Source organism: Chelonoidis abingdonii, chromosome 2 (genome assembly GCF_003597395.2).
Source record: "Chelonoidis abingdonii isolate Lonesome George chromosome 2, CheloAbing_2.0, whole genome shotgun sequence".
Classification (NCBI taxonomy): domain Eukaryota; kingdom Metazoa; phylum Chordata; order Testudines; family Testudinidae; genus Chelonoidis; species Chelonoidis abingdonii.
Genome location: NC_133770.1, coordinates 161,337,763 through 161,397,214, shown reverse-complemented (window position 1 = coordinate 161,397,214; position 59,452 = coordinate 161,337,763). Strand labels below are relative to the sequence as shown.

Sequence of the window (59,452 nt, the reverse complement as noted above, 5' to 3'; positions counted from 1 at the left end):
TGTCAGTAGTATCTCATGTTTACTGCCTATATCTTTAGGTAACTGGCATGCTGTCTTCCTCCACAGCCAGGAGAAAGTCTTTGCCCCACGCCATTCTTGCTGTTTATAGCCCAGACCTAAACCCTAGTTAGTTTACGCCATCTTTTTATGATGCTTCACCAATGAGTGCTTGATATGAGTTCACCCAAACTTTGCCAACTCCATTTCACCAAACCCTTCCTTGACATGTTCGTAAAAAGACTAAAACAGGGGCCTTTGGAAAGCAGCAGAACCATCTCCTTTCCCCTGGAAAAACCATCATTGTGGGATTCCTGGTGCCCAGTTGAGAGGTGAATGGAATAGGATGGCACTCTTGTGAGTCACATGGGAAAATTTTTGGTTAGGCCAGCGTCGGTCATCAACAGCTGACCAGGAGAAGTTCTCATTGTAACAGTGAGGAGGTCAGCTTCTGGGAACAGTACTTGAGAGGGAAACTGCCCATGCACTACTAATGGTAGGAGAGCTGCAGCGTTGTATCTGAATTAAGTAGTGTCTGAGGGTACGTCTACACTACAGGATTATTCCGATTTTACATAAACCGGTTTTGTAAAACAGATTGTATAAAGTTGAGTGCACGCAGCCACACAAAGCACAATAATTCGGCGGCGTGCGTCTGTGTGCCGAGGCTAGTGTCGATTTCTGGAGTATTGGACTGGGTATCTATTCCCGTAGCTTCCCATTTCCCACAGTCTGCCCTGCATTGGAGTTTGGTGAGATCCAATCATGATGGTGCAAAAGTGTCGTGGGTGATTTCTGGTAATGTTCACTCTCTTCTCCCTGTGAAGAACGCAACAAGTATTCGGCGTCTTTTCCCTGGATTGCCTCGATCCATAGCATGGCACCAATGCCCATTTTGCTTTCTCACTGTCACCGTATGTATGGATGCTGTACAGAGGCGTGACTGCCGGCGTCACACAGTCTTCATTGCCTTTGCAAGTAGCGAGACGGTCATCAGTCTTCGTCCATCTCTGCATGCCCTGCTGCCTCGCTGACGTTCTTTACGGTCGCAAGACAAAAATGGAAGGACTCCCCAGCGTCTCTCCTGTTTTTCTCTAAAATAGTCAGTCCTGCTAGAAATGGAGGCAATTACTAGAGACCTGGGCCAGGAACCAGAGAGTACAGCCACTCAGTGTCAGATCCCGCAATAATAGTGCGCTGTATCCATTCTAGGGTGCCTGCAACAACCCTCTGTGCTTCCCTTCCCCAACCCTCCTGGCTACCCGTGCAGTGTCCCCCATTTGTGATTAAGTAATAAAAATCAGAATAAAACACTGTTTTAGTGTAAAATGAGGGGACAGCCTTCTGCTGCTGATAGTCCAGCGGATTAAAATGGGGGAAAGCCAGCAGCCCGCGTTATGTCAGCAGTATAATATCTTTTCTTTAACATAAAGGGACTATGAGCTCAGCCCGTTCTATATGACATTACAATCCATTCTGTACCATCTGCCAGGAATGACGGGATCATCCTATTTTTCCCAGCGCCCTGCCGACCCACTAGAGCCAAGCACTCACAAGATGACAAGGATGGCTATCACCTTTTACTGTACGTCTGCACCAGGAGGAGGAAAGGATGCGCTGTTCAGGCCGCAGCACCACGCTCTCCACAGCATGCAGTAGACATAATTGACATTGAAAAAATCAAGAAACGATTTTTTCCCTTTTTATGAGGGGTAATACAGGAATTCTACCACCCGACAAAGTGTTTCCCTACAGGCGTTGGAGCTCAGCCAATATGCAAACTTTCAAGACGTTGGATAACTGGATCCTCGGTCCCCTCCCTCCCTCCATGACGCTCCATTGATTCTTTGGCTTTTCATACGCTTGTCACGCTAGCACTGTGGCCTGGAGATTTTTTTCAGTACTTTGCATTCGTCTCGTAATGGAGCTACATAGAACAGATTGTCTCCCCATACAGCAATTAGATCCAGTATCTCCCGTCAGTCCATGCAGCTCTTTTGGATTTGTGACTGCATCCCACCTGTGCTGATCAAACTCTGTGTCAAACAGAATGCAATTGCAAAAGTTGCGGGCTTTTCCTGTCTACCTGGCCGTGCATCCGATCAGACTTTCCAGAGCGTCACAATGGTGCACTGTGTAACCCTCGGAGCCAAAACCGCGATTGCACCACACTAACCCATACACATGGCATACCGATTTCAGCGCTACTCCCTCTCAGCGAGATACAGAAACGTTAAGAGCCTTTAATATATTAATGGCCTCGTGGAGAGTCGCACGGTTAAATTGGTTAAATTTGCTGAATATGTTAGTGTAGACCAGCCGGAGAGAGAGTTAAACCTGTCTTGGGAGAGGTTGCTGCTGTTCTCCACAAAGAATATTTAGAAAGCGCATGCTATCTAATGCAGTGCTTTCAAACCAGTCCGCCGCGTTGTCAGGAAAGACCCTGGCTGTCCAGTGTTTGTTTACCTGCTGTCTGCCAGTCGCGATCACGCTCCCACGGCCCGTTACATCCAGCAATAGGGCCTGAAGGCAGCCACACCCTTCGAGCTCCCCCATTGGCTGAGCGGTGAACCAGTGTGATCTGCGATCCCCGCAGCTGTGGCAGTGCGAGTAAACTAACTGCCTGGACCGCCGAGCTTCCCGAACAACGTGGCCCGACTTGAGAAGCTGATCTAGTGCATATCAAAAGGAGAAGATGCTAGCTTTTCATATGCCAGAGCTCTCTGCAAGTGAGTTCAATGTGCAGAGGAGCACTCACTGCCACCATCTGGAATCTCCCCTGTCCTGAACAATGTGCTCCCCCCCCCCACCCTCCCCAAATCATAATTAGTAACAAACAAAAACTAGAAACTAAGCTGTGCTCCAGGTGGTAGGAAAGTCTAGAAGAACTCATGTGCAATTTCCTCTGGGCTGTTCCAAGACTTTGAAGATAACAGAGAAAATCCTGAGTCCTTTTCTCTAGTTTCCTGTCAAGGTGTGCGTGGGAGCTGACTTCAAGAAATTTTCAGGCTGGAAATTTGGGTGAATTGCAGGGGGAGCAAAGACCTTCATACGAATGGAGCTCCTTTTAGAGAGTTACCTATGAAACCCTCTAAAAACATTCTCTACATGTGTAGCTGGGGGAGGTAGGCAACCAAAGTTTAATTAAAAGGGGTGCCTGGGAGAGGCTCCTGTCTCTTGTTTGTGCAGGATGATACAAACCGGAGGGAGGGAGGGTTGAGAAAGGAAATTGACATAAAGCTGAGCTTGTGACTGTTTTTATTTATATTTCCCTTTACACCTCTGATTAGCAACTCAAGTTCCATCTCAGTATTTTAATATCTCAGGTGTTCTAAGAAAATGCTTGTTGAAACAACATAACTTATGTCTTGTGAACTGTAAAGTTTATTTGCAAAATTCCATAAATTAAAATTTATTCTGTAATGAAAGAGAATTGGAAGTGTGCTCTGTGCAGTATTGAATTCTGATTAAAGGCAGTATATAGCCTGACTATTTATTTCCCTGCGCCCGAGATCTGTTTAGGCTGCAGAATAGTCTCCCTAGGGAAGAGACTGAAGCTTCATTACTTCAGATGTTTAAAACTAGAGTGGGGGGTGAGGGGAACTTGGGGGTGGGCTGGAGGGAGCAATCCTACATTAGAAGGCTGGGCTGCATTGGATGAAGTAATATGACTTTTCCATCTACAACTTCTGATTCCCCTGCTTGTGTGGATGCTGGGTTTAAGTACAGTGCTGCGTTTTAAACAGAAGATGGCGCTGATGCCCATTCATTTGCATCATTTGATCTGTTGGATACTTTGCTTTGTGGTGCCCTTTTCTCACATTTTCACTGTGTTCACCTTCTTAAATATGTCCATTCAAAATACTGTCTTTGTGCAGCAAGCTAATGGCCTATTAGGACTTTAGAGTCCCCTATGGTGCTTTGGGATGCCTGGTGGATTTCAGTCTAGCTCACATGAAGCAAGTCTGGACCAGTGGTGCCTGTGTCATTCTTGCGGCTATATTTATTTTCTAAAATGAACAGTCAGTTTCGACTCAATGTCTCATTCCAGGCTCTTGTACCTTAGCCCAAGCTGCAGTAGTCTGGTGGTAACCTCTTTGTTAGAAAGCAATAAAATATTTATTTAAAAACAACTGTTTCCCACTAAGTTTAAACAAACAAAGCTTGAACCATCCTCGCTGCCCTTACAATAAATAACCCTGAACAATAATTTTGGGACAACTGTGACTTACTGCTGTCCTCCTAATGCAGTGTTTGAGTTGAGGAATCAAGTATGCTCATCTGGACATTGATCAGTAAGGTTTCTTCAGTATTAACTTGGCTCTGTTGGGCACAGACTAGAGCGTCTTGCCTGTTTTCAAATCACAGTTACATGCGCGCCTATTTTTTCTGTCCGCAACTCTGTACCTTAGACTATTGGCTCAGTTTAAATCCCAAAACTTTTGCAATTTTTGCTACAGTTAACCCCTCTTCTTTGCTAATTTAAAATTACTTTTTTTTCCAACTGTTTCAATGAGCCATTTTTAAAGTTTTCACTAAAGATGGATACCCATTTACCAATAATTCTCAAGCTTCTGGGTACAGTCGCTGCTACCTATCCTTTATCTCTAAATTTGTCAGTCTCATACTCTCCCTGTACACAAGTACTTGCAATTTCCTTTTTCTTGTTTAAAGGTGAGCTTATTATTCTTGTTTTATTAAATGCACACCATTCAAATACACTGTGTCAGGTTAATGGAGCCCTGTGTTCTGAGTGCGTGATGTCTCTTTTTGCCTTTTGACAGGCTAGCTAGAACCCTGTGGATAGGGAGGATGGCTCTGAGTGTACTGCAACCTCTTAGTTCTAGTGTGGAGAGGAAGCAATGTGTATTAGCATGTAACATTGCTGGTTGGGTGGAAGTGGAGGCAGTGTCCTCTGTACATTGCAATCCCTATACAAGCTATTAAAGGAAAACTACTATACAAAGCTGGGGCCTTGAGGTCTAGGGGTGTCCTCTTCCTGCCATGTTTCACACTGCAGGATGTAAAATCCTGTGGTCTGTGCCATACTTTGAGCCTCTGCCCCGGTTGGGTATGAGGGCTTTCCCTTTAGGGTGTCTCTTATTTGAAAAGATGAGGCTGGGTTAAGGGGTCCCCTGCAGCTCTGTCCTCAAAGGGGGCAGCACCACCCCCTGTCCCTAGGAGCGCAGGGAATGAGACCCTGGGCCTCCACGATGGGGCACGAGCTCTGCTCTATTGGGGGGGGGGAGGGGTGAATCAGGCTCTGAGCCTCCCCCATAGCCCTGGTGCCTGGGCTCAGGCTGCTTCCCTGCCGCCCTAGGCCGCAGGCCCCAAACAAGGCCGGACCCCTATCACCTAGCAACGCTGCTCATTCAAGATGGTGGGGAGGGGGAGAAGGAAAGGGTTCCCCCGCAGTTTGGTCACGTGAACTCGGAGGAGAGCTGTTCCTAAAGGCGGCTCAAGGAGACCATTAGCGCAGGTGGCGGCAGTGCGCGTGCGCCAGGAAAGGGCCGGGCGGGGGTGAGGCGAGGAACACCAGTTGGTGCATGCGCGTACAGAAGCACAGAGACGGTAGGTGGCGCCTGCGCACGAGAGGAAATGAGGGGGTTGGCGCTTGCGCCTGCGCCTTCTCTCCTCGGGAGGCGGAGGCAGGTTGGCGCCTGCGCGCTGACGGTGTAGGCTCGGGGAGGGGGTGGGGAGAAGAAGGGCTCGGGAGGAGCCGCTGCCGCCGCCCGGACACCGAGCGGATCCGGATCCCTGCGCCGCTGCCACCGTCGTCAGCGGGGCCTACTCAGCCGCGGTCGGAGTCCCGGCTCCCCGGGGGAGGCCGCGGGGGGAGGGGCGGTCCGGGAGCCGACGCGGGGAGGCGGCACCATGACCGGGCGCGGCCACAACAAGCTGCCCACGACCGAGCGCATCGTGAAGGGTGAGGGGCCGGGACGCTGCCGGGGGGCAGGGTTGGGGCTGGGGGCCCCTCCCGTTCTCTGGCGACGGGGGTCCGGGCTCGGGGGGCTGCCGCGCTGTGAGTACAGAGGGGAGGAGCCTGGGGGTTCCCGTAGGGGGAGGGAGACTCGGGCGGTTGGGCTGGGCATCGTTGGGTGTGTGGGGGGGGGGTTCTCGGGTGAGGGTTACTGCGCTTGGGAGGGGGCCCCGAGTGTGCGTGCGGGGGCTGGGGGACCCTGCGGGTCACTGTCTGGAGGGAGCAGGTGGATGAGTGATGTGGGCTAGGGAGCTGTTTTTCCTTCACAGGTGAAGGAGGGGAAAGAGATCAGAGAGTTGAGGTTTGTGCCCCCTTCCCTTTGGCGGGGGAGGCAGTGTGGGCACGTGGGCGACTCCACTTGCCCGTTTCCAGTCTGGGCATTCAGACTTACTGAGCCGAGCAGTGGCCAGTGCTGATATTCTTTCTGCTCTAAGAAGGGTGGAGATTTCCCCTTGTCCTTCTGAGCCCCTGATGTGCAGTGCACCTCATTTTTTGCCTGCACGTGAGTGTCTTCCTGAAGTCCTCCTGTTTTGACATGCTGTGCTTGGTGCACCCTGTGCTGGGCACCTCCCATAGTAGACGATATTTTAAAATTACTGATGATGTTGGAAGCGGTTAATAGAGAAGAGGGCAAAATATTAATTGAGAAGTTCCTGGATTAGTTGGAAGCTTGTACAATGTAGATCTAGATGCCCTAATTAATCTAATGCCATCTCTCATGACCATGTATTGGAGAACATCTATTTTATATGTTTACATTTTTGCTCAGTAGCCATCACTACTATACAATTGCACAGTTACAAAGGCTGCTGACTTGGGCATCTTAAATTGTTATAGGTTTCAGAGTAGCAGCTGTGTTAGCCTGTATTCATAAAAGGAACAGGAGTACTTGTGGCACCTTAGAGACTAACAAATGGATTTTCCTGCTGATAACAGGTCATCTTAATTAGCGTCTTAGATCTGGTATGGCATCTTCTCTGTATGTGTATATATAAACTCTTCTTATATGTTCCATTCTGTGCATCCGATGAAGTGGGCTGTAGCCCACGAAAGCTTATGCTCAAATAAATGTGTTAGTCTCTAAGGTGCCACAAGTACTCCTGTTCTTTTTAAATTGTTATATTCCGTCACACTACTCTTAACCCATCTTGTTATAGGACTGAGATATGAACAGGAATATCTCAAATTTCACATGTATGGAGTCTCTACTGACCATTTCAGTGCTTACACTGTCACCTCTACCTGCTACTCTAACCTGGCCCCAAATGAATTTTTATTTGTTGTGTTCAAGTGTTAATAGCTCTACTTGATACATAGACAAAGTGGAATGGGGTGGCAGCCTGGACCCTGAGGTTCCCGTGAGTTGCTTAGATGTTTAACATTCGGTCTTTTTTTGTGATTTTAGTTTAATATTGCTGCTAGAAATGAGAGGGTCCTGTCAATTCAGCTGTCTTCTATATTAACACTATCTTAGCTTACATTATAGCTGAGCCTTTGGACTCCTTTCTGTGAAATCCCATTAACAATTACATGTGCATTGTGGATGCACTGGACTGAATACATTTAATAGAGTAGCTTTGGGGATTAGCCAGCAGTGTAATAATATCTAGAAAGCCAGAGTTTGGGAATGGCCTTTGATAATTAGTCCTCAGCCAGGTGGAGCTCACACACATGTAGCGAGTTATTCACTGGAGCTTAAAGGGAGACAGTATGATCATTCACTACACAAATGCGTGCTGACAGTATGTAGTGAAGCCTGGGGGATAGTCTCATAAGGAGGCTGCCCTATAGATAGAGTGCTGTGATTATGGATGTCATTCCCGAGGTAGACTATGAACCTTATTTGGACTGGCTTTGGATGTCTGGGGAGGAATTTCACCATCTAAAAGAAAAAAAAAAAAAGGAGAGGGGAATTTTTATTAAAAGGTGGTTGCATTGTTTGTGGTATTTACATTTTAAACCTAAAGAGAGATAAGAGCTAATTTTGTTCAGTCACTGCATTGAAAAAGTCTCTACTGTTCTGTTGCATATTTTAATAATGCTTATCTTATAAACTTACATTTCCAAAGGGCTGTGAAAACATTAGCCTTAATTATGTTCAGTCATAAGCAAGTGGAAACGTAGTTCCTCAAGTTTGTCTACTTACAGCTATTATTTTAAAGCTGCTCAGTTTTTTAATCCTATGTTAGGCCCCCTTGTATTTCTGGTTGATCAGATATCACTATTAAGCAGCTTGGCATATAACCAAGTGATGTCTGTTTTAACCAAACATCTTAATTTTCAAACACAGTTAATAGTTTAGACATGGCCAAAAGTAGGTCTCCGTGGAAGCTGTCAGGATGTTACTTGAAGCAGAATCACTCAGCTGTTAAGATAGGTGTAGTTTTGCCTTTTTAAAATAAAAACTAAAAAGGCTTGGCATAGATCAAAAGCTTATGACATGCAATAAAACTTCAGAATGGTGGAATATGATACCTTTCGTAAGACGTAAGCCCTCTAAAATGGGACTGCAAATAAAATTTCTCTACAGTCTCCTTATTAGCAGTCTCAGCAATGAGATTAAGAATTGGGTGGACCATGGGGACTGATTTCCCTTCTCACGCCTATTGGTGGATCATCTGGGACAGAGGTGTGAAGCATGTTGTTAGGGAATAATGCTGTATATCGCTTCTCTGGGTAAACAGGGCATTGATCTACAAAGAAGTAACTTGTAAAAATAGGCCTTCAGACATGTCTGTTATACAGTAATGGTTCCATTTCATTCTACATGAAGTATAAACTGTCACCCTTGGCTGTAAAATAAATCCTCTGGAAAGTAGTGGTGACAATGAGAGTAGCTATCTGCAATGGGGATCCTGATTTTTTTTTTTCTTAACCAAAAGTTAAGTCCTGATGACTCCAGTGGACTGGAGAGAGCAACCTGCCTACTGAGCTATGTTTATTTGTCTTTATGAAGAATTCTTTAAAAAACCCTGCTATTGTTGTTTAAACACTTGGCCAGATCAAGGCAAAGAAACAAGAGCCTCATCTTAACTTGGTGACTTTTTTCAGGAAGAAGTAATGTCAGTGTGTTGGGATCCTGACTAATCACTATGAGGAACTGAATTGCTAAAATCTAGCATTTTCTCTTTTGGCTGCAACTACCGTTTCATGTTTCTCAGTAATCAGCGTAATAGCTTTATAATGTAATACTTAACACTTGTATAGTGCTTCTGGGTAGCCACTAATTTGCAACCCTTCTGTGAAATATGAAAGCATATTCACTGTTTTACAGCTGGGGAAACTGAAGCACAGAGAAATAAAGTGACTTTCTTAAGGCCATGCAGTGAATGATAGCTAATGCTGGGATTAGCATTTAGCAGTTCCTGCTTTGGTCGAGACCACATTGATAGACGTCTCCCACAAACAAGAATTGTTTTTTCGGGTTAAGATTGAGTTTCACCTTTCAGAACTCCCTGTGTGCTCCTCTCTCTCAAACACTTAAACTTTGTCAGTCTCATAGCTGCATACCCATCTTATTTGTATTAAGGGAACAGCATAAGAGGGGGTGAGTTTAAAAGCCCTCAGCTTTTCTTTGTTAGTGTTTGACCTGCAGCTCTGACAATTCACCCAACAAGTTTATCATAAGAACATTTAGCTCTCAAGATAAAACTGTTTTTCTTTCTTTTTTCAGGAGTCTAGTTCTTGGTTTGGATTTTCCAAATGTGAGTTAGATCTCAAGACCTATGGCAGCATGCCATGAGGAGTTAGCCAAGAGAGTAAACAGCAAGTCTAGGAAAGAAGGACTCCTAATAAGAGGTAGCCAAAACTTGGAGATTTCAGTGTTTATGGAAATGGAAGACACTGCATGCTGGTCAAGGTGATGCCTTAACAGAATGCTTGTTCAGCTCAGATGAGGCATAGTTTTTGAGCGGAATATAAATGCGCAAAAGGTGGCTCATCTCGCTCTTTTTGTGCACGCCGTGTTCTATATATCATTTGTGGCATGGGCAACTCTTAGTATAGGGGTCTGATTATGCAGTCCATATTCAGGCAACAAAGAATCCTGTGGCACCTTATAGACTAACAGATGTTTTGGGGCATGAGCTTTCGTGGGTGAATACCCACTTCATTGGATCAGGCAAAATTCCCAATGACTTCAGTGAGAACTTTGTCACTGAGTGAGAGCTGTAGGATTGATGCTAATTTGATATATTCTGCTTTTCTATAGCTTTGAAGGGGTTCCTTCAGATTGTGACAAGGCGAATCAAGATGAAGCTAGAAAATTTGCTGCTTTACCTTGCTAAGTCAAAACTGTTCTTGAGACCTTGCGCTTCATAAAAAGTTGTGGTTTTAAAATATGTACCTTGTTAACATACAGTATTCTTATTTTGAAGTTGAATATATTTCTCCCCCATCTGAGGTACTCACAGATGCTGTACAGTTATTTCATAACACAACACATAGATAAAAATATTAAACAAATACTAGCCTAAAACTGCGTACACTGGGAATGGGAATCTTATAAGGAGGCATAGAGATGGACCTTAATATGAGGGAAATGTTTATTAAAAGAAATAAATATATGTTTGAGGGTCTTCATAATAGCTGCCATAATATTTAATGTTCTCTTTTGTGAGATTGGTTTATCTTGTCTAATGTTGTAATATTATAACTGAGAATTAATTTATGAAACACTTGGGGGGGGAAAGAGCTATGGGTAGTGGTTAAAAGTAGGAACAAAGGGTGCATACTTGTTTGGGGGACAATGGGAGCTTTCTCAAACCTTGGGAGTACCACGCTAAAAGTGCCAATGCTATCTGACTTAAGAAATCTTAGTGGGATCCCTAAAAGCCAGGTGGTGTCACAGCACAAGTACTCATCTGGACAAGGCTCCAAGTCCTGAGCATAGACATGGCTATACCATTAAGGGCTGTAGAAATCTGGAGAGCTCACTGAATATTCCTTAATGATTAACTGATCTTTTATGCCCCACAGACACGTCTTAGCTCAGGTGGTCTTAATTTGATGTGGTTTGAGAAGGGACAGCTTGCAGCCTGGGCTTGGATTGTCTGCTGCAGAATTCATGCTAATGCTGTCAGATCATACATCCAAAAATGTAACAGAAATCAAATGCATTGCAGACCGTGGCGCTCTGACTAATACCTTATGGGAGAGTGGAAGATTAAACTATAAGGTGCATCTGGTATTAAATGTCTCCTGCCCAGTCCTGTATATTAGCCGTGGCACCGCCAGTTCATGTGTCTAGCAACCTTTGTAATATGGACCTGGCTAGAGCAAGTGTCCTAAACCAGGTCTTGGTAGCTAAAAATATGACTGCTCTCTCTTGTCATTATGCTATTCTCTGATTTTATATGCATTTTAGCAGAGGTGTCTGTGCTGCTACCAAAGACTAAAATGTGGTAGCAAAGATAGAAAATCATGGATGAGGCTTTGTGAAAATATAAAAGGCTGGGGTGCATTTGTATTTCTTTGGAGAACCACATATGAAGTATCAGAATGGTGCAACAACATGGAAAGGAGGGGGGGAATCTCATGTGTAAATGACAAGAGTTGCTGTTAAATTGTGAATCCTCTGTATATAATGTGATTTTTCTCTATTCCTATTATCTGGATATTCTTCTATGAAAGGTTAACTCCGTTCTTCATATTAAGGTCTGTACCTGCTGCTCAGAAGCCGAATTCTCTAGCAGTCAGAACAAATGAGTTCAAATCAGCCAGGTATCTTGATGAAATAAAAATGCTTAGTATTTTTCATTTAATAAAAAAAGAGACATGACTTGAATCTACCACTTCCAGCTGTAATATCATTTTCAGTGTTTAGCTGGTTTTATGGTTAGAAAATGAAGGAAGGCTGCTTGCTTAGGAATTGAGTCTGCAGGAAGTAGGGCAGGGTGCCGACTTAAAATAGTAATGAAGGCTGGCCTGTTTGTGATGAACAGAGCTATTTAGGTAAATCCTGGAGTCCCAGTGGAGGCAGAGCCACACATTAATCTCAAGATATTAGCTTGTAGACCAGTAATTGTCTGAGTTTATCTCTGACAACTCTTTATTGGTTTTCAGGCATCTCTTGTTCAGTCCCTTACGCTTCTGTACAGATTGCCTTGCGATGCCGGGTATGTTTACTAGCTGTACAGTGTGTTAATGGGTTTAGACATTATTAAGCAGTTTGAAGCAAGGGAGCGGGCTATGTGAAAGCAGCAGTGTTAATATATAAAACTCAGCTGTAAAGCTCTTCTTCAAGACTGGTCTCTTGGCCTGCAGTACTGAGCTGGGTTGGAGTCCTGTGTCAGGAGTACAGTGAAAGCTTATGGAGAACAGAATGATTTCTGTTTGATGGTATTGGTGGGCTCCACAGGGATGTCAGTCTCTGACTAGAAGGCTGATGGGCTGACAGGATGAAAAACAGTTGGGAAGAAAATGGGATGCATGAAGAAAGCCCTCATTGATGTGGCAGACCCCAGCAGGGATAGGAGAATGAAATCCTGTTCTGCTCTTTTTTTTTATCTTAAAGACTTAATTTGCAGAGAGTGGTAGTGTTGTGCTATCTGGACTGCACTCCTGACTTCAAACCTCCAATCTCTGAAGAGGAAGTCTTACTGGCTTCTCTAGCAGCAGCATCTCCAGCTATGAAGCTATAGTAGGTTCTTGCTATGTTTCCATTAGTAGCAGAGGTAGATGTGAGTGTATTGAGTAATATGACCTCTTGCAGCTGGGAGTCTGGGTATGTTACTTATGTGAGACGCCTAGGTTTTATTTATGAGATCCAGAAATCTAAATCCAGCTCTTCACTGTTGATTTTTTTTGGGGGGTGGCGGTGGAGGTAAATACCTTCTGGCTTCTGCAAGAGCTATGGTGATGGTTTCTGAGACTTAAATTTCGAAACACTTTCTCTGACCCCACCCCAAGCTGAGCAGGACCAGGTGAGGTAGATATGCAGTGTTCATTCCCATAGCCAGCTACAGATGGCTTTCCATTTCGTAAGCAGGCGACGGATGGTGATCATGCATAAAATGGCTTTAAAACGAGTAATAAGATAATTCGTCTTATAAAATTGCAGTGTTCAGATTTGTAACCTGAAGATTTCCTAGAGCATGGCCTATAATAAAGATATAAAGAAGAATTTTCTTTCTGTTGATAGTTTTAGTTTTCTTTGGATGATTACTGTAATGTGACTTGACTTTTTTTACCTATGTTCACACCTGTAGGATTAATTTTATGGCGCTTACCAGGTTTTATAATTTATTTATGAATAAGACTGTAAGAAAGTCATGATTTTTTTGGTTCAAAAGCTGTTGCCACGGTTTGTGAAAGCTGTGGCTTTGGTGCAGGGCCAAATGTGAGTGTGTCAGGTTGCAGTGCCATTCACTCAGTTGGCCTAATTCTCCTCCTTCCTACTCCACCCCCACACCCACCCTGTCATGACAGAGGAGCAGCTGGGCCAACTCTGAGTAAGTGGCTCTGCACCCCTGTAAGTGGATGGCATGACGGAGAGATAGCCAGACCAGATTTGAGTGAGTGGCATTGTGACCGATGCATGTGATCGTGGTGCTACTCAAATTTGTGGGAACTACAGGGAGATGTGATATATGTTCAGAGTTTCTGTTTTTGCAACAAAATCACAGCCTGTGATTTTCTTACAGACTTACCTAAGAATCTTTTGATATTCTAGCCCATTGTAACATAACTCCTCTTAAAGTAGTGATTGAATTTAGGTGATCTTATAAAGGGGTTTGCTCCTCCTTAGCTTGATACGCTGCTTGCAGGTGAACTGCTCCTGTTGAGCTCTAATATAGGCTAACTGGAGGGTTAGGTTTTATAATACTGTATATTGCAACATCTTTCCTACAAACTCTCACAGTGATTACAAGACATTGCCTGAATGCAGATGACCAGGAGCAGTGGAGTAAAGATGCCGTACAGTGATTTAGAATCTGTTTGTAACCAGAACTTATCTAAGGCCAGGTCTACACTACGAGATTAAATCGATTTTAGATATTCGATTTCAGCTACGCTATTCTCATAGCTGAAATTGCGTATCTAAAATCGATTTACTCACCCGTCTTCACTGCGCGGGATCGATCCGTGCGGCTCGCGTGTCGAATCCAGAAGTCCGGTCGGCTAGCTGGAGTTCCGGAATCGATCTAAGCACGCTCTGGGATCGAGATATTGCGTCCAGACCAGACGCGATATTTCGATCCCCGAGCAATCAATTTTAACGCTCCGATAGGGCGCGTAGTCTAGACGTGCCCTAAGTGTAAACAGAGCTTACATTGAAGTATTCAGCCATATGGTGAGCATTGGAAGGAAGAAAAATTGAGGAATCCACGATTATGACTGTGTGACTTGGTAACCTTTCTGCAGTCGATAATGCAAGTAAATGAAATCTTTTCTATTGGTAGTGATCATCTCTTGCTCAGTATAATGCAACATTTTGGTCAAAGGCCTCCTGGCTGGGCTCTGCATGTCTGTGTCACAGTTAGCAGTGGAATCGGATGAAAGTGTTTGTGGACGTTACTTTGTTTAGGTTTCCCATATGGAACAGGTCAGCTTATGCCTACAAAGCTGGCTTGAGTCTGATATTAAAAGTACACTATGTACAAAATCATGTTCACTTAAAGTAGGTTTAAAACTAGAGCCAACCCCTCAACCTTCCCCCACACACTGCTGATAGCATCAAATTTACATTTACCAGCAGGTGGGGAATATGTCTTTGACACAAAGGCCCTACTGTTTTTGTATTAATGATCTATTAGTGGACGAGCTGTCAGCTTGCTAACCTTGTGAAAACAGGTGGTGAATTTCCTTGTCTGCTGACATCTAGGAATCCCCTCTCCTCTCCTTTGGTTAGTTCACTTTTTTTAAGTAGCTGCAGCTGTTTGCTGTGGACCTCATGCTTTTTTTTTTTCTTTTTTTTTTTTTTTTCAAGCTTAGTGATGACCCTCAAGTCAGCTGAGGAAATCATCCAATCTGATGAAAGGAAGATGACAAATCTGATGCTGGGTGGCATACTGTTGAGTGATTGTTTCATAGTAATATGTATATTTTTAACTGCTGAAAAGTCGGTAGAGCTTCAGTGTCTCAAAGATTTTTCAGGCCAGTTTTCAGGGCTTATCTGCTCTCTTTCTCTATGGCAGTTAGCAGTATGAGATTGCAGTTCAGACTCCTTATGTTACTGAGCCATCAGAGTACTGAGTCAGAACAGAGTAAGTCATGGTCCCTGCCCCAACAAGCTTAAAATCCAAGACAAACCAAAGACAGCAGATCACTCACTCAGCGTTGGCTCATTAGGAGCTGGAACCATTGCATAGCAATGCAGACACTTTAAAACTAAATTCAGATTTCCCACGCAAGTAGAATATTGGTGTCTTAATCATCAATGGGAAAGGTGGGCAAATAGATTTAGTATACCAGTGGATAAAGTTTTGTAACTGTCTTGCAGAAACTGAAATAAAATAGGGCTTCTGCAGTAGAAGGCTAGCACTACTGAGCTTCCCAGAAAACACGTGTCGTGAATTTGGGTCTCAGCTGCAGCCGAGGTGTTCAGCTTGGTTTGCTGGGAAATCCCATTGGCAGGAAATGAATCCATGCATGAAGAGTTAATTTACATAATGAAAGTTTTGTAACTGCTCTTCTTGCTATGAGTTGGATGGCTGATGCATAGTGGCAGTCTTAAGTTGCCTCTAATTAGTACTCCTATTTTGAATCTCATGACACTCTTGTGAAACCATAGAAAAGGGGAGCAACATGCCCCTCTGTGTGTGTGGAGAGTTTTATAACAAATTCCATTAAACTTGAGAGGTGAGAAATGGCAGAGTTCTACACTGTCTTAGACTTAGTGTGCATTGGAAAAGTTCTCCCAGCATAGCTATACCAACAAACGTCCCCAGTATAGATGTAGTTTATCTTGGCTAAAGCACTTAATTGCATCTACTTGAGGTTATTTGCCAAAATAAAAATGTAGTATGTGTGTCAGGGGGAAATCTCACCCCTCACCAACAGTCGTGCCAGCAGAAGTTTCTAGTTGCAGACCTGGCTTCAGAGCAGTAGCTGGAAGGTTAGGCTGTGTTGTATATTGCTTCCAAACTGTTCCTGTGGACTCAGATTTAGTTGGCTTTTATTTTTTAACCACCTTGTATTTACCAGTAGGTCCCGCCACAGGGTGGGAAGGGCTGTGAGGTCCACTTTCAAAAGGAGCTTTAAAAGTGATTACACTCTTGGCATGTTTGTTTGCATTTTGAAACATGAAAGTGTAACTTGATTATTGGAATTAGATGCATGTGGCTTATAAATTGCCATTTAGGACCAAATTCTGTTGGAACAGAAACACGAACTTAGCCCCAGAGGTTGAGCATTGCTCCCTTACTGGAATGCAGTTGATAAGGAATGTAGTGGTGAGACTTCAGGTTCTCATTTCTAAAGGGAACATTTCAGTTCAATGGTATATCTGTGTGACTTTAATTTAGTATTGTGATAACTTACTGTGTTTCCATCTTTCCCCATGGACAAAATTGTTCAACTTTAATATGAATGATTTTTTAAAGTATTATGTAGATTGTTTAGGATTTATTATAGGCAGCTGTTCTTATCTTAATTTCAGCAGAAATGATCTGGTTCAGTATGAAGGGTAGGGTAAGTTTTCTGAATCTGTTCCATAGAAAGGATTAATTTTCATTCAGAAAATATAGCTGTCTTAGACCAGTTTCATATTAGATCAAAATTTCTGGTGAGCCCTAAAATTACTCCTAGGAAATCGGGTGCTTAAACACTCCTAATCTATTTGGGGTAGTCACTAGTCATTAAAAAAAATGAAGTATGCTGTAAAAACAGGGAAGGAGGGTAAGATATCCAGAGTCTGAAATTCAGCATATCATCGTTAAGAGACATGGAAAGTGAATCAAGGGACTGTCCTAGGCACTTTGGCTGTCTGAAACAGTAAATACCCACATGACAACCATTGGCCTGACTTTCAAGGTGCTGAGAACTTGTAGCTCTTCTGCTGGATTTGTGGATGTTCTGAAATTCAGGCACCACATTCATACCAGAAAAGGAAAATTACAGTCTACAGGGGAGATGGAAGAATCTGCAAAAGTTTAGGGGTTTAGGAACAAAGAGCAATAAAATGGTGTAATAATAAGCATTTACATAGCGATTGTGTCAACTCTGCAAGGTAGATGCTCGTTTTATTAAGTGGCCTGCCCAAGCAAGGCATAAATTGAGTTTGGATTAATAGGATCAAACATTAATGGAGGAAGTTACATTCTGGGGTGGGTAACAGGTTAGAGGAGCTGTACTTTGCTTCATGTTGTGATTATTTAGTTTCCATGGTGCTTATTTAGCTGAAGTGGTAATTCTGCTGAGGCACATCAATATCCCTACTTGTGCCAGAGTTGCTTTAAACTGAATAATGACAAAGATTATTTGTCTGGGTTGGTCCATGCTCCAGAAAGTTAGGATGAAACACAGATCTGTTCCTGCAGATGCTTCACTTCACCTTAGTCTGAGGGAACATCACATAGCTCAAAATGGGGCTGGGGTTGTGTGACCAGAGATTTGTGCAGATGATCATTTCAAGAAGAAAACTCTAGCTATAAATATACTGGGGAACTAACAGCAGGTGTGAATTTGCTGAATTCACTTAAATGTTAAGTCAGACTGGGTTCAACCCATTTGTGGTTTTGGTCTGGGGAAAACTTAAGAAATCTAACTTGGTTTCCTGTTTACATTGTACACCTGTAGCAGTTATCCATATTACAGGAATAGGGTTTTTTTAATATTATGGCAAGCCTCTGCCTGCTATTTAATGTTTACAGCTCTGGTTGTAAAGAAAACTTCATGCTAGGTCTCTTCCACTTTACAGCCTCTAGTTTTAAATGTGATTCTTCCCCCCCGCCCCCGCAAATTTCCACCTTTAAACTTTGCATAGTGGTTCTGTCAGATCTTGCAGGTAAAGCAGGGTTGTGTTAGTCCTAGGTGCTGCGGGAAGCTTGTGTTGAAGATTCAATATGTGGTATTCTTCCTTCTGAGTCAGTATAGGCCCAATGCCCCAGCATATTGCTAAGGACAATATATTATTTATTTGTATTCTAGCACCTGGGAACTACTGGAGCTGCTGTTAGCTGGAGTATAAAAACTGAGGTACTGATGACTTGTTAAAAATTCCATAGCACTCTTTTCATGCATCTAAGAGGTGTCAACCCAAGAGTTCTGCCCAAATTCCATCTGGAGGGATTACATGCTGCCTACCTATCATTCCCCTTGCAGTTTAACTTGGATTCACTATATCTTTTCATTTCCTATCTCTCAGTTATGTACTTGGTTTGAACTGTTTCTAAAATGTTCTAAGGTCTTGAGATGAAAGGTGATATAGAAGGGTAAATTAGTAAGTTCTGCATGTGTGTGGTGATGGAAGTTTGCGATGTAACACAGGCTGTAGGAAGATCTCTTTATTCCATGGCATCATTACAAGAAATAGTGAAACAGATTGACTAGACTATTGCTGTGGCTGTATAAAGATGCCATCCATTGCTTGTGATCCAAGTATTTGTTCCCTGTTAATTACTGTTACAGTTTTGCACATTGCTGAAGCTTTAACCTTCTGTGAACACAGAATGGCACACTTGTTACCTTTCATTGCTGAACCAGGTGGATTTGTTCAGACTGAGTCAATTGACTGTGAAGCAATAGTCTGTTTGAACCCTAAAAATATGCAATCAGCTCTGTGGAGTGGAAGAATATTAGGTAACAAACGGACAAGAAGAGAAGATCTCAGGAAATATAGGATTGCAATATTTTGTAATAGAAAATGCCAGAGACCTGACATTCATGCTATTCATAATTTAACACTGGAGAGAGTTTCTTGTAACCCTTTAAAAGGTTTTACAGAACTGAATCCAGTGCAGTATTTTTATTGTCAATGTTCCTACCTTGGGCATCTGGATCTGATCTTGGCAATAATTAGACCTCTGTGACAGGTGGACATCTGTTATGAATTGTCAGACTGTTAGATGATTGTCAAACTTTTTAGATGTCTAGTTGCAAAGTGGTGGAAAGTGTGAAATATTTGGAAGCTGTTAGTACCTAAATCTATTTAGATTGATCTAAAGGAGGCTCTTTCAAGCTAACATTTTTCTTGAGTGTAGAAATGACAGTCTAGCCAAAATCTACTGTAACTTGTACTAAGGTGAAACCCTATCTGAAAGGTACGGTTCTTGTCAGAACTGTGTTAACTGTTCCTTCAGAATGCTTGAAATGCTCCCCCCCCCCCCCCCAGAGGCTTTTGGCCATCTGTTGAACTAACCAACTGTAATTCCTCCACCCATCTGACTAGAAGCAGTGAATGACTTTTCAGGTATGCTTCCATATTGAGTTCAAGACTTGCAGCGTAATCTCTGATGTTCACTGCTGAGCAATACTGTCATTTTAATCCTGAGCTGCTGCTTTTGGCTGGAAGACTTGGAGGGTTTGAAATGTAAAATCTGTCTTCTCTGTCTGGTTTTGTCCATCAGAATCATTGTTTGGTACAGACTGATTTGTTCTCAAGCCCTCCATCATTTTAGACAAATGCTTATTATTCCTTTTTCAGTAATGAGTATTGGTGGTTGTTTTGTACAATTGTCCGAGAAATGGTAATATGAGAGATTGTTTCCATTTTCATGGCATGGATCTGTTCTTTTTGAAGGTGTGGAATACTTTACTCTGATCTTGTTTAACGTTTGTTCTTAGCATGATTTCTTTGACCAGTGATAAGCATTTTTTTTATGAACACATTAATCACAATGTTATAAAACTATGGTATAGATTGCATTGCCTAACCCAGTCTATGCTCGAGAAGACTATTACCGTGTTTAATAGATGTGTAGCATTAGTGCAGCTGTAACAGTATTATGAACGTTTTAAACCGTAATGTAGAAAAAGTGCAGGCCTTCTACATAAAGGAGCATGGAGATTTGGCAGTGGCAGAGTGACTTTTTTGTAGGTTGGTTGGCTTCACACTTGAGCTGCCTGATACCTGGTTTTGCAGTGTTTCAGCGAAGTGGCTTTTTGTCAGGTTGTCATTTTGTAAATAGCCTTTTGCCACATTCAGCCTCTTAGTTTGCAGGCTAAGAATAGCTACAGTTGGTGTGTACACCTGGACTTGTAAATATACAGCATGTTAATTTAACCAAACATCCATTCTTGCACTGCAGTATGGCAAGGATATTGCCATCCTCTTTCTTTTACTGAATTCCGTGAAACACGACTGACCCCTTAATCCATTTTAGATCATGAATGTTTATATCTCAAAGTTCACGTGTGCTTGTGTCCCTTTGTCATTGCATGGCACTTGGTATAAAATGTGTGTTGTTTTGCTAACCATGAATTCTAATATATTATTCGTTATATTGGGTGTGTATGGTGTTTGCAAAATCATAAGCTCCTGCCACAAGGATGTTGTAGTCTAAATTAGATTTGACACAGGACATGACGGTAAACAAAAGGAGTGGGCATGAGGATCTTAGTGAATGATCATGAGAAGTTCAATGTTATGTGCACCTTTCACCCTCTTTGAACTTTCTTAAACTTAGTATTTATGGGTGGTGTCTTGGGAGTCTCGTGTCAGATCAATTTAGTACTCTTCATCTTCAGAGTACTTTGACAGTCTGTAACAATCCTTCTCATTCCCTGGATGCAGTAGGTAAGTATTTACACCTTTTACAGACGAGGGAGGATGAAGCCAAAGAGAAATGTAGAGCCCCATGGTGTGAGATGATGGCAGAGCCAGGGCTTGTGCCCAGCTCTTATAGCTCCCAGTCTCTTGATCTAACCACTAGATGAAGCAGTCTGTACCCTTTGCAAACTAAAGGTAGGATTGAAAAGAGACTTCCTGCACAGCACCTTCTTACAGTATTGACCATTTCAATGGGGTTGAGTGCAAATGAGGGCAAAAATCTATAAAGGTGAAAATTAGTACATGGGATAATTACTTGCACTGAGTTGTTTAAAGTCTTTATACAAGTTATGCTGGCTAACAGGATTATTTGCTTTTGCAACACTGATTACTTAAGTGCTCATCCTTATCATTTACTGTGTGCAGGAGACATAATCATTGCTTAATAATGCTGGGTGGGTTTTGGTTTTGTTAGAGCCTCCGATCTTGACCCCTCTGTCTAGCTGGGAGGATTTTTCATCTCCTTGTGGACTCTGGTGTATTTGGTGCTCTCCAGGTATCACAACATGCTTAACTACTATTCCAGCACCTTACTACAGTACTGGCTTAAAGAACAGAGAACACTGTTTTTGACTTGGTCTGTAGGAAGTGAAGTGAGGAGTATATTCCCATATACAGTAAGAGATGCAGTAGTAATTGGCGCAAATTGTCCTTGATGTATGTGTGCAGCACCCATTCCTCTAGGGTCACTGCAGAGTGGTGGACAAATTGGCAGAGCAGAAAAGAAGTTGATCACGGATATCTGATTTCATCTGGGAGTTCACAGTCACATAAAGATAGCAGTGAAACTTACATAAAAGTTATTGACTGCTCACATCAGTGTATTGGCACAAATAATCCTCATTTTATCTTGCATAAGACTCTACTTACTAAGACTCCTGGGAAATGGCAAGGCAGAATTTGCCAGAAGTTTTTCCTGGATTGTTTCTGAATTGTGGATGGGCACTGCCTCTTCTGTGGTCACATACCTTTTTCATTTAAACATGCTATCCTAAATTCTGTGGTCTGACTTTTTTCTTAAGAGCTTTAAATGGTTAGGGTGATGTTAGAGTTACTGGCCATCTTGAATACTTGAGAAAGCAGTCACGTGGTGTATTGGCTACATTAAAATAATTCCTGATTTACCTTGAATTTTCTTCTTTCCCTTATGAGTCATTTGACTTTTTTAAATTATATGAGCCTGCCATAAGGCGGAGCTAGCAGGTGGTAGGACAAATGTGGACTTCCATACAAGAATTAACTTTTAATATGATTGGATCTTTCAGACACTACTGTAACTAATCAATCAGGATGGGGCCCTAGTGTGCTGGGTGCTGTACACAGATCTGTACTCCACTCATTGGTGTCCCTCTCCTTCCTTCCTTCCTTCCTTTCTTCCCCTGCATCCAAGGCTACCCGGCTGCCAAATCCTGCAGTTTCTTTCTGACAGTGAGTAAAGTCATGTCACGTTATTCCAATCACGGAGTGCTGGGCTGGGTCTCCTTTCATTACATCCAATCTTGTTCTCCTTCTGTCCTACATTCCACATTATTTGGAAAATGTTTGGCTTTTAAGACACTCTGGATATGCTGACACTGCAATTATACACCCTTGGCTGGCCCATGCCAGTTGACTCGGGCTTGCAGGGCTCAGGCTAAGAGTCCCAGAGCCTTGGCTCTGGCCCCAGCCTGAACGTCTACACTGCAATTAGACAGCCACTTAGCCGGAGTCAGCTAGCAGAGACCAGCCGCAGGATTTTAAATGCATTGTAGACGTACCCTCTGGTACAAACGTGCTGTCTTTCTCTCTGCCCATGGGTTTCCAAACTATGGGCAGGTCTACACTACTGTGGGGAAGTCAATCTAAGCTACACAATTTGAGTTATGTTAGTAGCGTAACTCAAGTTCGCAGGGTCCCCACTATGCTATGTTAAGAGGAGATGCTGTCCTGTCGACTCCCCTTACTCTTACCATTCTGGTGGAGTACTGAAGTCAATGGGAGAGTGATTTGCAGTTGATTTAGTGGGTTTTCACTCAAGGCTCATCTCCACTTCCATCATAAGTTTGGACCAGTCCTAAGGAGCTACTGTGTTTGCACTTAAGAGAAATCAGTTAGTCACTGTCTTGTTTGATAAGCAACCTTACCATGCCTATAAATTCAACAGTTTGGCATATTGAATGTCTGTCTTTGGTGATTGCTAGGGACGTCAACTTCATTTGCATTTCAGTAATATTTTTGTGTTGCATCTGGCTTAGAGTTAAGAGCAAATCCATTTTCCCAGCACATGGTCATAATATTGAAGTTGGAGATGGGAAAGATCTGATACCTTAACTAGTCAGAGTTGGGATTGTATGCTGTGATGCTTGGAGATGCAAGCCATGCAGGCACACCCAGGGGTGGGAGTGACTAAGGTGTCTTTAAGCCACTTTTGTGCCATCAGGATTCCAGGGGCAGTCTCCAACTGCTTGTAGAGAACAGTGCTACAACAGTCTCCACAGACATGTGCACTATGGCCCTGTCCCCTGTGTCACAGCTGATGAGGGATCTGCCTAAACAGTGCGTGCACCTCAGGAATTTTCCCTGACTAGTTAAGAGTTTTTTACTGTGTGTGTAAATTGACAGGGGTGTGCGGTGTCCCGGAGGAGTCTCTAGAAGTAAAATTCCTCCTAATATATCTGTGCCTTAGCCTCTTCTTCCCAAGGGAGAATTGTTCCCTGTGGAGTGTTTCCTAGTAATGCTTTAACTTGAGCATTTAGATACTGCAGTGATGACGGCTGTAGGAGAAAAGCCGAAGCTAGATGGTTGAAAAGATACATGGTTATTTAAGATAAAAGGAAATGGATTCAGGGCCCAAGATCATCGCTACACCACATCTTTGTGATGAGAGAGGCAAATAGCTACAAGCAAGTCACATTGTATGTTGGCACCACCTTTAGTTGGGGGACATGCTTTTACAACTACTTGACTGGATTTTATCTTTAGTCTCCCTTTCTTGCTGTTTCGGGAGCACCCACAGCATTCGGTCTTTCTGGAGGTCATTTTTCAGAAATAGAAACACTGTATCCTTGAAATACTGTGCAAGGGTCATTTGTTGTTTAATTTATCCTGACCTGAGAGATGGCAGGGGGGAATCTTAATTTGATCACCTCTAACAAATCATTAGAAATTTTTCTTCCAAATGTCAAATACTTCCCTTCTACTGGAAGCCTCTAACAAATAACACAATTCTCTTTCATGAAAGTGTAGTGGCTTTTGACGTGTCACCTTCTTTAGCATGGTAAAAGTTAAGCAGTGTATCTCAAAGGTATGCTTAGATAGTGAAGTGATGGGTGCCTTAGAATATGTACAATAAATGAATACAGGGTATCGACATGACTAGCCAAGTGCTACCCAGAGCTGAACCTGTATGGGTCACACTGAAAATAGTGCATGTGCTGAATAAAGTGTAAAGTTATTGTAATGGTGAAAGCAACTTCCTGATAAGCTATGCAGATTGAGCCACAAGCACTAGTGCTCATCCCTTAAGCTCCAGATAACCAACACTTGTTCATAGAGAACAGCAATCAAGTATGTTTGGTTAGTTATTCTGCTGGTATACAATATTTGCACCCATAACCTGTACCTTCTACAACAGTGTTATGGTAGTGGTTTCCCTCACTGAAGGCAGGAAGTGCTTTAGTCTCACATCAACTGTAGTTTTGCACCCCTTTCACCTGCCCCAGATACACAGATAATATTTTGCATGGCTGTATATGGTGATTTTTAATGTGAGGCTGTCTGTTAACTGGGTTGGAAGCATAACTTTGATATTGTTGCGTTTGAGAAGACAAATGTGTATTGAAACAGGTGCTTGGGACTGTTCATGTCTGAGTGCTGGATGGAAGTCTAGTGCTGAAATATGAGTATGAGTCCCTTTAAAGAGACACATTGCTAATGTCTTTGCTTCTGTTTTCTAGCTGTCCCATTTCCTCCCACGCAGCGGCTCACACTGAAGGAAGTGTTTGAGGATGGAAAGCCCAGGCTTGATGTCTTGAAAAGCCACTTGGTGAAGGAAGGGCGGCTAGAAGAGGATGCAGCGTTGAAGATAATCAATGATGGGGCTGCCATTCTGAGGCATGAGAAGACAATGATTGAAGTAGAGGCTCCAATCACAGGTCAGAGAGAGCTTTCTGAAGCTGAAGTCACATATAAGGGCTGTCTAGAATCGCAAGCCACCAAAAATAGCAGATCTGCTGCTACGTCTCCTTTCCATCATTGTTCAGGCAGTAGAGGCAGCTTTTTGGTAGCACAGATAAAGTTTTCACGGAAGCTAGATATAATGCCACAGTAGCTTAGGTAAAAGTGAAGCCATGCTCCCAGTTGCTGCTATGACCTTTCCCTTCTTAGCATGTAATTCCCTTTTTTGCTGTCCTTCCTCCCTTAGTGTGTGGTGACATTCACGGGCAGTTCTTTGACTTGATGAAGTTGTTTGAAGTTGGAGGATCACCCAATAACACCCGCTACCTCTTCCTGGGAGACTACGTGGACAGAGGCTACTTCAGTATAGAGGTGACAAATAAACCTATGCCTTTGGGGATTGCCATGTTAAAGACTGAACTAAGCCTAACAAATATTTATCTCTTGCACTATTTTTAAGTTCTAATATGCTTCTGCATATGAGGAAGGCACGTTGCTTATAGGTCATCTACTTGCAGTGTGATTTGTTAGAAAAGTTTTATTAACCAATGGGACATTATTTTTGAGGCAAGTTGAAAGTTATGCCCTCAATATGTAGAGACAGGAAAACAGCTGTGGCAGGACGAATGTCTAACCCAGGGATTGGCAACCTTTGGCACACGGCTCACCAGGGTAACCACCCTGGCAGGCCGGACTGGTTTGTTTACCTGCCGCATCCACAGGTTTGGTGGATTGCGGCTCCCACAGGTCACAGTTCGCTGGTCCAGGCCAATGGGAGTGATGGGAAACGGCGACCAGCACATCCCTCAGCCTGTGCATTTCTTGCCGCCCCCATTGGCCTGGAGCAGCGAACCGCAGCCAATGGGAGCCACGATCGGCCCACCAGAGTTCTTACCCTGGCAGGCCACAGGCCAAAGGTTGCCAATCCCTGGTCTAAACTCTTGATTCTGAGTCTGTCGCTTTAATTTCACACGTGGCTGTTGTTCTGATTGTGAGCAGAGCAAGAGAGAGGGTTGATCACAGGAGCACTCCTCATATTGCCCATAACATACAAGGGAGCAGTGAGTTTCCTAGCAGAGGAAGAAGAGATCATATCTACCCATTGGCCCCTGAAGTATTTAGTGTTGCATGAATGTAGAAGGCTGGAGTTAGAAGGTGGAATTTCACCCAGAACATTGGCCCAGATGAGCCACACAATAATCACAGCGCAGTGTCCTCTGACTACATACCTAACTATGTTGTAGCTACATGCTTTGTCAGTGTAATGTCAGTCATCACACCAGGATTTTGTGGCTTTGTGCCTCCATTCACTGATCATGTGGTATTGCAGCTAGGCAAAGTTGAGAACTTTTGGTCTTAAAGGACAGATTAATTGACTTAGATCAGTAACAGTTAGCTACTAGCTCTCTGAATAGTTCCTGGTAACTGAACAAGCACATAATAGTTGTCAGGAGATGGTTAGGACTTTCTTCCATGTGGAAGAGTTACTAGTAAATCCCACAGACCCTGCAGATGCTATCTCACTTTGCATGAAAGTGGAGTTGACTATTAGAGGAGTGCTTATTCTAGGTACAGATGCAGCATACCAAGTGTCATTTGAGACTATCAGAGGGCATAAGATGGCCAAACTAATGATGCCAGGCCTTGTGGGTCTTGCTTCTAAAGGCAATAGAATAAGGTGCTGCATAGCAATTTCAGTTAATGTCAGATATGAGAACAAAGGTAATGAAGACTTGACCTATTGGAACTCAAGCAGAATTTCTGTTTGCAGAGATGAGTTAAAATACAAGTGCGGGACTACCAAAGGCAGCAATAAGGGTATTTAGTTTAAATAGTTCTTTGAAGGATATTTACTACCAGAGTATTTAGTGGGGTACCAGTGACTGATTGTGTTTTGGCAGATGCTTGGCCTCCTTCCATCCTAATACTTCTATGCTCCTACATATTGACTTTAAGCCAAGATGAGACACTGAGCAGTTACTGGGATAGTGGACACATTGATGCTTGAGAGGTTACATTTCTAGTGTTCAGCCAATAGGATTTCTGTAGCGCTGGCACTGGTGCCTTTGTGTATTCCTTCTGGAAGGGAGAAGGAATGACAGGAGTTTCATGCGATTCCTACTTAAACAGTTTGGTTTGTGCATACTCCAGTGTTGTGTGTTTAAATGTATTTACCTGCCAGAGATATTGTCGAATGCCAGCTTAATCTTTCAGTGATTTGAGGAATATTTCTTTTGTGGTGTTAAAGTTGGTAGATGAGAATTAAAGTTGTGTGTACACAACAGTGTACACTATACAGAACATGGACAGGGAGGTGGCTTCCTACCCCCCAGCCTTTGATCCTTGGGTCGTATCACAGATAGGGCTAAGTTGTCTAGCATGTGGGAGGAAGATTAAGGAGTAAGTGCTTAAGTACTGTGATGGTGGGCGCAATTTGGACTAAAAATGGGAAAGCATCAGAACTAGGAAGAAGTGTGTGCAGCAGGCAGGAAAATGGATCACCAAGTAGTCTTGCTGGGGAGAGGATTGAGCTGAGAATTTTATAATAGAGTAAAGGCAGCAAACTTGAGTTAGTCAAATTTTGCTTGACTTGGTCCCTTTTTAAGCCTAATACATCTTAAAAGTTGGAGTCCTTTGTAGAGCAACCCAACACTTTCAGTCTTAGGAGACATTTGGGACAGCTGTTCTTTGTAAGCTGTCAGCATGAATCCCTTTCATGCCATTCTTGACCCTCCTCTCCCCCTTTCCCTGTGAGTCCGCAGGGGAGATAAAGCCATGAAGCATTCTCTTTCCCCACAGAGCAAGCATTGATCTTTCACGAAGCAGGGTGGGCTTTGATTAGTACACGCGGGGGCTGATCCAAATGTCACTGATAAAATAGAATATAGAAGGCTTGCTTCCCTTGTGCTTATTGATGTGTACCTTTTCTTTCCACCTACTGCAGAGTGCTGCCTATATGTTTAGAGAGATTCCCATTTGGGAGTGTAATAAACTGCAACAGCACCAGTTTCTATAGCGAAATGGCAGCAGTTCAGCAAACAGCTTAGATAACAGCTGTGTGGGCAAAGAAGTGGCTAGTTAACAAGTGGTTAATCTAGTTCTTTATGGTTTTTTCGGGGTTTCTAACGTAAACAGTGCAAACATTTTCAGAGGTAACTGGATTCAGAAGGCCGGATGCTGTGATCTGAGGTACTTGAGTGCCTTAGTTTTGCAGGCACAGTCTCTTTATCACAGAGGTTCAAGTGGCTGTAAGGCATCCAGATTTTGCTGTGCTTTCCAGTTTAAAAAGGTGAAGAATGCTGGCATCCACAGGCCCTTTTGTGAGTCATGGCACAAGCTTGTGCATCCATATGCTGGAAGGGGATATTATCAACTGTCCGCCCAGAGCTGCTGATAATCATGACCTTTTAACTGAGTGAAATAGGACATAATTGTATAATTGCATCCTGATATATGCAGTCAGGAAGCAGGATGCAAAACTGGGGACCAGGGAGGTGTTAAGGCAAACTGTATTAGTTGTTAGGGACCCAAGTGACCCCTGGAAGATACCTGTGTTGCCATGAATATTTGATGGATTGCTAGGGTAAAAGTGGTTGTCTATAGCTTATGAGCTGAGTATTTAAATATGCCCAAAAGTCAGTTTGGTCAGCTCAGACAGAGATCTTTACCAAATTCTTTCTGGACCCCACTGTTTGTGTGTTGTAGTTTAAAAGGAACATCCCGTGGTGATAGTTAAAATGAGCATAAAGATGCAACAGTTTTTTTTTTTTTTTTATATTGTACAGAAGTGGAGGCTTCTCATTCCAAAAGGGAAATAGTCTATAGGAAATGTTTGGTCTCCGTGCCTGTCATTTAAACCCGTGATTGCAATTGGGTTTAATGAGCTCTTTCTTTGGCAGCCTTTGCAGAAGACCGGGATTGAATAGGAGCTAGAGACTGAACTCTGTCCCTCCAGAGTGCGGTTGTTGATCCATGTTGTGTAGCAGTCTGTGAGGGAAGCTGACATTGTTACTATTGCTGGTTTTGTACCTGTTCTAAGGATAAACAGGGGCATCTGGTCTCCAGAGCTGTCAGCACTAAACTCACACCCAATAAGTTAAAGGTAAAGGAATATGTTCTCATTCCGAGTCATCTCCTGTAGTGACATGCAGTCTGGATGCTATACTATAGGCTATGTGCCTAGCACAATGGAGCCTAACATACAGGCAATATCTGTGCTAAATAACATTTCATTTGTTCCATTTTTCAGACGCAAGACTGTAAGCCATTATATTACAATATTCAGAGGCTGGTTAGAATTGTGACTCGGATTGAGATCAATTCTGTGTAGCTTCCTCTTTATGAATCTTTCCTTCCTTTCATATCATGGATGCCTATCTTGGAAAAAGAGATTCATTTTGTTATAGATAGTACTGTAGGTCTCCTGCAGGTCTGGTGGTAAAAGCTGACTTGTATTCTTGCTCATAAGGAGCCATGATCTTGCAGTCTTTGTAATTCTATTATGTAAGTTCTGGCTGTTTACTGGACTGTTTGGTTTCACATATGAAACATCTAAGTTTAAAAAATAAACAGCCTGTACGCTAGCGAACAGTCTTTCTGCTGCCAGTGATGTGGAGGGTGTTTAACTATTTGTCCCCATAATCTGGAAGTGAGAGAGGAGCTTTTTTTAAAACATGCATGTAATATTTTGACTTCTATCAGATTTTTAGTCAGACACATTCTGTGTATCTTCCGCTTTTGTGGGGCGATCTCCTGTCATAGAGGCTCCTGCATACAACTGCTTAAATTCCTGTATACAGTGTATCCTGTGCACTGTATTTAGAAAAGGATCTAATGTATAAGCACCAACAGCAGGAGTGACACCTTAATCTAATTTTTCCCCTTTAAGATATCAGCTGCTAAAGGACAGGGCGCTGGACTGCGACTCAGGAGGTCTGGATTCTACATCAGATCTGCCAGTAACCCTCTGTGATGTTGGACAATTCACTTCCTCTCTCTGGCTCTCCATTTTGTCTCTTGACTGAAAGCTCTTAGACTCTGGGAATATCTTTCACTCCGTGTACAGTGCTTAGTGTGATGGTGCTCTTATTTCACATGGAAACTCTAGAGGTGCTATCATAATACAATTAATAAAACCCTGTTTTATTAAATGTAAAATAAAAGAATTGTGACCAGAAACAGAACCAGTTGTATTTATCAGTAGAGGTGAAGTGATGGTGATGCAGACCGTTTCTGGATTCATTTGCTAAATTAGATCAAAATTCGATCTAACAGATCTTGTTTTGGTTTTCAGGTATATGCACTAAGTAGAATTCCTGTAAATCTCACTAACACTAGAAGGGTGCAGCAAAGAGGTGTGATATAAAATTGCACCCCCAGAGTGCTGAGTGCTTTCTTTCTTTTGCATCCCTCAGTTTGGAGGGCAGATGTACTTTTTTTTCCATGATAAGAGGAAATCACCAAAAATTGACCTTCGGGTTAGCACTCGTGACTGGGCCAGGTAAAATGAGTTTTGTCTCACTCCAGTTCCAATTCCCAGTAGAAGTGTCCATAAAAAAAACAAACCCCACAATAGCTGTAAAAGACCCAGTTTCTGGAGCACTCCTCAGTGTGGCCAGGGTTGAGCGGATTGGGGAGACCAAATCCCTAGACTGGCCAACCACATAAGGGTTTAGACTCGTCAGGAAACCTTGCATGGCCATTGTAGCTATTCATTGTGGTTTAAGGGAACTTTGGTCTCTAGAGTGGGATTTCTAATGTAGCATATTTCACAAAATTCAAACTAAAAATTAATATTCTAGTAGACTTAAGGTGGGGCCTGCCAACCTTGACAATGTCACTAACATTTCTAACAAGCGTGCTTACCACAGCTTGGTTGACCCTGCTTGTGATTCTGATATTGCATCAGAGAGAAAAAAGCCATGATCGTTTGAAGGGAAACTGACCCCTCTCTGAGAGGGGAGGGCATGTTTTGTCTTTGCACCTTTTCTTTCAGTTTAATTCTGTTCTGTCTTGTTAGCATTATTAAAGAAAGCTGTCATAAGCTTCTCTTGCTAAACCATGTAAACTGTAAATTCACTTCAATTTTACATACCAAGCTATGTGCAATTGTAAATAGAAACAGGTTCATTCTCTACCTCATCCTGCAATAAGATTGAATAATTCTGAATATCTGTTTTGGCAGAATATTTTTAAATAGCAAGCATTTAATCATATTCCCTTGCTTTGTTCATCCATTACATTAGCTGTATCCCAGAATACATAACACATTGAAGAAAAAATGTAGTCTGAGTATAGGATAGACTTCTGAAACTTTCTTTCTGTTCCCTGCTTTGCCAATAACTGCCATTCTTTCTCTCTCTCTCCTCCCCCCCTCCTTTTCACCCCCCTCCCCCATCGGTACCTCTTTTCCAGTCTATAGAATGGCAATACACCTCTACCCTGATATAACACTGTCATCAGGAGACAAAAAATCTTACCTCCATTACAGGTGAAACCGTGTTATATTGAACTTGCTTTGACCCACCGGAGCGCGCAGCGCCCCACCCCCCCAAAGCGCTGCTTTACCGCGTTATATCTGAATTCATGTTCTATCCGGTCGCATTATATCGGGGTAGAGGTGTACTTACCTGTTTCAGAAGAGGGATGGAAGGTTTATTATTTATGAGCACTTTATATATGCAATTTTTATTCATTTGTAAATCTCAGCTGGCTTTTTAAAATGAACATATCTCTGTTTATAATGCTAGTTATGTATTTGCATAAAGGGACTCTTGAAAAGATTCTTCAGTTTGATTCCTTATGCTTCATTTAGGAAATGTTCTGTCATGCTTTATTGCAGGCAGTTCTGATCTCCCCTTTTGTAAGCAGTGGTATGTTACAAAAGTAAATCTTTTGTATGAGAGTCAGTGTATAAGGGAAGAAATTAAATATTCGTGTGTGCCTCGGTGTGTGACTTAAAGCTTTAAGGTTACAGACAAAAGGAAAGTTGCATTCTTAAATCTAGTAATCCATAATTGTCTCAAGTTGCTACTGAGATGTAACCATTTAGTAATCTGTTTCTAGGCACAGAGCCTTGGAAAAATCTGGATAACGGATCTCTTTGTAAAACACCAGCTAAAAAATCACATGAATGCAACTGTAGTTATCGCTTTTACTTCTTATCATGGCTCCTATAGAAACATCAACAGGCTGTTCAGTGCTCTTTGAACTATGTTTCCCCTTATGTGTTACCTTTCTCAACACCAATGATTTTTCAGGTACTTGTGAAATATCCGTACACCAATTGAGACTAAAATGTAAAGTCTGAGTTAGTCTGTAGATTTTACTTGGGCAGTGAAACCAGCTTAGTCAGTTCACTGATCTTCTGTTTCCATCCCTCATGTCAATTTGTGTCATTTATAGTAACTTTTGTTTTCTGGTTCTCAGGTGCTAGGCCTGATCTGTGACATTGAGGTTGCAAACACACCAGGATAAAATTGAAATTGCAGAATATTTATAAATTTGTGGGAACATTTCTCCTATAAATAGACTTAGTAAAACATTTTATTCTGGATCTAAACGGGCTACCTAAATTGCCTGACAATGTTGCGTTATCTGTAGTAATATTTAAAATTTAGGTTTGTGTAAGCATGTCTCTTCCTTTAAGGTTTAAATTCTGTAACATTCAGAGAGATGCTTCAGAACTACATGGGACTCTGGAAATCCTTACATTTACGTAGGCAGAAAGGCTCCTTATTCTCTGGAGATTTTAATGTTTCAAATGAGTAAATCAAAGCTTGCCTGGAGGTTCAGTATTGAAGTACCTTGATGTTGTAGCCATCTGTAATAGAAACTGGATTGAAGTTGGTTTGTCTCTGCTCTGGAACTAATTTTTATACCACAGCAGCTGGCTTCTGGAATACTGTGCACCCAGACCAGCATGTATCAAGCGCAGAATTTGCTTTCTAATGTCAACCTTCATCTTTCATGTTGTGAAAGAATGAACAGTTTTTGCAGCATGTCAGCCTAAAGGGCAAGTGCTTGTTACAAATGTTAATCCAAGCCATACTGCTTGTTGTCATAACAGATTATCTTCCAACTCTCAAAATCATCAAGGCAAACTTGATATCACATCTCTCATGTTAGACAAATCAGCTGGTTAACAGTCAATTTGCTAACCACAGGATGATATAAGTATATTCACTTTAAAACGTTTATCTTCAGAGCTTCCTTGGCAAGCTAGCCTGGAGTATTTCCCTGGCCCTAGTAAGGCTGTTGTGGCACTTTGCTATTGGTCTGTTCCTCAATGACACTATTCAAAGCAAGCTTGTGAAACTTTTTTCAGATCCCAGAGGGTTTTGAGTTTTTCTTGTCTGGGGCTTTTTCATTTCTTCTAGCATCTATATCACATGAATATAACACATACTCAGAAGTTGGATTTTCCCCCCATACTAAAACATTAGGCTCTAACTAATATTCAACACTTTTGATATAATGGTCAGCAAGGATTTAATGATCTCCAGTTTAGGTTGCAGATGGGACATCTGTAGAGATGCTGTCCATCTGTTTGTGCTTAGCTGCTCTGAAAAAGAATGCTCTTGCTTTGCTTTCTGTTGACAGGGAGGAAGGAAGGAAAAGCTGCCCCCACCCAATGCAAAGTTGGTTTCAGCTGAATGAGATCTCATCTGTCAGTTCTCCAGCTCAAGCCTAATATAGAGAAATGTGTGCTGTGGCTTTTCCCCCACTGGTGGAGTTGGCCAAGATAAGATCTGATGCTGCTTATGGAACTAGGTTGCTTTTAAAGTTCTACTTGAAATCAACTTTTTGGGTTTATTTTAATATGGGTGAACTTGAGTGCATTTTTAAATGAGGATATTAATACAGCAGGCACCACAGAAGCTTGGTGGAATGATGATCATCAATGAGACACACTAGTACTAGGGTATAAAATACATAGGAATGACAGTAGGTCACACTAGTGGATCAGGGGCACTATGTGATGGAAAGCATAGTCAGATATAGTAAAAATCTTAACTGAATCAAAGACAGAATCTCTATGGGTAGAAATTCTATGCTTGAATTGGAATATAGCAGTAGCAATATATTACTAACCACCTGACCAGGATGGTGACCATGATTGTGAAATGTTTAGAGACTAGAGAAGCTACAAAATCAGAAAACCAATAATAATGGGGGATTTCAGCTATCCCCGTATTGAGTGGCAACATGTCACGTCAGGATTGCGATAGAGATAAAATTTCTAGACATCATTTATGACTACTTCTTGTAGCAGCTAGTCCTGGAACCCACAAGGAGAGAGGTAATTCTTGGTTTAGTCCTTAGTGGTGCACGGGATCTGGTCCAAGAGGTGAATGTAGTTGAACCGCTTGGTAATAGCAACCATAAATGTAATTTATATTTAACATCCTTGGGGAAAATACCAAAGAAACCCACTACAAAAGCATTTAACTTAAAAAAGGGGAACACAAAAGTGAAGAAGCTAGTTAAATGGAATTTAAAGGGAACTGTCACCAGAGTGAAATGCCTTTAAGCTGCATGGAACCTTTAAAAAACACTGTAATAGAGGCTCAGGCTATAGGTATACCCCAAATAAAAGAGAGAGCAGGAAGGAGGGGAAAAAAAGCCACCGTGGCTAAACAACTGAGTGTAAAAGGGCGTTAGAGATAAACAGACCTCTTTTAAAAATTGGAAGGCCGATTTGACTGAGAAAAATAGAAAGGAATCATAGAATCATGCACCTGGAAGGGACCTCGAGAGGTCATCTAGTCCAGTCCCCTGCACTCATGGAAGGAGTAACAAACATATGCTCTGGCAAGTCAAATGTAAAAGTATAATTAGGCAGGCCAAAAAAGAATTTGAGGAGCAACTAGTACATCAGGAGCAGGAAACCTGCCAAAGAATCAGTGGGACCACTCAAGGAAGACAAGGCCATTGCAGAGAAGCTCAGTGAATTCTTTGCATTGCTATTCTCTGCAGAGGATGTGAGTGAGACACCCACACCTGAGTCAGTCTTTTTAGGTGGCAAATCTGAGGAGCTGTCCCAGCTTGAGGTGCCAGTAGATGAGGTTTTGGAACAAATTGATAAATTAAACAGTAATAAGTCACCAGAACCAGATGGCATTCACCCAAAAGTTCTGAAGGAACTCGGATACGAAATTGCAGAACTACTAACTGTGGTATGTAACCTATTGCTTAAATCAGCCTCTGTACCAGATGACAGGAAGATAGCTAATGTAATGTTGATTTAAAAAAAAAGGCTCCAAAAGCGATCCTTGAGATTATAGGCTGGTTAACTGAATTTCTGTACTATAGTTTCTACAAATTTGCCTGACCACCTTGTCAGACACTTAGATGAACACAGTATGTTGGGGAAGACTCAACATGGCTTTTGTAAAGGAAAATCATGCCTCACTAATCTATTAGAATTCTTTGAGGGGGGGTCAACAAACTTGTGGACAAGGGTGATCTATTGGATATAGTGTACTTAGACTTTCAGAAGGCCCAATGTCCCTTGCCAAAGGCTATTAAGTAATGTAGGCAGTGTGGGATAAGAGGGAAGGTTCTCTTGTGGATCAGTAACTGGTTCAAAGATAGGAAACCAGAACCACAGCAATTTCAGGGGCCCCTTCCATAAAAAAAAGAAAATTGCAATATTACAGAATTCTGTATTTTCGTGGAGGCCCCTGTGGGGCCCAAGGAAAATTGCCCCACTTGACACCCCCTGCCCACCCCCGGTGCAGCCCTGTAGGAAACACAGGATAGAAATAAATGGTCAGTTTTCACAGTGAAGAGGAGTAAATAGCATGTTCTCCAAGGATCTGTATCAGGGCCAATGCTGTTCAACATATTCATAAATTATGTAGAAAAAAAGGGGTAAACAGTGAAATGGCGAAGTTTGCAGAAGATATGAAATTACTCAAAATAGTTAAGTCCAAAGCTGACTGAGAAGAGTTAACCAGTTTTGTGAGATCCCTTTGTGCCTGGGCAACAAAATGGCAAATGAAATTCACTGTTGATAAAGCAAAGTAATGCACATTGGTAAACACAATCCCAACTGTAAATACAAAGTGACAGAGTCTACATTAGCTGTTACCACCCAAAAAAGAGATCTTGGAGTCATAGTGGATAGTTCTCTGAAAACATCTGCTCAATGTTCAGTAGTGATCAAAAAAGCTAACAATTTAGGAATCATTAGGAAAGGAATAGATAAGACAGAATATCAATGCCACTATATAAATTCATGGTACACCTTGAATACTGGTTGCTCCATCTAAAAAATATTAGAGTTGGGAAAAGAACAGAGAAAAGCAACAAAATTTATTAGGGTTATGGAACAGCTTCCATATGAGAAGAGATTAAAAAGACCAGGACTGTTCGTCTTAGAAAAGAGACTAAGGAGCAGTGTGATAGAGGTCTATATAATCATGAATGGTGTGAATACGGAAGTGTTATTTAACCTTTCACATAACACATGAACTAGGGGTCACCCAATAAAATTATTGGGCAGCAGTTTTAAAACAATCATAAGGAAATATTTCACACAAGACACAGTCAACCTGTGGAACTTGTTGTTGGGGGTGTTGTGAAGGCCAAAACTGTAACTGGGTTCAAAAAAGAATTAAATAAGTTCATGGAGGATAAGTCCATCAATGTCTATTAGCCAAGACAGTCAGGGAGGCAACCTCATGCTCTGGGTGTCCCTACACCTCTGACTGCCAGAAGCTGGGACTGGATGACAAGGGGTAGGTTACTTGATTAATTCCCATGTTCTGTTCATTCCTTTTGAATCATCTGGCACTGGCCACTGTCAGACAGGGTACTGGCCTAGATGGATCACTCATCTGATCCAGTATGGCCATTCTTAGTTGTTCCCAAAAACTCTCACTAAAATCTATAGATGATTAGTGCCCTATAAAAGGTTTTATGACATACCATCTTCTTCCATCTCATTTGTAGTGTGTGCTGTATTTATGGAGTTTAAAGATAAATCATCCCAAAACGCTGTTCCTGCTTCGAGGGAACCATGAATGCAGGCATCTCACAGAATACTTCACCTTTAAACAGGAATGTAAGTATACCCAATTCTCCTCAGTAATTACATAGATGGACTAGCACGACCTGGCCAGGTCAGGGCTCTCAGTCCTCTATTGGGCCTGTCCTGGATGGCCTAGCTGGCTTTGGCAAATGTGTCTGCACTTAGCTGTCCTCTTGTTTCCAATATTCTAGCACATTCGTTTAAATGCTGTTCAATATTTTGAGTTGAACCAATCCTGTGGAGTGCTGAACATACACTAAAGTAGCGTTTGAGTTCTCTTGGTAGAAGGAATATGAATGCAGATAAAAGGAGTACAAGCCCATCTCCTGTGTTACTGACAAATGGTTGCATGCAAAGTCCCCTCCTTCTCCCCAGTTTCTAGACCCAGCACCGTATAATTACTGCCAAGTGACTTTCAGTTCAGTTTGTGCAGCTGGAATTGGTGATTACAGCTGGAACAAAATAAAGGACTCTTCCTAGTGTTTGTACTGGGCGAATCATTACCTCTAAGATAATTTTATTTTAGTTAAATATAGTATTTGTAACTTTTTTTAAAGTATGTGAAACTAGTGCTAGTGAAAGGTCAAGTGGCATGCCAGCACTGGAGACTGATATCCTGTCTCCACACAACAAGCATAGCAGAGGCAGCAGTCGTGTGTGCGTCGACCCTGACCTGAAAGAGTTTTCTCTAGAGGACAAGCGATAGTTCGGTTCTGTAGCTCAGACTGCTGTCAGAGGGGTAAAGTGTGACAGGAACCTACCTGTTTGTTCAGAGATGAGCTGAGAGGCATCAGCTTGCTTCGTGCTGAACACTGAAAAGCCATCTGATGATGGTCATTATTTCTCCCTAGTGAGCTGAGCTGGATTTGAGCCAGTGATCTAGAGGTTAAAGGTTCTGTATTCTGTTCCCAGGATCCCCTGTTGAAAAGCATAATAAAAACTGCCTTTTCTCTTCCTGTACGTAAATGTTTCACTACAGAAGCCGTTTTGAGCCACAGAAATAAGGGAGGGAGAAAACGAAAAATTCAGTAATATCACCCTTTCTCTGTAGATGAAGGTCACTCTTACAGTAACAGTAAGATTTTTCCAAGACATGGTTGTGATAAAACATCACCATCTAAGATGGCTGCCAGACATGAGACCATGTGTACTTTGATGTGATGATCTCCTAATGTGACTACATGGTGTTGTGGGGTCTTACTACTTCAATAGCATCTCATGGGGGACGTTTCTGAATCTGACACCTGGTTGTTAAAGCTTAGTTTCTGCTTTTAAGAAACCCATATTATTTCTGTGACAGTGAAAATCTTCCTAGCCTGTCTGTTAAAACAAGCAGCAAACGACATCAGATTGCAGAGCATTAATGGTTAAACCAGCATACTGCTGCTTAGAACAGCACCTCCTGTTGTATCCATAAAAAGAAATCTAAAACATTGGCTTTTAGAATGCATTTTAATGTGGAGATTGCGGAATGTAACTTTTTTAAAGCCCTTTGGACCAACTCAGCACGCTAAATAAGATAACTTGTTCTTAGTGGCTTCTTTTGGGGGAAGGAACCAGATCACTCTGTGTTCTAATCTGTTCGGGTCTCAGGCAAAAAAGTTTGTGTCAGGTCAGTACTCAGATAGGAACCCTTGAAATAACACAAGTTGCAGGAAACGGTGCTGAAAGTGCACTGAAGGGCTTTTTTCTCTCTGAATCAGTAATGAACTAGTGCTTCAGCATGGTGAGAGAACTGCTACTAATTGAGTGTACCTCTGACATCAGGCTGAGGCGTAAAGCTGAGAACCTGACCATATGTGGACATTAAAGAATATATGCTATTTCTTGTAAGACTTGGTGTGTTAACCCCTGGTATCCTGGTTAAATTCTAGCTCCTTAGTCTCCCCGAGTCTCCCTTGAAGCACTCGTATCCAACGAAACTGCAATTCGTTATCTAAACTGTTACGTGATATTGGTTGTGCCAAGTTAAACTGCTGTTGCAGTTCCTAATGTATAGTCTGCGTAGTAGTTGAAGCTTGTAAGATTCTTTGGGATGATTTGAGATGAAAGGTGCAGTATGAATGTAATATATTTTTGATTTTATTAGTAAACCAAGTTCTTTCTAACCCTTGGCAAATGCTAAGGTGCCTCTTCCAGGAAGTTTTTGCTATGGAGGTTAACATGCACTAGGATAAGTTAATTTCTGAGCTTGAGGGGAGAAGATAAAGTAAAAGTTCCTGATGTGGGCCACGTTGGAAGCCTTTTGGCTTTCAGGGTCATAAAGTATTTTCTAAGACAGCTCCATTAATGTGCTAGAGAAAAGCTTTGCTTAGAATGTCATAGGTGTAGACTGTTTCTGTTTCACCTTCTACATTAGCTTCCTCTGACAATGCTACAGATCAAGGCCTTTGCTGCCAGTTCCTGTAATATGTTAGTCTGAATGCATGAATGATCTGGAATCTTTTCATCCAACTTGATCAATCCACATTGGATAGAAGATAAACCATCTTCTCTCTCTCTCCTGCCTGCTCTCCCTGTCAGGTCGAATCAAATATTCGGAGCGAGTGTATGATGCATGTATGGATACATTTGACTGTCTTCCTCTTGCCGCCCTCCTAAACCAGCAGTTCCTGTGCGTCCATGGAGGACTGTCTCCAGAAATCACATGTCTAGATGACATTAGGAAAGTAAGTAATCTCACTTATCAGTCACACTGACAGTTTTATTGGGCACTTGTATTACTAGGGTTTGATTTTCAGTTGTATACTCTCACAGCCCATCTCTGGTGGACATGAGTTATTGCTTCCTCTGGAGTCTTGGATTGTTGAAGTTTGGTCTTAATAAGGCTTTCTTTGATCCCTTTACCGAAAGGGGTTGACTGCAGTTTAAGCATCAGGTTCGATACCCTCCTGGGAACCCAAGATCCCAGCAGGAACATAACAGCTTTTTTTCTTTCTGAGGTAAAGAAATTGAGTTCCAAGCACTTCAGTGTGCGTGGGCCTTTTGGACAGTATGTTAAAAATCCAAAGCCCTATCTGTTGCATGGACATTACAGCTCCTTAGTCCTTATTATGGAGCGTTCGGTGCACTGGTTAGCAGTCTTTGCACCCCACAGGTGGCTGCTGTAGTTTGATGTTCTTTGTTGGAAAAACATGCTATGCATGTTTGCTATTCTCCCATTTTATCTGCTGTTTCTGATACTCCCCCATGAATCTTGAGACAGCAGCATGGTCTGTAGTTCTGCAGCACAGCTCAAGCTACTTGAAGTGTTTGAGGGTAATAGATCACACACTTTTCTTCCTCTCTCCCACTTCATCCTTAGTTCTCTCATGCAGCCAGAGCTGGTTGACTTCAAGGGTCTGACAGATTGTTCCAAAGTTGGGCCTTCAGTCAGCAAAACTCAGGCTAATTTAAAGGCCTTTGGATTGATTACTAAGACTTGGTTCCTGCTCTTCTTCCTAAATTGCTGCCAGGTAGCGTGTCACTGGCATCGTTTGCATTTTTAAGTCTGCAGTATATTTTTTGTTGTTATAGAGAATTTACTTTTTCTGCCGCCATGTAACAAGTTAATAACATCCTTGATGCTGACTGCATTGAATTTCTGTAGACACTGAGTGTAGGTAACATTCTCTAGTGATTAGACCAGGGAACTTCAAGTCAGATAGTATATGCCAGTTCTCCCACAGTGAAGATCTCTTCTGAATGTTTTGAGGGAGAAGGGGAAAGTAGGCAGGGGCAGAAAGCCAGGCAACTCGTGAGGATCCAAGTGGTGACCACGTGGCTGCCACTCACACCTTGCTCCCCAAAAGATGGAAACAAGAGAAGGGAGGAAGCTCAGATCTGTTGAGTAACCCAGTTTTGGTCTCAGTAAGAGAGGAAGTGTCCAAAGCTCTAATCCTAATTCATTCAAACTAGTCCATCTCCAGAGCTCTTCTGCTTAGGGGCATGTACCTCTTGGTTACAAAGCCACTTAACTGCCACAATTGTCCTCATTTTGTGTGCACCTTCCAGTTAGACAGGTTTAAAGAGCCTCCAGCCTTTGGTCCGATGTGTGACCTACTCTGGTCTGATCCATCAGAGGATTACGGCAATGAGAAGACGCTAGAGCATTTCACTCACAACACTGTTCGAGGCTGTTCCTATTTCTACAGGTAAGCAGAGTTTCAGTGGGGCTCAGATAAACTATGGCTTCTGACTTACCCTGGGTAGTCTTTAAAAGTGAATGGAGAGATGGAGTGAAATCCGATTGTTGTGTTAAATGTGCCCCTACTTACCAGATTCTTGGGCTGTCTGTGTTAGCACAGAAATGCATGAACTTGCTTTAAAGCTGTTTTTTCTCCTATGGGAAATCTACTTGAGTGGTACCTGACTCCCTGAAGCTGCCCCAGGATGTATCACTTGATGAAATCACAAGTATCTAAGGTTGTAATGAGGCTTCTGGTACCTGTTATGGTACTTTTGGAGATAATTTCAGGGACCAGAAGGTATCAAGGGGATTTTAGAAGGAAAGAAATAATTTTAAAAAATAATTTTCTATACTTGATTCCTTGCAACCTGCCTGGTTGGGATTTAGAGTAGGAATCCAGACTGACTACTGTTTCCAATGTGCTTTGTGTTTAATCTTTAAAAGATGGCACTGTACATAGTTGTGGCCTTATTTCAGACGTGCTGGGCGCTTGCAGCTTTCATTGGCTTTGAAGGATGTGACTACACTGCAGCTTGGAGTGAGCTTCCCCGCCTGGGTAGACAGACTTGTGACTGCAGGGCTCTAACTAGCATGCTAAAAATAGCATTGGGAATGTTGCTGCACTGACTGATGCTCACGTTAGCCACCTAAACTTGAAACCAGAGGCTCAGGTGGGTCCGAGCTCGGCGGCTAGTGCAAGTCTCCGCTGGTGTAGTAACATCCATGCTGCTGTTTTTTAGCACGCTAGCTTGAGCCATGCAAGCGTCAGTCTGCCAGCCAGGGTTGGAAGCTCACTCCCAGCTGTAGGGTAGACCTATCTGAAGATGCTCAGCACATCTGAAAGCAGCCCACAACTATGTGTGGTGCTATCATTTGAAGATTAATTGCAAAGCTCATGAGACCATTAATGCTCTGTGTTCTCATTTTTCCTGCCTCCCCAGAGGAGGGAGGATTTTTTTGTCTTTGCTACCTACTAATGTATTTAAAACTCTTCTCTTTAGTTACCCTGCAGTCTGTGAATTTTTGCAAAACAATAGTTTGTTATCTGTAATCCGAGCTCATGAAGCCCAGGATGCTGGGTAAGTGCTACAGTGCTAGGACTGTGCAAGAATGTTTTTTTCAGTTTTTCTACACTTAGCAAGACAAAATTCCAACACCATGCCGTGCCTTCTAGGTACCGAATGTACAGGAAGAGCCAGACGACAGGCTTTCCATCTCTAATCACAATCTTCTCTGCACCAAATTACCTAGATGTGTATAACAACAAGGGTAAGGCAGGCAAGGCCATGTCTCTGCAATTGTTTTGGATGCCAGTTCTCTTTTAATATTAACCCTTAGGAAACCCCCTCCAACTTCCCCCTCCTGTTTTGTTAGCAGTAGCCCCAGTTCACTCCATCCTTCTCATTTGAATGAAACCTCTTCCACTTTCCTAGGTGCAGACACAGCCTGTGAGCCAGAACATGCTAGCCACTGAGCCAACTGCATCATGCTAGCTGCTGTGTGCTGCTACTCCTCTCTTCTAGCCTGGTCTGACCTGCTGATATGATTCTACTCCCACTTATCTAGTTCTCAGCTTTCAGGGGGAGGTGGGTGTCTGGAAAGTGCCAGCTGGGGAAGAAGGTGGAACAGCTCAAAACGGGCTCCTCAAGATCCCTAAAGTTAGTATTACCTTTTATCTGCCACAGTGGTCTGATGGAACCCTAAGAAAACATCTCATCTTCAATGTGATGTGTGCCTGGGATAAGCAAATGTTGAATCCAAAAGAGCTTCATTAAGTGTCAGTTTGACAAAAAGCCTGTAAACTCATAGTGGAGATTGCCACTCTGTGTATGGCTTGACCCTATCCCAACCCATGTGTTGCAGCACCAGTGCACAAAGGAATAAATAAACCATGGAGTTGGTAGCTTTGGTTCTGAATTTCTTTCCTTTAGTCAGTTCAACTTAGGTACTTCAGCATCACATTATTTTCCTTTTTTGGATGATGGCACTGAATGAAAAGTAGCTTTACTATTAGCATTGCAGCTGCATTCAAATTGGCAGCAGATTGTTGTGGCATTGCTTACTGAAGTAACGCACTGTTTCCCTGACATCAGGTCAGTGGGTCCACAGGACACACTATAGCTAGAAGCATTTGACATACGTAAACACAAAGGAGGAGGAAGAAAATTGTTCAGAATAGTCCATGGTGGTTATAAATACAAATAATGGGATGAAAATGAGCACAGGTAAAATTTAGGCTGAGAGCAGGAACTCTTTCCTAAGAGCCTTATCTGTAGGGCAGAAGAATAATCTTGAAGAGGAGTTGGTGGCAATCAGTTTGTTACTCTGGACACAGACCTAGTGTATGCGTCGGAGGCAACAATCTTAAACTGCTTGGCCAAGAGTACTTAATAGGCCTTCACCTCTGATTCTGATATCTGTGGGAATGTCATCTTATACCATGTCATCGGGGGCCCTTACATGAATATTGACGGGCATTGGGAAAAGGAGCATTGCTGTGAATTTAGAACTGCACTGAGGACTAAAAGCTGCTGCGAATCTTGTTTCTAAAACTAAAAGCTAAAGCATTTTTTTAGTCTAAACTGGACTAAGTAGGAAGCTTAAACAAGACTCCTTCTTTCGCACTCTGATCCAGAAATAGCTTAGCTGGCTTTCAGTGTGTCCCCCTCTAAGGTGACAGTTTGCAGGCTGTTACAACTAAACTATCAAGTTATAAGCCCTAGGGGAATGACATACATGCCAGTAATGGCAACTCACCAGTAATGGTGACTGTGCCGCTGTAACATGCAGTTACTGTCCATGTTCATAAACTTTAACCCTTCTGATATTAAATAAGGAGTCAGGGAAACTTTCCACCTATCTTTCTAACCTTAACTTAGGACCAAGAGTTTCTAGTTCATGGTTTCTTTGAGGTGACCGTGTGAGGCTTCTGAGTAGAGTGTACTTTTTCTTTAGAATCTCATTATATTGTCCTGAGCAGCTATTTGGAGGATGAGCTATTGTGAAATGTCTAAAACTTCATGCCCTGTGGTTGATAAACTGAAAATACCACTTAAGCCTCTTAATTCTAGATAAGTAGTAGTTTGGTGTTGCACAAATTGAACTAGTTGTCATTGTGTGATCACTAATGCTCAGTGCTGAACGAACCTAGAGGGAGACGATCTTTGAGCCTCAGAGCTCACCATGCCTGCATACACACGTTCTTGCTCTATTCTTTTTTAGCTGCTGTGCTGAAATATGAAAACAATGTCATGAACATCAGACAGTTCAACTGTTCTCCACACCCCTACTGGCTTCCAAACTTCATGGATGTCTTCACATGGTCTTTACCTTTTGTAGGGGAAAAGGGTAAGAAATAAAGCATTCAGATTTCTGTTTGGCCTAAACAGTGACGGATCATAGCACTGTGTGTGTTAACTGCCCCCTGAGGATAACTAAATATCTGTAAATATCAAATCAAGTGATTATCTAGGAAGTTGTAAATATGTGGTGCAGCTTGGCAGTGTGAAATGGCATTGATAAGTAGTTCAGACTTAACCATGACCTATTGTATAGTAGTAGAACTCTGATGGCTAAAGTTCATCAGATTTTAAGTTTCTTTGGGGAAGAAGGTCTGCTTTGCCATTACCAAGAAGTTAAATAAAATGGTCCCTGTTTCACAATATTTTTGTACTGTGAACCAGCCCTGATTAGGTAATTCCCCCAATTGTGCTGACATCTTCCATGCTACACAAAGAAAGAGATAAATATCATGTAGATACGTGGCCCATCAGAAAAAGCATTCACCGGTCAGGGAGAGGCTTTGATTTCAATTTTAATAAGGTACAGCTGCCTACCCGCCCCCCCCATATTTTGCCAGAAGTCCAGCTTCTTAACAAAGGAGCGCTGTCCTCTCCCAACCAGTCTAGATTCTCATTAAGGGCTTTAGATTTTGGGGATAGCTTAAAGGTCTAAAACGTTTACTCTGTGGAACCAAACGTTGAAATCCCAGACGAGCCAATATTCCCTGAAACAGATGGAGTATTATGCAGTTTTTGTGAGGTAGGGGGAGTGAAGGGGGATTGGGAAGGGATCTTAACTGAGATCGAATCTCTTGTGCATGAAAGCTATGGATACCCCACTCCCTGACCAGTTCCCATGCAGTTGTGCAGCATTCTGTGCAATGCTCAGATTGCACCCACCTCTGTGACAGAGGGTCTCAAGTATCTCATCTAACGTGTTTTGGGATCCTTTGCAATAAAAGATGCTGCAGAATGTAGCTATAAAATATCTATGGGCTCCCTCTTCAAATATGTAAATAATTGATATCATTGGTTCAATTCAGCTCACCCTTCCCCCTTGAGCAGTGTGAGTGCCAGCCCCCTCTAATCTTCCTACCTATTTGTCACTACTTCTTGCAGTCACAGAGATGCTGGTCAACATCCTCAACATATGCTCTGATGATGAGTTGATTTCAGATGGTGATGAAACTTTGGAAGGTAACAACCTTTATTACAAGTTGGGCTGTTAACAGTGGTGAGGGAATGGTTTAAAGCTAAATTAAGAGAGAGTGGCATCCACTTTAGAACTAAATACCAAACTTTGTCCCCTTGCAATCCAGTGACAGTGAAGTGCATAGGGTTGTACTTATTTGTGGCAATGCACTCCTCACTAGATAATCTGAAGAATGATTTCCTGGCATTACCAGGTCATGAGATTATTCCCCAAGTTATTTTTACTACTCAAACCTTACTACCCAATTTACTGGTGCAGACAGTCTTTCTGCTGCTACTCTGCCCTGCTGCATCTAAACTTGAACACTCAAGCACTGGGCCAATTCGTCCTTCCTTTTCATACTAGCTCCAGAAATAGCAGCCAATTATTTGGACCTGATTAGTGATTTTTTTGAAGTGATATGTGAAGGAAGCTGAATGCAGGTGGGGTAATACATAAATGTTGATAAATGGAAAAGTATTGCGAGAAAATAAAATAAATGCGGCGTGGAAGTAGTAGGAGAGGTATAATGTAACAAGGTGCCACTTCTGTCAACAGGTCAAAACTTTTAACCCGCGTCTCCCATTTAATTTCATTTTTTATTTTTATTTTTTTCCGCTCCCTCCCATGAAAATTAAATTTGTTTCTTCTATCTCTGTCTTCATCTCCTTGTTTCTTGGTGTCTCCTCTCCCTGAAGATCACTACATTTCAAGCTATCAGAAAGGTACCCAGCTGGAATTTGCTACAAGCTTAATTCTCACTGCCTGTGCCACCAGATTCCTTGGAGTGGATTTGAATAGCTGACTAGCTGGGGAGGCTCTCCATCCTCCTTTCAGCTTTAACAGAAGCGCTGTGTGTTTTTTAATCCTGCTGCATTCCTCTAGGAACTTGAGAGATGAGGTCACATTTCTATTTGACTTCCTAATGCAGCCACCTAGTGCATGGCAAAACCATTGGTGCATGTTCAATCTCCAGTGTGGCTTGTACTGTTCTAATGTGTGATAGTGCCATTTGAAGAGTCTGCACTGAGAAGAGATGTCTGTCCTATTTTATCGTCAATCATCTTCCATGCTTTTCTCCCAGTGTGTGTAGTAAAAAGGGAGTACACCTGCCTCACTGTGTTTGAGTGAGGGTCAAAGCAGAGTTGCAAGGCTCCAGACAGCCATTCACTGTGTGTGTTTATGCCAGAGGTGGTGATTGTGTGACCATTCTCCCTTCTGCAAGCACAGCCCAGTATTCCAAGGTATTCATCAGCAGTCAGATTTGTCCGTGTTCTGCCTTACCAAGCTGTCTACATGGCTGAGTCATCTGTGGTACATTCTGTGTAATGTGATCTGACGTGTTGAGTAAAGATCTGCTGCTTCAAGCAAGAAGTGTGTGATCCATTCTTCTGGTGGTTCTACTCTTTCCTTAAACTTTTATTCTGTGTGTCTTTTTGTTGGTGTCACCATCCTCGTTTCCTTTCCTACCCCCTCCAAATAGACTGTTTTCTAGAGAACATAGTTATGAATTTGTAATCCATGATTTCTCTTTCCTAGAGCCAGACAGATGCTGCATACTGACATTACCTGTGGCTTTAAAAGGGGGGCAAGAAATCCTTACACAATTTTTTTTCTTTCAAAGCAGGCACAACAGTCCGTAAAGAGATAATCAGGAATAAGATCAGAGCCATTGGGAAGATGGCGCGTGTTTTTTCAGTTCTCCGGTAAGAAGTCAACTTGGGAGTGTTTTGTGTCTGAGCTGAATGTTCAATCTGGGTACTAGGGGTTGCTCCTCTGTCTGACCTGTATGAGTGAAGGTAGTAGTATGCAATCAGGAATCGAGCTGAGAGAAACTGCAAAACTATATCAAAATGGGGGGTCTGGGTTTGGGAAAATTGCTCGCATGTATCTGTGTCTGGTGCTGCAAAGCTGGTGGTCAGTCCTGTTCTTCGGGGACTACAAAAACCTCCGTCCCATCAAAGCAAGCATCCTCATAAACAGAGAAGATTAGACCTATAGTAGAGATCCCTCCAGATCAGAGATGCATTTCATGTAAACAAGGAAGTATTGAGGAAGTGATTGCCTTGATGTTGGCTTTGCTGCATGTCATCCTAGTAAACAGAGCACGTGAGCCTACAAGGTTGTATTAAACTTCCTGGTAGAAAGAGACATCAAATGTAAGCTGTTTGGATCACCTTCAACAGTTTACTGCCAAGATGGTACAGACCTAGGCTTAAGAGTTACCCAAAGGTAAGTATGAGGCATTCCCCTATGAGGGAAGGAATATTTTAGTGAGCATGTCTCTGGCTGTAACCCTCTTGTCTAAATGCTGGCTTTGGTAAGAGTAATCCGTCCTTCTGCATCCTTTTTCTAGAGAGGAGAGTGAGAGCGTGCTGACTCTCAAAGGCCTGACTCCCACAGGTACTCTGCCCCTGGGAGTCCTCTCAGGGGGAAAGCAGACTCTACAGACTGGTGAGTACTTGCGAAATAACCCTAACACTGTGCATGGAGCTCACTGAATCTTCTGCTCCAGTGTTACACATGTACATAGGTGCTTCTCAACATGTGGTTTGGGATGCGTGAGGGAGCCCCCAGCACTTGTTTGGAGGAGTCATGATTCTCTATTTGCCCGATCTGGCGTTCTGCTGAAGCAGAGATGTCATGGAAATATCTGGCCTTCAGGTGCCACCATAAACATTGTGCCAGTTCCTACAGTTCCTCCCCTGCAGCACCATGGGAATGAGGGCAAAGGATTCTCAGGAGGACCATTGTGTGGGATCGTAGGAGGGAAAGGTTGAGAACTCCTGGTATAAAGAGATACAAACTGGGGTGGGGGAAGGGGGTCTTTCCTAAAATACTAGTATAATCTCATGGTCAGTAATGGTAGCAAGGGTTGAGACTGAACAGAATCACGCTTCAAGCATGTGTATCATCTCTTGTTTGTTATAACAACTCTTAAGGGTTGTGCCCCGCGCCCCTTAACATTGTCTCCAGGCAGTCTCTGCTTCAGGTACTCTGCTGCTGCTGTGTACCAATGTACTTGAATAGTATGGTAAACGAGTCTGCTTTTTGGTTCTTTTTATCTCTTTGTTTTCAACCCTAATATTGTGATTCCAGGAGGAGGAAACTTATATTTTTACTCTGAAATAAGTTAGTTCTCTCAAGTCTGTTTTTAATGTTCAAACTTGGCTGTCCCAGTGACTTGATCCATTGGGTTGGGTTAGCTTTCCTGTATGCTTGTTACTTTCTCTGTATTTTTGGCAAGTACGCTTGTTGCTCCCCACCTGGGCTTCCCACCAATCAATCTCAGATTATATTAACGTTCTAAGAGAGGCATTGATCAAACCTCATATGAGTGTTTCAGGCTACAGGAGTGGAGATTGGCTGGTGGTCAGGGAATGAGTTATCATCCTAACATGTGTCCCCAGAGGGAATCCTGTAATCTAGTGTTTTAATCCTTTCCTGCTGCCAGCCCTTGAGTACTGGCATATAATCGGCCTGCTTTCCCTTCCTATCAGCATTGGATGGTTTCCTGATGGCTCTGAAAGAGATTTGTTCTGGGACTGTCTGGCTTTGATTAAATATTTCATGTGTACGTGAAAGGAGAATTGCTGTAGGATCCTTTTGGCTTTGGATGATGTGACATCTTCTCAAGTTTTGTAGGTTTTCTTTGTCCAAGGAGATGTGCGAGTTTACTTTACACTCTATCCAATGTGATTTGTCACACTGATTAAGCTATGGGCATGAGAATAGAGTCAGTGGGTGAGAAAGCAGGTGTTCATCTTGAACATGCTCTGATAACCTTGGGACACAAGGGACTAGAGCCAGGCTTAGTCATGTTTCAGAGTAGCAGCCGTGTTAGTCTGTATCTGCAAAAAGAACAGGAGTACTTGTGGCACCTTAGAGACTAACAAATTTATTTCAGTATAAGCTTTTGTGGGCTACAGCTCACTTCTTCGGATGCACAGAATAGAACATGCAGACAGGAGATATTTATACATACAGAGGACATGAAAAGGTGGAAGTACGCATACCAACTGGAAGAGTCCAATCAATTGAGACGTCTCAATTGATTGGACTCTTCCAGTTGGTATGCATACTTCCACTTCTCATGTCCTCTGTATGTATAAATATCCCTTGCCTGCGTGTTCCATTCTGTGCATCAGTCTCCTGGCTGCATGTTCATTTCCGTGCATCCGAAGAAGTGAGCTGTAGCCCACGAAAGTTTATGCTGAAATAAATTTGTTAGTCCCTTAGTCGTGTAACATTGTTTTATGAAACTCTAGTTTGAAGGGTGATACATGTTTATAGACTGGAGAGGTGCAAACAGGCTTAGGACACAGACATCTGTCTATTGCTTTTTTAGGTTATTCCTCTCCCCAGAACCGCTGCCTCCTCAGAGGTGAGGTGCAATGCAGACTCATCCCAAAGTTTCTAAAGAGCCATGCTTTAACCTGAAGTGAAGGATTTTAGCTTTAAACAGCTTTATAGTGAGCTTTGTGGTTTGATCTAATTGGTCTGCCATCTCTCTCACTATTATGATCATTCCTGCTGCTCTTACCCTGTTCTCCCTCCTCCTCCTTAAGTCTCTGTTGACTTTCCCTCTTCTTCATGACGTCTGAGCTTCTCACCTTCAAGGCAATCCATAACTCCACTGCTACCTGCATCTCCATGCTCAGCTCCTAAGCACCATCCTGCTTCTTATGCCCTCCCCATGCTTCTCTCCTCATCATTCCTTGTCATTCCTTGTCCCTCTTGTCCACTCCTAACTTCATGCTGCCTCCTAACTCCATGCTGCATGCTTGGAACATGCACCGAATGATCTCCTTCAAAGACCACTCTGGAAACCCCTCTGTTCGGTCATGCATTCCACAGATAATGGCCACACCAAGCTGTGAGCATTCGGTGTTGTATTGGATCATCTTCCGCCCTCATTGTCAGGGCAGGGAGGCTGGGCGTTGGTTTGCTCCCCTTCTCACTCTCTGAGCCTTTTACAGATTTTTAATAACATGAGATTAACAAGAGTCAACTAATGATGCTCAAGCCAGAGCTACGATGTTAACAAACAATGCTACCTCTTCCTCACCCTTTGTCCGGAAGGCCGAACACATGACCTGTGCATTATGCCACAAGGATTTAACAATCTTAGGCACTCTCAAGCCTAAAGGAGAAGTAGATTCCAGTCAGAGTCCCTCCATTGAGAATGCCCTGCCACCAAGTGTTCTGACGGGGTTACTAGCACAAGCACATTGGCAATCACAGCAGTTCCAAGGGCGGAGGGAGACATGGCATTGCTGAAATGTTACGGTGTCCTGTCGCTTAGTAACTCTTTGTTGTGGGAGGAGTTGAAGCCGAGTAGGTTTGAAATATCTGCCTGTGTTGTATTCTACTTCAAGACATCAGGAGCTGAACATCCTAGTTACTGTGCTACTCAGCACTCCGCTCCCAGAAAAGGAGCCAACCCCCTTTGTTTCCCCTCCTATCCAAATGCCAACCTGTTGGTTAAGGTCAGTTTCTTTAAGTGACAAGGGCACTTCTGCCACAGGTAGGTTTGTGCACTGTAATCTCCATGAGGCAGTGAGTTCTATCCATGGAACTCTCCTTCCCAAAGCATCACTAAGCTGAAAGCAGTAGCAGATGCTCATTAAAGGTCAGCTTTGCAAACCAATGGAAACATGGCACTCTTCAGTCCAGAAGGTACTAGCTCCATGGGTATCATGGGACACACATGCACCTGGCCCAGGAGGTGCTGAAAGTCCAGCCCTGTTAGTTGCCTTATTACTTTTTTTGGACTCAGCAGTTTGACATGTATGGTGAAGTTCATGCCACTAGGAGGAAGGAGGCTCCCAAACAGCCTGAAGTTTGAATCCTCGGCTGGAAATCCCAGCTGAGTGAAATCCCCTTCCAGCCCTTCTGTCTCTAGCTCCTGTCAGTCCTTCTCTGCCAGCTGATCTTCATCATGGTCCTTACTGGGGCAGGGAGGTTGTGGGTCTCTGTAATGACAGCAATAATGTTAGTTCACTCACTCTTTTCTGTCTTCATTTTTGCATGCCACTGTTCCTCCTGTATTACAGCCACAGTAGAAGCGGTAGAGGCACGGGAAGGTATGGCTAGAATCCTGTGAGAGACTCAATCATGTTTGTCTGCTAATTTTAAGGAGCTTTATCAGCAGTATGAAAGCTTTTTACTCTTGCATCACCAAAGGGATTGGCCCCTTCTGGGAAAGGAAATAAAATATTGGGCTACCTCAGATCTGTCTCAGCCTTGATGTCACAGAGATGAGTTGGGATGCTTAATTTCATAAGACTGGGCTTTTTGGACTGTTGTATTTCTGTAGCAGGATCCCAGACTGAGAATTCTGGTGTCTTATCAAGGTCCTAGTGTTGATTCCTGAAACTTCATCACTGGATGGCTTGTTGCTCAGCTCAGGCCTTTGACAATATGTTTCTGAAGGCTGCAAGAACAGTTGACCAAAACCATATAGGAAATATTTGATTGTATTTATTGCTATCCTGTCTCCTTGGGATCTGATCTCAGCCTTTGCCTTCCCTTTGGGTGGAGTGAGCACAGTGTGGAGAGGCAATACCCTCTCTGCAGTTACATACCAGAGTAATGAAATTACTGCTTTGGAAACATACGTTCTCCTTCACAATTTCTTCGGACTTACATGGGGTAAAACCGCACTATTCAGAGATCACAGTATCTCAAAGAATTTAATCTTTAAAAACACTTGGAGCAAAACCTTTTACTTCAATCTATTGTAAAACAAACCAGCTAAATGCTTTGTGTAGGGCAGTCCCTGCAAGGAACTTGAATTACTGCAAGATTGAGTAGAAACAAAACATACACATCTGCAGTGGGGCTCTGTCCCATGCGATTAGCTCCTGGTCATGCAAGATAAATTGCTTCCTTTCCGAACCAAGGATTAGCTCTTTCTCCTCTTTGTGGTGTTGCAGTGCGTGGTTTTTGTGTTGAAGTAAAACGCCCTTTGTTGATTTGTCCTCACTGTTTTTTTTTTTTTTTTAGTATTATGTTTTTCAGCTTTGAAAGTGTGCTGCTATTTCACTGCATTAACTCTTCAGAATACAGGGCACATGTCTGGCCTGCAGGTTGCCCTCGCTAAACAGTATCGCAAGCGAAGTCATAAGTGAAAACAATGCAAATAAGCACTGGCTTTATTGGTGCTGCTGAGTAAATTGAACTGCACCCTCAAAACTGGTTTAATGAAAGATAATGCAATTCTGCGTCACCAGTATAACTTCGCCAGTTCATGAAACAATGACAAAATCATACACAGATCTGCTGCCTATATTTTCTTACCCAGACATGTGCTCTGTGGCCACGACTCTCGGTTCTGTAGTATGGTGTGTGGTGATAGGCTGTTCCTCAGTATGCTATGGCATAGACTGACTCTTCTTTGCCCTCCTTGCTCTAGCCATCCGTGGATTTTCACCGCAGCACAAGATCCGCAGCTTCGAAGAAGCCAGAGGGTTGGACCGCATTAACGAACGCATGCCGCCACGCAAAGATTCAATTCACCCAGACGGGCCGGTGAACTTGGTAACCTCGACAAACTCTGCGGAGAAGAACGGCACAGGGAAGAAAGCTTAGTAATGGTTCTGATGCCTAATCTGCACCACTAAAGGATCCAAAACTTAATGAATTTTATTTATTTATTATTGGGGTGGGATAGGGATGGGGAGGAATAAACTTAACCTGGAGGCACGTTCATAATCCAGTTTGCATCCATTCTGTAAGAAAGGTGACCATTTTGTAATTTTTTAATTTATGTTCAGTATATAAAAAGTCCATCTTTTTTTTAATTTAGAAACCAATCTAATTGCTAGTGAATATATGAAGTGTTGTGCTGTACAGCTGACCTCTCCCCCACAGAAGGGAAACCTCTGAGGATTTAAAAAAAAAAAAAAAAAGGCTCAGTCCCAAGCAACTTCGATTTTTGACTTTGGTACAGTTTTAAATTAGCCTGTGCTTTCAAAAGCAGCATCTTTAATTTTAAAACATGTTTTCACAACTGTCTTCACGGAGTTTGCTGTTATTTTCTTCAACTTTTATTGTCTAGCTCATCTGCTGCTTTAGCGATTGATTTTGTGGAAGATGGCATGCTGCATGGTGCGACTGGCTCAGACCCAGCCTTCTCTTTTTGGAAGACTTTATCCTAGGTGGTGATAAAGTGGATAGTTCAGATTCCAGCTGGGGTGTTGGATTATCTCTTGGGGATAAGGGTGTGAATTTTCCAATACTAGTATATTTTTCTTCAGGATTCCAATTTATTCCAATAGAACAAAAAACCTCTTAAAATGACCTGGAAAGTGACCATGGGAAAGCATCCCCTCTAGTCGCCATTCTTTCTAAAGCGTCTGGTTTTCAGACTCTGAAGCAAACCATTTGCATGGTTCCATCAGTACAGATGATGCTTCAAGTGCATCTAAACGTTCTTTACAGAACACTGCATTTTGATTTGTAGTCCGTTGAAACAGGAGTAGGTCAGTGCACACTAGGGAACATTTAGTGCACAATATCAATGTCCATGTAGCCAATTAGTAGTGCACTAGGATTTACACTCTAGCTTGCTACGCACTGTCTTGACAAGCCCTTGGTGTTGGTGTTGCCACAGGCAGTAGCAGCAGGAACGAATGAACACACACACCCTCCCCAGCATAAGGGATTAGGCGAGCAAGAACCTAGTCACTAGTGGAGATATGGATAGTGTATGCTGTATGGAAAATGGTGAGCCATCCAGGGAACATCAGTGACTCCATTTGAAAGATGGAGTAATTTTCGTGGGCTCTGATAGATGGGATGGGGAAGGATTGGTGATTCATAATGATTATTGCCCCTCTTCCCCTAAATATCTGTGCTGTTGAATGGTTAGTGCAGAGAGGGACTTGTGAAACATGTACGTTCTTGGAAACATCATCTGTGTCCTTTGCTTGTACTGAGGAGGCTAACTTTTAGAAGAGGAAAGTGGCTTGGAGAACTCAGTGGATCTGGGCTGGAGGTTCTTGAAGGCTGTTTGTATAGTATATCTCTTAGTGAGTTGGGGGAAAGGAGATCTCTTTAGGGGATGGTGGGTTTCTACTATAAATGCAGCACTGGGGATGCCAAAAGAATGGCCTCTATACATTGCAAAGAGTACATTGTGTTTTGAAGTTGGAATCTAAGCAACGTACCCAGTCTGGTTCATTTACTTATTCAGACTTTGCCTGAATCCAGTTTTGAAACAGACCTTGAAAAATCCAAACCTGGTTGCTTATTTTTACGAAATGCAAACTCCTCTCTTTCTGCCTTTCCCATATTGGTCATTTTAGCTGAATCCCCTCCTGCTTATTACATTGCATCAAAGCAGCATCACTCAAATGCTAGTCCTTGGCTGCTTTTTGCTCCCCTTCCCACTTGAACAAATGTATGACATTTCCTAGTGCCACCAAGCAGATGAGACAGATGAGCAGAGTTAAACTCTACCCTCTGGGTGATCCATGCACCCTGTTCTTTATTTTGTCTTGAAGCCCCTTGACGTTACTATTTTCCCTTCATGCTGTGGGCATAGTCTTTGATTCCAGTCCCAGAGGAAGGCAGCTGCTTCACAGGAATCTTTTAAATTGTCACTTCTAATGCTGTGTCACAAACTTAATTTCATACTAGTTATTTAGGACACTGCATCTGAGCAGAAAGGGGTTTTAGCGATGGACTCTTAAAGTCACGTGTCACCATTTTTTTTTACATGACTGCCGCCTTGTGAAAGTGAGTGTTTTTGGAAGGCTTGTCTTTTCTTACTCCATGTGGGGCAAAGGGTCCCTCTTGATAGCCCTTTTCTTTCTGTGGCATCTGTTCCAAAGCAGGAATAGACCTAAACATTGCATCTTCCTTGAAAAACTGGCTGGTTGTGCAGTGTGCTACCCTAGTGTGTAGTGCACACACTCTGACTTGGCTGAGATCTTCTCTGAGCAGCATCTCTGGTTCAAGAGCCATGTGACAGGCACCAGAATTAGATGAATCTGTCCCTCCTTAGGGGTTAGTGCAGGGGTCCCCAACACGGTGCCCGCGGGCGTCTTAAGTGCACCCGCATACTGGCCAGCGAACGAGCATCCGCCAAAATGCTGCTGAATTTCAGAGGCATTTCGGCGGCAACATCCCTGGATGATGCCGCTTGTCGGCAGCATTTCAGCGGATGCTCGTCGTCTGGCTCCTGCCAGACGAAAAAGGTTGGGGACCACTGGGTTAGTGAATGGGGGGGCAGGGGGAGATATTTGGCTAGGTTGGAGCCTTTCTGTCTGTAGTAGTGGTGGGAGAAGACACTGCCAAGGTATCCTCTGCTCATCACCCTTTGGAAGCTTAACACGGAAAGTTGTTTCTGCCCCAGTTGCAACGGAAGCTTTGCTCGTGAACTCCAAGCTGCTGGTGTTGCCTTTCTTGAAAAGAAAAGGCATTTGTTCCTGAAATGCTGTCCTGTTTTGTGTTTTGTGTTTTTTGTTTTAAAGCAGGTTGCACTTCAGCCCTACTAGCTTTTGCCCTGAACTCTTCGCCCTTACTCCTCAAAGAAAAAGATTAATTTCTGTTTCAGACCTGGAAGCTCACCATAGCATTGCTTAAGTGGTGTTTTGCAAAGCATGGAGCTTCGAAACCATAGTTACTGGAGCCGTGTGCCTGCTGAAATTATCCATCCTCAACTAATCAGGAGGCATAACTGGAGGAGGGGGGAGGGTGACAGCTGGCTTCCTAAATTCTGATTGGCTTGTGACTTAGCAATTCATTGAGCCAGAGGTGGTTTGTTTTTAATCTTGTTAATTGTTGGGTGTTCCTTAAACAGGAGTCCCCAAGTCATCCGCTGATTGTCAGTCAATGAGGCTGTCTCCAGTGGGGAGGATCCCAGCTCTCACATTAGTCACAATCAGTTCAAATGAGCGGCTCTGACAGCAATCACTAATCCAGTGTGTTGTGAGTGGAAGGAGCTCTCTGGATGACTCATGGCTTCCCCATGCAGGAGCTATCGGGTCTTTCCACTCCTTATTCTATCAAGCTGAGAGCTGCTGGAAATGTATTCCATATCCCACACAAGCACATGCAGATAGGATGCTGTCAGGGGAAGCACAGTCTCCAGTTGCTATGGGAACATTGGTGCCAGGGTCTGTTTCTTCAGCACAGTATGCAGTGTTCTTAATGGGGCGAGGGGGTGAGCTGCAGCACAGATTGGGGAGAGTGGGTGTTAATTACCCCCTTAGTTGATGTTCATCTTGTAACCTTCCCTGTCCTGGCTTTTCCTCTTTAATTCAGAGGTTAACTAGCTCTTGTTGCGCCAAGTGGTGCAGTGTGTGAGTGGTGGTGATCGTGCATTGACAGTATGGGAGGAGTGTACCATCACCAGCTGCAGTTGTCTTGGGCATGTTGAGATTCTACCTTCAATCAGAGACAGGGTGGCCAGGATTTTTGCTTTTTAAAATATAAACACAGTATGTGAACCAACCTTCAGTGCTAAGCATTTAAACCTCAGTCCCCTTCAATTCTGTTCTTTGTATCCCAAGGAAGGAGCGGGGGAGAGACCTCGAAGCATAGGCCTTTGATTGCTGGGCAGCTCTGGAAAGAAAGCACAGCTCATTCCCAGCAAAGCATCACACCACAACCAGAGCATTTGGTGCGAGAGGGGCTCCTGCCCTTCTGCACTGTAACAGACAAGTGCAAAGAACTGTGGCCTTCAAAGCCATATCTGAGAGAGGGAGGGAGCTTAAATATTCCCCCTGCTCCCAATGCAAAAGTATTGCAGAGACTTGAAGTAGTTTCTCCTCTTCCAGCACCCCATCTCATCTCCCAGAAACCCAGCACTGTTTCTGCCTTGGAATTATGCATGTCTGAAGAGGCCTCATCTCAGAGCTCCATTCCGTCCTCTGTTTCCATCCCCTCTTGCCAGCCAGCTGCAGAAGCTTGACAAATGAGACTTTGCAAAAATATAAATAAAAAATAAACACAAAAGCCGAGGAGTACAATCAGTCCATGGAACTCCAGACTATTAAGGGCAGTGCCACTGCACTCCTTTCTCCACAAGGCTGCCCCTAGCAGCCTGTCTTATTTTTGCATGTTATAACAAGGTGCATGTAACAAGGAGGGAGTCAGCAATGGGATATTTTAGCATTGGGAACAAAGGTGCATTCACCTTGTTTTGGGAGAACCTTTTACTGTGATGCCATCCCACACACCTATTTTTAAGGGCCTTTCTTGGCACACCACCACACTCGGGTGAATCTTACCTAGCTAGATTCTTGTAACGGAGTAGCTCGGAGGCTTATCTGCCGTAGACCCAAAGGACCGTAAAGCCCCTAAGAACATGTGTTGGATATGGTGATGATGACTTAGGTTCTCGCCGCTGAAGGAGCATATGCCCGTTGCCTGGAGACTGCCTCCTTTTTTCTTGCTTTTTTTAGTTATGTTTAAAGAAAAATGGTGAAAAATGTTATTTATTGGCAGAAATTATTTAATATAATTTCTTTTTTGTGAACAAGGAATGAATTTGTTAGAACTGTCTTAATGTAAATTGGAAGTCATCTTTAAAAAAAAAAAGTTAAAAATTAAATGACAGTCATTTGGCTCTGGTGTCTTTATTCAAATCCAATTCACTGTGGTGCGTTTGAGGATCAGTGGATTTCAAGTCATTGGCATTAGGTTTGAGGAGGAAAATCATGTCTGTGTTTGCACAGGGGGTTGTTCCTCAGAATGATATTTTTGGGGTAGGAATTCCCTTTCCATATCACATGACCTGCAGCCACATCACTGTTAAGGTGATCTCACATGTTAACACTGCTACTTCTTATGTATAACACTTCGGCCAGAGATCTCACGCCCCATACAAAGGAAGATGTGTATTTGACAGATGGGAAATCAGACCCAGAGAGGGGAAGTAATTTTCCCAAGTCACCCAGCCAAGCCAGGAATAGAACCCAGGTCTCCTGAGTCGGTCCATTGCCTGATGCACTGGGTCACCCTGCCTCCTGCAGCTAAGCCTGGCTAGGCTGAGTCAGGACTTGATGGGAGACTTCCAAGAAGCAGGTTGGTTGTGCAGGAAGTTCTATTTTATTTAGGCGTGTTAATACCACGCTTATCACCATGGCCTCAGAGTTCCTCTGTGGTACCCTGGATCCAGTAAGTACTCTCCTGTTAGCATGGCTCACAGAGCTGTGGTCTAGGATGGAGTCTTCTGCATAAGAGGGGCTGAATAATCATAGTGATTAGACGGCAGGTCTTTTCTTAAAGATGTGGATGTTTAAACACATTGAAACTCCAGTTCAGGTAACTGTACTCTGCCTGGCTAAATTCCCTCTTTTGTTTCAGATGGATACTTCTTCCCTTCCTACCTTAAACTGGTATAGTGCATTCACTACAGCTATTGCATTGCAGGATAGAGATTGCTGATATTCCTATATTTCAACTCCCTCCACAGGTAGGTTGAGGGTTAGTTATAGTTGTAAGGTGCTCAGTAGAGCAGTGGGGGATACTATTCCAGCAAATGCCTGTGAGTTGTCCCCCAATCGCTATTCTGTAAATAGTCCTCTTTTAGAGTCCCAGGGCTTTCATTGGGAAGCATTATGGTCTGAAATGGGCTTCATTTTTAAATTGTATTTGTGGAGTAGCTAGTCTTTCCCACCCCTCTACTGAAAACTCTACAAGCCAGTGCGGGATTCCCTAGTACTGCCTGGATTTGCTGTGTTCACTGCTCATGCTGCCATTACACCAGCAGAGGGCGCTGTTGCTCTTGCAGAGAAGGTCAGATGTTGGTGTTGCTTTACTTTTAACATTCAAAACTGAATAGGATTTATTTTACTGATCAGTCACTTGTATCCAGCCTCCTCCACTGTCTTCTTCCCCCCTCCACCCCAGCTACTGTTTAGCACAAGGTGGCAGGAGAGACATTTCCCCTGAGTCAAGTGCAGGGGTCTGAATGGA

General features: G+C 42.9%; 1 protein-coding gene across 7 annotated transcripts; it reads left to right on the top strand.

Moving 5' to 3' along the window:
• Nucleotides 1-5,678: 5,678 nt before the first annotated feature.
• PPP3CC (protein phosphatase 3 catalytic subunit gamma) lies at nucleotides 5,679-58,090 on the top strand. 7 transcript variants are annotated; one of them, XM_032800883.2, is made up of 15 exons: nucleotides 5,724-5,923; nucleotides 24,623-24,820; nucleotides 25,090-25,214; nucleotides 36,801-36,912; nucleotides 39,403-39,548; nucleotides 40,873-41,012; nucleotides 42,049-42,126; nucleotides 42,222-42,316; nucleotides 44,270-44,395; nucleotides 45,448-45,525; nucleotides 46,219-46,245; nucleotides 47,148-47,226; nucleotides 47,877-47,974; nucleotides 51,577-51,606; nucleotides 52,938-58,090. In XM_032800883.2, the coding sequence occupies exons 1-15, from the start codon at nucleotides 5,872-5,874 to the stop codon at nucleotides 53,111-53,113; spliced, it is 1,560 nt and encodes a 519-aa protein (XP_032656774.1). In that variant the 5' UTR covers nucleotides 5,724-5,871; the 3' UTR covers nucleotides 53,114-58,090. The 7 variants fall into 7 exon arrangements, with proteins under 7 accessions (XP_032656775.1, XP_032656777.1, XP_032656779.1 ...); XM_032800882.2 differs by having other exon boundaries at nucleotides 47,145-47,226; XM_032800884.2 differs by lacking the exon at nucleotides 46,219-46,245 and having other exon boundaries at nucleotides 5,679-5,923; nucleotides 47,145-47,226.
• Nucleotides 58,091-59,452: the final 1,362 nt, after the last annotated feature.

Coding starts and splice junctions, on each gene's coding strand:
- PPP3CC (XM_032800882.2), top strand. CDS start 5,872: ATGACCGGGCGCGGCCACAACAAGCTGCCCACGACCGAGCGCATCGTG. Junction 46,246..47,144: donor CATTTCAAGCTATCAGAAAG/GTACCCAGCTGG, acceptor TTTCTTTCAAAG/CAGGCACAACAGTCCGTAAA. Junction 51,607..52,937: donor AGCGGTAGAGGCACGGGAAG/GTATGGCTAGAA, acceptor TCCTTGCTCTAG/CCATCCGTGGATTTTCACCG.